Genomic DNA, 72,089 nt, shown 5'->3' with positions numbered 1-72,089 from the left:
ACCTACAAAGAAATCTAATAAAGTAATGAAATGTAAAATAACACTGCATAGTTTTCACTGTATAAATTGATAGATTAATGCTTATAAAAGCTAAAGTTATTAACTCAAGAGATGCGAATATTTTCTCTTTGCCTCTTGTTTGATTCTAATGAATGGCTCAATCGTCAGCAGGTTTATTAGACGCTGCCCCTTTAAGACCGATCGAATGTAGAACTAATAATATCATATTCTCCTATTTCTCCAAACTATTTACGCCCATTTAAGATATAAACTGTTAAAATAACTACTCTCCAATCCGGTCATTTTGACACCGGCTATTTGTTGTTTATTTGATGGTTTAGACGCACACACGAAGCCTAAAATATAAAGTGCAAGTCGGTCCATTTCGCAGCACACACACATAAGCCGCCTTGAAGTTGGAAACAGCATCTCTTGCGCGGATTATTGTGCATTTAATAGCTCTTTATTATCAAACACATCCCGCAGTTTAGCAACAGTAGAGACTGCAGTTTACAACAATCACTGAATCTGACGTTTAGTTTAGGTTTAAGGAGAAATGACAGCGCAAGGCTGTGAAGGGAAGAATGAGCTCGACGGAACATGGCTATAGGAATAGTTTTTACCTCATACCATCTTTTTATAATTCTTGGAAGCCAAAATCGAAAATAAAATTAGATTAATATCACAGCACAACCCTAAAGTTTAAGCAGACTAAACTTTTGTTTAGTTCTCGTCACACATTAAAGCTGACTGTGGTGTTGTGTTCGCTGTAGCTCCACGTGAGAGAGCTCGCCCGCTTTCTCTCTTCTGCATTGCGAATGGCAAAAATGCATCACGGACAAATGGTTTAATATTATCTCATATAGAAACGGCTGGCAAAGATAGAAATTGCCAGACATAACGTCTATCAATTATAATTAGTAAGTGTATTTTCTTAATTTCTCCAGTACCGACAGCTGGCAAATTTACTGGTCGCACATGTGCGACTGGATGTAAAATTCAGTCGCACACTCTCAAATTTTAGTCGCAAAATGCGACCATTTAGTCGCACTCTGGAGCCCTGCTCCGTCGACAGCGTCAGAAGTGAGACAGCCCTGATGTCGAATAACCGTCATGCAATCTCAACTTCTTTGCGCGCATGCACTGCGCGGGCTACAATCCCATTGGACGACACGAATTTAAAGAAGGCTTGATCTTTGAGGCTATGTAAAAGTACACATATAGGCCTAATGTTAAATAAACGTTAAATAATTTTGTCAACGCTGTGCGTTTGCTAAGAAAGATAAGTACATGTATTTGTTTAACTCTAAATAAATAGAACATTTTAGATTTTATATTAGATTTTATCAGATTTTATATTAGTTTAAAATTACAATAACAATACAGGCCTATACTTTAACACAGTTGCTTTATGTTTAAAAGTTATATCTTGATACTTTGATCAATAAAATGTCATGTGCAAAATTAGTCAGTAAAGATGTGTGGGCTTTTAAATATATTTGGTTATTTTGTTACATCTCTTCCAAATAACCAAAAACTTATGAAAATTAATATCTTGCTCTATGTTTAATCTAGTTTGGGTTGAATCAATTTTTGTTCACTGAATCGTTCAGATCAGATCACTGTGGATGTTTATTCTAAGTAAAAAGCTTTTACTGTTTCATACACTTTGGCTTATTCCTTTTGTCACACAAGTTGGACCTTTATTTGTGGATTAAATGGTCCAAACATGGACCCTTTGACAGTTGGAAACATATGTGTACCTTTTTACCACAAAAATGGTACATATGAGTACCATAAGGTGTAATTATGACCCATTGAGGGTACAACTTCACCATTTGTACCCTAAGTGTTCACAAACGGACCCCAACCGTACCGTTTTTTCTGACAGTGTACTAAAGCACATGTAAAGTACTTTTTAATTATGATAGTTTTTAAATATTACATTCAAAGTAAATATATTTTAAATGTACTAAATTGCAATTACATTTATATTTAAACAAGACAAACAAGTTTCAAGACAAATGACATTAAAGTATATTTTAGTTTACCATGAATGCTCGTCAGTACATGCACTTTAACCATATTTCAAAGACAATAGATGTAATAATGAAATTACATATAAAGATGTACTGAAGTCCTACTAAAGTAATCTACAATACATTTTCATTTAATTGCAATCTACATGCAATTAAGTGTCTGAAAAAATTATATTGAGCTGTCGCTCTCATGAAACCAGACTGTGAGTAAAAGGTTGGGAACCACTGCTTCAGAGAATATCGCCATATAGTTAATTTTCATTTTTTGTATTGGTGTTTTCTATTAAATCAAATAATAAAAAATCTAATTACAGCTTTTGACTTATATGTGATGTTGTAATGTGTCTTGAAGAGCATGTTCACATGATCCCAAATGAACACGGTGCAGATTCCAGTGTTGGGCTGCGCGAAAACGACGTACTGGTCATTGTTGAACTCGTATGACTCCACAGACAGAGACTGGAACGAGTATATCTCATATACTGCAAAATCTGGATTAGAGGAATGCTTCATATTAGTCAGTGTATGTCCTAAGTTCTGTAACTGCCATTTCCAGTAAATTTTTCCCCATTTTAAAAGGTCCTGTGGTGTGACATGAAGCCTTTCAATATGTATTTTTTTGTATGATGCATGTTTAATAATTATAGAAAAATCAGAAAAGTTTTGTTAAATAAGTTTAGATAGCACATCACAACCAAGCGTCAACCTCCTGCAGTTTCTCTGGAAGCCAATACGGAAGTGATTTAAGATGCAATTCCTCGACTGGCCGCTAGGCACAGACTTCAGAAGGGAGCAGAATCTCATTGAGCCCCATGTTAAAATGCCCAACTTTACAGCAGAATAAAACATGTGTACAGCCTGGTACAAATTGTGGTTTTGGTCTATACAGTATATCTAATTTTGCCCTTCATGACAACTGTGAGGGGGGTGAATTTTTTTTATAACTCATTCGTTTACATTATATAAAGCCTTAAAGTTCTGCATAATTAAGGGCGTGGCCTCTTTGAGTGACAGGTGGATTGTCGTTTGTCTGCTGTCTGTTAGTCATCACGTCACCTCAGCTCCACCCACGTCCCGCCTCTTTGCCTGTTTTGTGTTATCCGGGAATGACGCGCTGCCAAGATGGCAACGGCCAGCTCAACACTACTTTACGCTTCAAAACTGCTCTTCATAATCCTATGGGTGACGTCACGGACACTATACGTCCATATATTTTTATAGTCCGACCGGGCCATAGAGGTGAACCCTGATCATAAACTTTTGTTGGTCACAGAATGCATTAATGTAAAAGCCAATGGAAAATTCTATATTGGCTTTTTGTCAAGGAAACCAGGGTAATGTGAACTTCCATGTTGGTCTACGAAAATACGTCATCCCTGCGGCACTGTTTAACTTTAAGATTTGTTTTCAGTTTAAATGAGCCTGGAATTTGAAGAAAGTGTCCTCATACTTTTGACCACTTTTGAGTATATTTGACAGAATTACAGATCTCAAGAGTGTCTGAGTGGCTTTACCTGCACTTATGCAGTTGAAGTCACGTGGAGTGAGGTCATGGATGCGTCGACCCTGCAACTCAAAAGGACTGGCGCAGTAAATGGCTGGGACGGAGGTGTTGGTCTTCTCCATCCAGTCAACCAACCATTTGATCTTACAGTCGCAACGGAACGAGTTCCCTCGAAGGTCTCTGCCAAGAGTGGAGAGAGGAGTAGAAAGATACACAAGAGAAAAAAAAAAAATTATTATAACAAGGTATTGTTTAGTACAGGGATCTGGAACATTACATACATTTTTTTAAACAAAAATATAGTTTAACAGAACATGCATACATGTTATTTATTTCAAAATAAGTAGTTTTAGCTTTAGTACAGTCAAAGCCAAATAAAAACGACTCATTTAATTTTGGAAACATGTTACCTTTATAATATATAACTTATTATTTTTCACACACAATATAAATGGGCCATGAAAGTATGTAGCGTAATTTCAGGGTGTTCACACTTGTAGTTTGGTTCGTTTTGTTCATTTGGTCCAGACCAAAGAAACATTTAGCCCTGAATGGGCCGGTTGCATAAACCGTTAAGACTAGTCTTACAAGTTAGACATACATTTTTTTTCTTTAAGACCGTTCATAATTTTTTTTAAATCAGTTACATAAAAACATAGACTGGCCTAATATGATACGAAAAGTAAGACTGAATGCCACTTGCCTAACTGCTAGTGGCTCATACTAGATCTTAAGACACTGTCTTAACATAATGGCTTAGTTTATGCAACCGGCCCATGTCTTTTAGAATATTATATTATGTTACCAAGAAAAAAAACATTTTCATCACTCAATTGAGCTTGACTGTTAAGGCTTTGCTAATCTATGCAGATTATTCTCTAAAAATGCTGAATTATTACTTGAGAACAAAACACCAAACTACTAATTGGTATGTCATTATAAAACATCTGCTGACATCAGCATGTATTGCAATAATTGACTGTGGTGGAAATGTTATTTATTATGCGTCAAAATAAAGTTGAAATATCTGTTTGTCTTGCACATGAATTACTTCCTTTTCAGTTTACCATGATTAATATTATTATTATTATTTTTAAAGGGATAGTTCACCAAGAAAATTCTGTCTTTAAATGACTCATCCTCACACTGTTACCATAATAAGCCTTTTGTTCATCTTCAAAACACAAATGAAGATAAGAGATGAGATTTCTGTCCCTCCAGCTATACACAACTACCACTTTGACGCTTCAAAAAGTTAATTAAGAGATCGTAAAACGAATACATATGAGTTGAGTGGTTTAGTCTAAATTTAATCTGTTCATCATATAAAGCAACCGTTTCTCTTCAAAAAATGTGGACTTTTATTCACATATTAACATTGATCAGCGAACATAAACAGAACCTCATTGGTTCTTGCTGAAGCTCAAACGTGCTGCGTTACACGAGAATGAGCCTCATTGGTTCTTGCTGAAGCTCAAACGTGCTGCGTTACACGAGAATGAGCCTCATTGGTTCTAGTTGAAACTCTGCCCTCATGCCAAAGATGAAGAGGTTTTCCTTTCCTTCTTTCTCTGCTATCTATCTCAATAGGTGCCAAGACCGGACATCCATGTGATAGTCAGCTGATGCCTGCAGGGGGCAGTGTGGGGTTTACAATGAAATTATTTAGTGAACTAATTCTGTTCAAAAGTCCTTGAAATTGATGACAGTTAGCAATATTTATTCAGAAAGGCTTTCTTGATAAAAGAAAGTTAAGTATATATAATGGTATAGATTATATCTATAAATTGTTGATTGATTTGATATATATATTACAAAAGAGACTTTTGAGAACTTTTTTCGTTTTATCATAATCAAATTTAAATATTTCCATGAAACACGTAGCCTATAGCTACATCAATTTTGATAGCTTCAGTAATCAAAGTATTTCTGTGCATTAGCAACAACAAAAATAATAGCTAATAATAATATTTTTAGCCCGCTTATTTGACAGAATAGGCTTTGATGTTCCAGTTCAAAACATTAATCATAGCGATCCAGTTCACTCAATCAACGTTATCAAATCGTTTTAATAAGGTAATGTGTGTTCAAAAGTGTAATTGTGTCTTAAACGGTTTTATGTGTTTGTTTGTTTTTAAAAGCGCGCGCTTGGAATGTTATGGAATGGAATGGAATGTGGAAGCCTCAATGCGATGACGCCATAATAGCGCACGGCTGTACATTCTCTAGACATTCTATGCACACTTTTAGATCGTGATTGTTCGCTTGCCGTTTCTTTGCTCGTGATTCACGATGACACTGTCACCTACCAAACTGCCGGACAAAATCATCTGGCCCGTTGCTCCTGACGGCTATATCCCCAACTCTGTCGTCAGGAGTAAATTCAACAACGGGCTCCTCTTAATGGCACAAGTAGAGGAAGACAAAACTCTCAAATTGAAAAAACAGTTCAACTATCTGCTCAAGAAGCAATTTCCTCTCGAAGAAGAAGAGCAAAAGAACAGAGAAGAAAACCAAGAGGGGTTGGAACATGGCATAAAAAGTGTGCCTGGGGAAACTAATATAGGAGCAAGCTTAAAACCATTTCAAAGTGATGTGTCTGTGGAGACAAAGACAGATGCCAAGTTTGCACTTCGAAGAGGTGTAGCCCAGAGACAACACTTCCTTCAGAATCAACAAAAGCTCCTACAGCAAAATGATACTTCTGTAGAGGAACTCCAGACAAATGCTAATTCTGTAGGCGAGCTGAAGAGCAAGGAAGATGGTGAAAAAGACTTGAAGAGCAATGCTTCTTCCAAAGAGCAGACAAAGAAAGTGGAGAAAAGTAAAAAGGCCAGCTTTAAACTTCCAGAAGATTTGTCCCCAAGGTTGCAGCAGAAGATAGCTTCTTCTATTAAGGAGCCAAGGAAAAGCTGTCAAGACAGTAGACATGTGCCAGAGATTGGGCATCCAAGCCAGAACAGACGGCGGAAGACTAATTTCGCCTTGAAGAAGTCATTTGTGCCACCCCTTCTTTCGATGAGTGACAGAAGGCCTGGTTCTCTCCTCATGTACCTTTACAAAAGATCAAAAGCAGAATCTTCACCTTCTGAGGATTAGACCACAATAATTAAAATAAATGCATACACAAATATTATTATTATTTATAATATATTATGGCAATACATGCTGATGAGAGCATGGTTCAATCAGTGTATTGTTTTCCAAATACAATAACTCAACATTTCCAGAGAATAATCTGTTCATTAAGCCTTAAAAGCAAAATCATTATTTCAAGATTTGACGAAGTGAACCCTATAGGCTACATCTGTATTGACATTGTTATTGAAACAATATAGTGCTGCTGGCTCAAAGAATACCATTTATTATTGTCTAAATAGAATTTCTAATATTTGAAATAAAGTTACTCTAAAGTTACGTAGAAAATATATGATATTCATTATGAAAAAAGCATTGGACAAAAATATCTTTGGATTAACTGTACACATTTACATGGTTGCAGTATTTCCATTTTATTGGTTTCATAAGTTCCCATTTTATTTTCAGTAAGACCGTAAGGTTTCATTTAACTGACACTATTTCAGATTCTAAATGAGACAGATTTCAAATAAATAAAGAAATAAAATAGTTCAAATAAATTCTGTACACTTATCAGTTATATTTATATTTACATGTTTACAAATACTGCAATGCAAAGTGACCGTTGTTTAAATTCACATTACAGTGCTTTATATCAAAGTTATTTATATTTACATAGGCCTATGAAGTTAAACATCAAAGGTTTTTATTTATTTTTTTATTTACATAGTATTTATTTATTTACATTACTTCAGTGCTTATCAAAGTTATTTATATTTACATGTTTACATTACTGCTTTTCAAACTTATTTATATTTACATGTTTACATTACTGCTTTTCAAACTTATTTATTTTTACATGTTTACATTACTGCAGTGCAAAGGATCAAAGTTATTTATATTTACATTACTGCTTTTCAAACGTATTTATATTTACATGTTTACATTACTGCAGTGCTTTTCGAAGTTATTTATATTTACATGTTTACATTACTGCTTTTCAAAATTATTTATATTTACATGTTTAAATTACGGCAGTGCATTTTTTAAAGTTATTTATATTTACATGTTTACATTACGTCAGTGCTTTTCAAGTTATTTATATTTACATGTTTACATTACTGCAGTGCAAAGGATTGAAGTTGTTTATATTTACAAATAGGCCTATACAAATACTGAAGTGAAACATCAAAGGTATTCATTTACATTACTTCAGTGCTTATCAAAGTTATTTATATTTGCATGTTTACATTACTGCAGTGCAAATTATCAAAGTTTTTTATATATACACATGCAGTGCTTATAAAAGTTATTTGTATTTACATGTTTTCTGTAATGCCATATTACATTAAAATGAGGAAGACGATCAGGGTAAAAAAATCAACTGAATATGTATTAAATAAAGTCAGGTTGAGTAACAGGCATACAGCAACGAAACAGCATATAGGCAACAGTACCAGGGGCCCGTTTCAATAAGGAGGTTCTAAACCTGAACTCTTAGTTGACTTACTCTGAGTGAAGCACATGCACCCTGACTATGAAAAGCCATGATCAATGGAGTTCCGAAATTATGATTCACCATGGCAACAGCACCCAACAAAAAGATGTTTGCATACTTCCGGGTCAATATTTAAGAAGGGGAGATGGAGGAAGAATATTAACATCCAACACGAAAAAGAATAAAGTATTTGTAGGAAATAAAGATGACCATAAAAATGGTAAATAAATGTATTTAATGTCTTGTGTGTTCACGGTTAACATACTCTGAGTTGGCTGAACTTACCCCCGGACTCATTTTTGGAACCAGCATACCTTGAAGTAAGCAAGGTTTGGGTTAATCAACCGAGAGTTCAAGGTATATGTGACGGTAAGTTAACCTTGCTTTCTGGAATACCCCCCTGCTCCTGACCAGGTTGGGTTCACAAAGTTACCATAACTGACTCTGAGTATAAGTTACCTCTCTTGTAGAAACTGGCTTGACTTACCCTGCTTTCTCGGGTTTGACATACCTCCCATTCTGAAACAGAAAACTCAAAGTTTCCCTCGTTTCAGGGTTAACATACTCAGAGTTTTCACTTAACCTCCTTTCTGAAACGGGCCCCAGAAGATACCAAGAAATGAATGAACTGAAGGACTTAGTAAATACACAGGGTAACAGTCTCATTCAGCTCCCTAGTTCAGGGCACTGATCAGGGAGTCAGCCCATTGACTTGTGTCCTGATCAGTGCCCTGACTACTGAACTAGGGAGCTGATTGAGACACATGCAGGGTGAATGAACTCAATGAGGAACAGGTGACAGCTAATTAATCAATAACCATGGTAACAAATGAAGGGCAGGGAAATTTGATAAAGGGAACAGGTACCGCCTTAATTTTTTTCTCCTGACCATAGATGACACAAAGGGTGCGTCTCAATCAGCTCCGTTCAGTGGTTAGGGCACTGAGCAGGGAGTCAGCCCTGAATCCCAGAGCTGATTGAGACGCACCCAATGTCTCATCTCAGCACTTTTGATGAATGTCTAATGCTATTTTTTAATTTTGTCATTTTATCAGAATTTGAACATTTGTGAGATTTAGTCAGTTGAAACAGTTTTGAGGGTAATTGATCTCATTTTGTGTCTGTGGAAAATAGTGATCTATGACATTGCATTATGTTGAATATCAGTTTTTTTTTTGCATCAATTTGTTAATGTGTGATTTTTATGGACACATTAATGTTTTCAGATTTGTTGAATAAAAGTTATTGAAGGTATATATATTGAAGTAAAAAAATAAAAATAAATATATATAGGCCTATATTTTTTTTTAATGTGACCCTTGGGGTAAGATGATACCAGAAATTGGCACATAAGGCCCAGAGTGTTGTTATCAGTGTTATTATTTTTAAAGTTAATAATTATTGTAATTAATGGGGTTATTATTCAGTATTTAGCCTACAATTAGTTGTACATTTCAGACATCTTTGTTTTCATTAATAGGCTAGCTTAATTTAGTAAAATCATTCAGTTTTTACTAATTGGGACTATTTCTTAACAACTAAATTAGCAAATGTTTCTATTTTAGAGAAATGTTAAACAAACTAAAAGTCAATGAAAATGAAACTAAGGACCAACAGAACATAATTTTTACATTACTGTATGCAAAGGATTAAAGTCTTTTCTATCTTTATTACAGCATTGCCAGAGGCACAATTACAGCGGAAAAAATGCACTCTAAAAAAAATGGTGCTATATAGCACTAAAAGTGGTTCTTGGCTAGTGATCATAGGGGAACCATTATTGGTGCCATATAGCACCATCTTAACAGGTTCTGTATATGGTAGCGGTGCTATAGGGGCACCTCAGTCATTTAAAGAACCGCTGAAGAACCACTGAAGCACCAAGATTTGGAGGCAGTTGAACAGAAGACCTTATTTCAAACTGGATGTATGTTTCAGATTTTTTTATTCATCTATGACATAAACTATCCAAAGACCTCTGCCCCCATTTTGGAGTTTTTGCTGCATACAAACTTATCCAGAGGAGTTCCTTCAACACATTGTTGCCTCATTAAGAACTTTGATCATCATCATTTGTATTTGTTTTGCTACTTAAGGTATGTTTACAACACATCAATGCAGTGTACAGTGCAGATTTTTTAATAAAGTTGTTTATTTCTGGAAGGATTTAATATTATGAATTTGTGTATTCTGTTGTATAGGTTTTGAATGTAATATTACTGTACACTTGTGTAGTTTTAAATGTAGTATTCATTTAACATTTTTGTGTTGTATGTACACATTTTATGTATGTTTACTCTATGTACATTTTTGTGTAGATTTTACATATAGATTTTGAATGTGTTTGTACATTTTTTATAGTGCTGTGTATTTTGAATTTAATATGTAGGCCTACACATTTATGTATTTACATTAAATACTCCCTAATATTTAGTTTGACATTTAAAATATCTATGTTAAAATTGTTTTATACAAATAAACAATCTGTATTTGAAAACGTTTATTTTATCTATTAAAATAATGACATGAATAAAAATAAAAAGTTAACTCAACTGTTGGGTTACTTTTAACCCAACTGTTTTTTAACCCAATGCATTGGGTTAAAATAGCCCACAGTTGGGTAACTTGTTGGGTTATTTTAACCCAACATTTTTAAGTGAGTATATAGCACCCTTTTTTAGAGATTGTTCAGCAACATATTCATGGTTTGAGGCTTTATTAACGTCCAAAAAATTGTTAACACAATCTGAAAGCATTATTCGGCAGAACACCGGCAACACTTGGGGGCTCGCAATATGTAAATTACAAGCCTTTATTAATAATGTCTAATCTTTCTTAAAACCCTTCTCACTGACTTCCATTTAGAATGACCAAGAGTGCTTACTTTTAATGCAATATAAATCTATGAATAATTTAAAATAATTAAATAGTTTAAGAAACGTTTTGACTTAATTTATATGCTATAATTCTAGAGTGAATATTCATATAAAAAATGGGGCAAACAAACTTTAGGAAAAGCCTTGGTATACAAGATCGTTGCAATTTAACATATCAATGTTGCATCTTATTCGTTAAAATAAAAATGATTAAATATTAAATAAATATTACCATAATGCTGAGATTTTTCTCGTGTGACAAAACGAATAAGCATGAAGAAGACAGACAGGAACACCATCACCCCTCAAATAACTGAACGAATAAACCGAGAAAAGAAGCTATACAAATAAATCAATATTTGTTAAATTTGCTCGAACTTTTTGTCCGTTTCCGGTTCCGAAAAGACTATTGGTCTATTATGGCCTATTACTTTGTAGCCTATTTGTTTTAATTATGGTAGTTTTTGGAGTTCTGTTCTTTACATTCTATTAAAAAAACATGGCAATCTAAATTAAATAATTATATTCACATTACTAAATACCCGTTTTTAAACTTAAATGGTTTAAGGCCATTTTTTTTCTTTTACAGATTATATAGGCATATGTTTTATATTCAACAGTATTTTTCTGTTTTTAACGGATAATCTATGGAAAGGTGCCAGGCAATTACCGTTTTTACACCATGTTGTAATTTTGTGTGATGCCTGTTGCCTTTGTAAATATTAATTTAAGACTGTCATTGTTATACATGCATCACAATTTTGCTTTTGACACGAAATCCATTTAACATTCAACCCAAACTAATTTTTAATATAGTTTTCTTATTATTATATTGCAAAAACTGACAATAGTGCACAGCTACATCTTTTACAGGATCTTAAACATTTTCAAGCATAGGCTACACACTGCCATTCAAAAGTTTGGGATCGGTAAGTTTTTTAAATAAGTCTCTTCTGCTCACCAAGGCTGCATTTATTTGATTGAAAATACAAAACAAACAGTAGTATTATGAAATGTTATTGCAATTTAAAATAACTGGCAATATGTGAATATATTGTGAAATGTAATTTATTCCTGTGATCGAAGCTGAATTTTCAGCATCATTACTCCAGTCTTCATGAGTCACATGAATGATCCTTCAGAAATAATTCTAATATGATTTGATGTTCAGTAAACATTGATTATCAATGATGAAAACAGCTGTGTAGCCTACATTTTATTCAGGATTATTTGATGAATAGAAAGCATTTATTTGAAATAGAATCTTGTATAAATGTCTTTACTCTCTCACTTTTGATCAATGTAATGCATCCTTGCTGAATAAATATTATATTAATATTATAGCACAACAATCCCAAATCAGACAAAAGTAGGAAAGAACGAAACGCTGAACATTGGAAAAATCTCGTCATATCTCTTATTAGGGTCTTATATCTTATTATAGCCTATTAATCAGTGATTTGGTTAAATATTCGCATAAGAAAGTATTTTTTAAGAAACCTTATTTTTTTTTGCCACAAGAATAAGAAAGATAACAGATTTGAATGACTTGTGTTGGTTTTCAAATAACATCCTTAATGCAATGATTAATACTCATAGGCCTATTTAATACTATGCGTTCAAAAGTGTCGTAAACCAAACGTAGCGTCTTGTTTACTTTTAAATGGCATTTTCAGTAAGTGACTGCTCGTGATTCACAGCTCGATCCACGATGATAAACGTGACAGGAATACACGCTCCTCCTCGTCGTCTACAGAATGACCGAACATGAAGAGAAATAGCTTGGATGACAGAAAGCAGAGGACCTATCTGAACACGGTCTTCTGTCAGGCTGCGTCCTGCAGTCGCGTAGAAGTCAGGGGGTTTAACGTTACGTCCAGCCTTTGGTCCAGTGACCCCTGTGCCAACATGGGTGCCCGAGTTAAAGAAGACGGTAAGAATGAGATCGCCATAAGGGGAACAAATGTAAGAGCCAATCTGCGAACACGTCCAGGTGTGTCCCAGAACCAAAGCTTGCCTCAGCAAACACAGAAGTTCCTTCAGAAGAATGCTTCTTCTGTAAAAGTGCTCCAGAAAAACAAGGCAGAGAGGAGTGTGCCTTCCGAGCAGCTTCAGACGAATGCGTGTGAACTAAAGAGCAAGGAACATGATGAAAAAGCCTTAAAGCATCTTCCAAAAACTGTGCCTCAGAGACAACAGATGCAGCAGAAAGATGCTTTTTCCACAGAGAAGGCAAAGTGTAACCCACTGACCGATGGTGGGCCCTGGTATCTGACTCCATGGGTGGAGAACGCCAGCGAGGACGAGTGGTTTGATGAGTGGTTCAAGGAGTTCGCAAGTCAAGTAGAATACAAAGATAACAGCTTCCAAGGCTGTACAAGACAAAATGTAGCCAAGTCTTCCAAAGATTGGACTTCCCAAACCAAAGCGCATGCACCGCCAAAGACCGAATCCTCCGTAAAGCAGTTCAGCTCATCTGTGCTGCCGTTTCCTCAGCTGTGTGACCCAAGGCCTGGTTCCGATAAAGCATCAACAGCAGAAGCTAACTTTACACTAACTTAAAAGCTTTCAAGCCAGCGTGTGCAGCACAAAAACGATTAAAGAAACTAAAGTCACCTGCATAAGGAAGATGTTTATTTTAGCATGCACTATTATTTTGGAATTTCTGTCATAACAACCAATTTCTCAACTTTTGCAATATATTTTCATCCCCGTTGTTTACAACGCTCAGAGAATTGTGGTCCAAATGTAATAAATAAGGCTAAATGTACTTGCTGATGTATGTAGCCTATACCTTTCTTATAAAACTGCTGAACAACGTGGAGTAACATAATAATTATGCATATAATTGAACCCATCATCACTTAAAGGTATAGTTCACCCAAAAATGAAAATTCTTCATGTCATTAATAACTCACCCTCATGTCGTTTCAAGCCCGTCATTCGTTCATCTTCAGAACACAAATTAAGATATTACTGATGAAGATCCAGAATGATAAAGACATCATTAGAGCAACAACTGAGAGAAGTAGCAGGGCAATGCAAAGACATTTTAAAGGGGCAGAAGCCCAAACCAAGATATTCTGTTTTCCTTAAAGGGATAGGTCACCCTAAAAAGAAAATGAAGTCATTATTTACTCACCCTGGTATCTCGTTCTTTCTTTTTCGGACCATAAAAGGGGAATTAAAAAATTCACGAGTTGGTTCAGAGGTCGCTTTTCCGCCGGAACTAGACTCGCGTAATGCCGTTACCGGAAGCCTATAGTTCATAAAGTTATAAATATGGGTACTTTTATGATGGATGGATGTGCTTTTGGGGCTTCAAAACTTAGGGACTATTCACTCCCATAAAGCTGGGATATAACTGCGAATGTGTTTGGCTGAAAGAAGAAAGTCATATACACCTTGCTCGAGGATGAGTAAATTATGGGATAACTAATTTTTGGGTGAACTAACTCTTTAAAGCCACAATGTGTAATTGTTCGCTGCTAGAGGTCGCTTATTCAAAACAAAGGCGTAGCTTGATGACGCCTTGATTTGGCGGAGCTTTTATTTTGCTGCAGACGAACGCTTCCGCTTCTTCTGCTCATGTGTATGTGGGGTAACCAAGCGGCAACCTCCTGCAGTTTCTCTTGAAGCCAATACGGAAGTGACTTAAACTACAATTCCTCGACTGGCCGCTAGAGACAGGCTCCAGAAGAAGGGAGCAGAATCTCAACTTTACAGCAGAAAAAAAACATGTTTACAGCTTGGCAAATTTAATACGGCAAATTTTGCCCTACATGACAACTGTGAGGGGGTGAATTTTTTTATAACTCATTCGTTTACATTATATAAAGCTTTAACGTTCTACATAATTAAGGGCGTGGCCACTTTGAGTGACAGGTGGATTGCTGTTTGTCTGCTGTCTGTTAGTCATCACGTCACTTTAGCTCCGCCCACGTCCCGCCTCTTTGCCCATTTTCTGTTATCCAGGAGTGAAGCGTGATGACGCGCTGCCAAGATAACAACGGTCAGCTCGTCCCTACTTTATTCAATGATTAGTTTTCAGTCGTTGAATGTGCCCAAACAGTTGCTCACCTATCTAATAAAACACACAATAATTGTATAAATGAATATATTAAATATATTCACAATAAATGAATATATTAAAGCGTCTTTGGTGTTTCCATGGTTTCTACAAAATAAAAATAAAAAATCGAGGGTAATGCGGGTATGATGTCATTGATAGGCGTACACAAGTTCACAAGTCAATAAAATATATAACACTGTGCTAGAGTTTTTGTAAGACCAAAAATCTTACATATTGTGCCTTTAACCCTTCCATACCAATATGGTTACCAACTGAGCTGTTCATTTGCAGTGAGGCGTGTTTTCTGTTAGCCGGTTTCGGCCGCGAGGTGGCAGTAAGTTTCCATCGGTGGTGTTATGAGGACGGGGAGAGAGAGAGAGCGAGAAGAGCAGAGTTGTTGTTTTCCGGGTGAGGTGTTGTTGACATCATCTAGTGAAAGACGGAGCTCTTCGTGTCTTTCTCTCACCCGCCGGTAATTTCAGCAGTATGTGGTTTCCCGCCGATGGATGTCACGACAAACACTGAGGAGATTTTAGCTGAGAGCTTTATCCGGCTGCTTGAACGTGAGGTCTGAGCTTGAATCTTAAATCACGGAATCAGTGTCTCTTCCTAGACAGCATGTAATGACCTTACAGCTCACTAAATGGCATTATATCTGACGTATGAAACGCAGTCAGTTATTTGGTTTTGATCTTTTGACTTTGCCAGAAAACCTGACCGTGAGAATGTGCTGAGCACCTGAAAAGACAAGCATATTTACGAGCTAAACTGCTAAAAGCTGGCTGACAACAATGTCTTACTTGCTATTCTTAATCCAAAACGATTCTTGTATTTTAAAATGATTTATAAGTAGAATATGCGTGCTATTTTGAATGTTTGTATCATCTGGGAGAAATGTAATAACTTAAATGTACTGTTAAAGGAATAGTTCGCCCAAAAATGTAAATTAGCCCATGATTTACTCACCCTCAAGCCATCCTAGGTGTATATGACTTTCTTCTTTCAGACGAATACAATCAGATTTATATAAAAAATGTCCTGGCTTTTCCAAGCTTTATAATGGCAGTGAATGGTTTCTGTTTTTAAGTCCATAAAAGTGCTCCACACGACTCCAGGAGGTTAATTTTTAATGTTTTGTTCTCTTAAACTCCCAAAATGTCAGGTGGTGCAACTGTCCGAACAAATGAACAGACTAAGAAAACTATTTGAAAATGTGTCTTAAAGGCACAATGTGTAAGATTTTTGGATTAAAATATCCAAAAACCACTAGAACAGTGTTATATATTTAGTTGACTTGTGTACTTGCATTATCCCAAATGTTTCCAAGAATGTTTAAATCCAGAGAAATCAGACTGTGTCTGTGCGTCGCTTATCTGTGACATCATACCCACGTTACCCTCGATTTCCATTTTATTTAGTAGAAACCTTGGAAACACCAAAGATACTTTAATATTTGTTTTATTAGACAGGTGAGCAACTGTTTGGAGACATTCATCGACAGAAAACTAATCATTGTTCTACAGCTCAACACAGTCAGTCTTATTGTTTAAATCTGATTTTCTTGATTTACCACGAGTACCATGTTTTACCAATGATCTAGCTCACTGCAGTGTGAAAAAGTGTCTCATAGCAGCCGCCGAGCGAACCCACTGAGTAGCATTATGTCATAACTTTCAATACACTCAAATGTGTGTAATATGATAAAACAGCGCTGCGTTACCCCACATACACATGAGCAGAAGAAGCGGAAGCGGCAGAATAAAACCTCTTTGAAATCAAGCCGTTATCAAGCCATGCTTTTGAATAAGTGACCTCTAGTGGCAAAAAATTACATATTGTGGCTTTAATAATAAACAAATGTAAACTATGGCATCATTTTTAGGTTTGAAACCTTTCATATAAACACATAGTATAAATATCAGTAGTTTTAAAGCTTTTGAGATCACTGAAAAACTTTTTTCCAGCAATTTTTTTATATTCTCAATTGCCAGGGTGGCACAACTGCAAACATGGCTGTTTGTTTTATTATGAATTGACATTGTAATAACAGTAAAGATGATCATGCATCATCCAGAGGAGCTCAACTTATCCGTGTGCAGAGTGAAAAAAAAAAGCACCAACGCACCGAATTCGCTCCAATGATCGGTAACGAACCGCGGTGAAGGTCGCTGCACGTTCTGTGTTTCCAGCTGGGTAGAATGGATTTAAAGCAAATTTATCTTTAATCTGACTCCATTTATAATTTATATCGCATTTCGGATAGAATGCCAATTGGTTGTTTGGTCATTTATATTTGTTTGGTTAATTTATATTTAAGAAAGGATCAAATAATTCAGAAAGGATCAAAATGTAACAATTTTATTAACAGTCAGGTAAATGTATAATGCCAATTACATAATCAATTCAAAGATAATTCATACATAACATCAAATATTCCGAAATAGCCTAAAGAGTGAAAGATTTCCTGACTTTCTGAATATTACGTAATACAGAGCGTTTTCTGTATTACGGGCCAACCTTGTTAATAGTATTGCGCCCCGAACTTATTGTTACAGCGCTTTAAGTAGTTCAGACCAGACCGAAACCTCTCAACTCCCATTTGCCTCTCTAAGCTCTAAAAACCCTTATTAACTTCTTGTGTACTTCTGTGGTTATAAGATTTGCGTACCAGTCGCACTGAGACATATCAAACGCATATAATGCTGTATAGTGAGAATTGACATTAAATCCAATAGATTTTGTGTATATTTTAGTGATCTCCCAGGAGAGGGGATCAGGAGTTTGGGGGAAGTTTCAGGTAAAAAGAAATGCATGTAAAGTAAATTAGAGCCATTCTCAGTTGATTCACTCAGTGGGACGTTGTCTCAGATGAGAGTGATAATTGTATGAGTGAATTCAGATGTTAATCTCTTTTATTTTTTCAGACAGTCTTTGTTCCTCACCCAGACAATCTGGCCTTGTTCTTTACATTCTTTCAACTGAAACTTGTTTAAAAACATTGTTCATGACTCAAATATATGCTTTACATCAGATTGAAAAGCTTTCTTTGTCAATGAACGTACTGGTTTCATACAAGAATTAATATAATTTAATTTACTGTAAATGATTGCTAGTACATTTTAACCATATTTCAAGACAATAGAAGTAATCATGAAATAACAAATAATAATGTACTTAAAAAGCCACAATATGTAATGTTTTGCCGCTAGAGGTCGCTTATTCAAAACAAAAGCATGACTTCATTCTGCCACAGACGAGCGTTTCCGCTTGTGGAGTAACGCAGTACTGTTTAAATAAAAAATAAATAAAAACTCGGAAATCGAGGGTAACGTGGGTATGATGTCATTGATAGGCGACACACGGAGTGTCCTGGTTAAAATGGTTTATTTCTCTGGATTTAAACATTCTTGGAAACATTTGGGATAATGTAAGTACACAATTCAACTGAATATACACTCACCTAAAGGATTATTAGGAACACCATACTAATACTGTGTTTGACCCCCTTTCGCCTTCAGAACTGCCTTAATTCTACGTGGCATTGATTCAACAAGGTGCTGAAAGCATTCTTTAGAAATGTTGGCCCATATTGATTGGATAGCATCTTGCAGTTGATGGAGATTTGTGGGATGCACATCTAGGGCACGAAGCTCCCGTTCCACCACATCCCAAAGATGCTCTATTGGGTTGAGATCTGGTGACTGTGGGGGCCATTTTAGTACAGTGAACTCATTGTCATGTTCAAGAAAACAATTTGAAATGATTCGAGGTTTGTGGCATGGTGCATTATCCTGCTGGAAGTAGCCATCAGAGGATGAGTACATGGTGGTCATAAAGGGATGGACATGGTCAGAAACAATGCTCAGGTAGGCCGTGGCATTTAAACGATGACCAATTGGCACTAAGGGGCCTAAAGTGTGCCAAGAAAACATCCCCCACACCATTACACCACCACCACCAGCCTGCACAGTGGTAACAAGGCATGATGGATCCATGTTCTCATTCTGTTTTTACTCCAAATTCTGACTCTATCATCTGAATGTCTCAACAGAAATCGAGACTCATCAGACCAGGCAACATTTTTCCAGTCTTCAACTGTGTATTTTGGTGAGCTCATGCAAATTGTAGCCTCTTTTTCCTATTTGTAGTGGAGATGAGTGGTACCCGGTGTGATCTTCTGCTGTTGTAGCCCATCCGCCTCAAGGTTGTGCGTGTTGTGGCTTCACAAATGCTTTGCTGCATACCTCGGTTGTAACGAGTGGTTATTTCAGTCAAAGTTGCTCTTCTATTAGCTTGAATCAGTCGGCCCATTCTCCTCTGACCTCTAGCATCAAAAAGGCATTTTCGCCCACAGGACTGCCGCATACTGGATGTTTTTCCCTTTTCACACCATTCTTTGTAAACCCTAGAAATTGTTGTGCGTGAAAATCCCAGTAACTGAGCAGATTGTGAAATACTCAGACCGGCCCGTCTGGCACCAACAACCATGCCACGCTCAAACTTGCTTAAATCACCTTTCTTTCCCATTCTGACATTCAGTTTGGAGTTCAGGAGATTGTCTTGACCAGGACCACACCCCTAAATGCATTGAAGCAACTGCCATGTGATTGGTTGATTAGATAATTGCATTAATGAGAAATTGAACAGGTGTTCCTAATAATCCTTTAGGTGAGTGTATATCATTGTTCTAGTGGTTTTAATCCAAAAATCTTACATATTGTCCTAATTGTGGTTAAACAAACGCTCATAAATTCGACTAAGTACTGTTTTTAAAAGTATGCTAAAGACAAGTTTACTTCTTTTTCACATGGTGGTCAGTGATCATTCAAACTCTTTCATTTGCAGCACAATGACGGTTTCAGCGCAGAAGAGGGACGCGTGTTTTCCTCTGGACTGGGAGGATGACGAGCGGATGTCTTTCTTGTTCTCTGCCTTTAAAGAGAACCGGGATGTTGACTGTTCAGACTGGGATGGGAAGATAGACTTCTGGAGCCCTCTGATCATTGATCACTGCAGGCGCCGTGGGTCGGTGTGTGTGAGTCTGCAGGACTTGAATGAGAGTTTCAGAAGGAAGGGCACTGTTCCTCTGGGCTTGAGTACTGTAATTCAGAGCATGATTCGGTAAGTCACTGTCACCTCAAGTACACTGGCTGCGTCCGAAAGCTTTGGCTGCTGACTTTTTGTCTAGCTGCCTTATCAGGCAATGACTTTACAGGCAGTGTTTGCACACGAAGACACCTCACAAAACGGATTTTAGACAGGCTTCTGAGGCACCGTAACCGTGATCTACAGCAAAATAGAGCGTGCTTTGGGTATAAATAAGTCAATATTTATTTAATTAATTAGAAATTACACTAAAGTGTAAAACAATGGAGAAAAACATACATTTACTCACAAAATTACCACCAACCGCAACGTTCAGATGCAGTCTTTGTTTTAGCTCAGCTGTCACAGAATGGAACGCAAAGGATTGTGGGATATCAAAGGCGTTGAAGGATACATAAATGGACGCAATGGTTTTTCTGAGGTAAACGTGACATGACATTGTTCACAATGATCAGATGAAGGTATTTCAGCAGACAAGAAGTGAAACTAGCTTTGGACATGCCTTGATGCCTTTCAACCTCGGAATGCCCCCTCCGAAGGCAACATTTTTAAGCTTTTGGACACAGCCAGTGTCTCATAGATCATTACATGCAGGGCTTGACATTAACTTTTTTGCTCAGCAGCCACTGTGGCTAGTGGTTTTCCAAAGTTACTCGCTGCTCAGCATTTTCACTGACATCGATACCATGGGGAAAAACGGCCATATCGATATTTTTAATGTCATCTCATAATCTGACAGCAGGAATATTAGGCTGCTGTCACTTTAAGACCTGACACACGGATCCATTATACTGTTACACATGTGTTTTCTTTCTCAACTGTTTACGTTCACTTAAAACATACGTGAATACTCGCCAAGACCGGCATTTTGACATTATTTTGTGTGTATTTGAATGTTTAAGTGCAATATGCAGCGAAAAATAACTCAAAGTAGGGATGGGCAACAGTGGTCGAGTAATCGAGTACTCGAACGTGACAGCGACCATCGATCATGAGAACGATGATCGCCCTGACTTGAAAAAAAATGTGTCTCTTTTTTTTTATTGGTTATTGTGTCATTTTGCGCGGTACTGGAGGTCTGATTGGTTAGAGTTATACAGCACGCCTCCAGATGCACGTTGTAAGATTACTTTTATGTTGTCTATATCTGATTAATCTAATATAAGAAGCGTTTGGTTGAGCTTAATAAGCTAGCAAAGCGCTGCCGTTATACCTGCTGTTGTTCATTCTCTTCAGTTTCAGCTCAAATGCATTAATGCTCGACATTATAATATGGTTTAGAGACGGTCATATTCTTTTCAGATAGGCTATTTCTTTCTCAGAATCAGTGATATTAGTAATGCAGCAGTGCTATACTGTTTTCGTATTTTTTAACAGTAGACCTAGTTTATTTAAAGCTGTTTTTCGTTATGAGTTCGAAAACACCCAGTGATGTCTGTAAACACTGCGATCATGAATAATAAAATTAAGTGCATGATGTGCAGAGTCAATCTGTCATAGCATTATAAGAACACGTTTTTAATAAAATGTTGTTTCTGTGTGAATTCGTTGTCCATGTATCAGCGTTGTTGGGAAGAGCGCATTCAAAATGTTCCGTTTCAAACCAGCTTGTAAAATCTAGCACGCTGAAGTTCACGTGCGCATTCACGTCCGTTTGTGTTGATTTAAGTTCTAATAGGTTAAAGGGTTAGTTCACCCAAAAATGAAAATTCTGTCATTAATTACTCACCCTCATGTCGTTGGACACCCGTAAGACCTCCGTTCATATTCGGAACACAAATGAAGATATTTTAGTTGAAAGCTGATGGCTGAGAAAGGCTTCACACAGGCCTCCATTGGCATTCAGTACATTGACACTTCCAAGATCCATGAAAGGCACTTAAAACGTCGTTACAAAGTCTATCTCACCACATTGGCTCTACAATAATCATACAATGCGACGACAATAGTTTTTGTGCGCAAAAAAAAATCAAAATAACACCTTTATCCAACTTGTTCTTGTCTTCCGTGTGCGCCTCCACGACGCATGCGCGAGAATATGACGTAGCGCCGGTGTTCGGGAATCGATGAAATACACACTTAAGCTCCATTTTGAGCACTACGCCGAGACCTAAAGCACGATCAATGTAGAATCCAACAGCTTAGACACGCGCGTCTTCCTCTGCTCGTAAACAAATCGCTTCTGGGTCATATGTCCAAACGCCGGATCTGCGTCATATTCTCGCGCATGCGTCGTGGAGGCGCACACGGAAGTCGAGAACAAGTTGGATAAAGGTGTTATTTTGATTTTTTTTTGCGCACAAAAACTATTGTCGTCGCATTGTATGATTATTGTAGAGCCACTGTGGTGAGATAGACTTTGTAACGACGTTTTAAGTGCCTTTCATGGATCTTGGAAGTGTCAATGTACTGAATGCCAATGGAGGCCTGTGTGAAGCCTTTCTCAGCCATCAGCTTTCAACTAAAATATCTTCATTTGTGTTCCGAATATGAACGGAGGTCTTACGGGTGTCCAACGACATGAGGGTGAGTAATTAATGACAGAATTTTCATTTTTGGGTGAACTAACCCTTTAATATTAATCTGATATAGGGTGCGTTTGGTTGAGTTTATTAACCAGCTTGCAAGCTCTGCAGGGTGGTGTTATTTCACTGTTTCAGCTCAAATGCAATGCTCGATATTATTGACTTGGTTATTTGAGACGGTCATTTTATAAAGATGTTTCTTTTTCAAAGACATTTATGCATCATAATCTAGCAGTTATTTTTTGTTTTATATGTTCATGTTTTCATATACCTGTTTTCATGTCACGTTTGTATGTCAACAACCATTTTCATAAGTATTTTCATTATCTCAATGACGGACATGCCCCGCCCCCTTCACAGGCCCCGCCCCCGAGTACTCGAGTACTCGTTTTTGAGACCTATCGATGATCGAAATGAGAAATTGACAAAAATGCCCATCCCTAGTACAGAGAGGTGGCTTTATGTGCGCACAATTTTTTGGAGTATAAAATCTGCGGGAATAAGTAAAATTATGTGCAATACGCGCAATCCCATGGCAAAATTCAAGCCCTGTAACACCAACAATATTCATCTGGAGCAAATAAAGTGAGTGAGTGAGAGGAGGCGGGTTTGTGTGTCACTCGCTTTCGGAGAGATGAAAGAGAGCGAGAAAGAGACGCTGGTATCCTATATATTCTGTGGAAAATTAGTATTGGAAGCGTTTAGTATCGATATGTATCGAAAAATCTATATTTTTGACTACACTACATTGCACTTCAGTTATTATTTCATATGCCTTTTTAAAAGACTACAATTGAAAAATGTATATATTATATATAAAACTCAACCCGCCAAAGTGGCTAGTAGTAGTGACTGCGTTACTACACGACACTGCTGAAGTACACACACATTTGGTGAGTTGGCGGGTGTTAAAGGGGGGTGAAACACTCAGTTTCAGTCAATCTCATGTCAATCTTGAGTACCTATAGAGTAGTATTGCATCCTTCATATCTCCGAAAAGTATTTAGTTTTTTTATATTTATAAAAGAAAGATAGGCTGTACCGAGTCTTTCCGGAAAAAACCGAGCAGCTGGGGGCGTATTGTGTGGGCGGAGCTAAAGAATGACGAGTGCGCAGCTATTGCGTTGAGAGCGTCTGAAAGCTCTGACATCCTTAAACGTGGAGAAAAAAACTTTATCCTAAATAAACCATTGAGATCAATCAGATTTAGCCATACATATATGATCCAGAATCAGATCTAGAGGCTGAAATTGAACAGGAGAAGCAGCAACGACGACTACAGCAGGACGTCTCAATGGTATGTACTGTAACTGTAACTTATATATGCTTAGCGGCTTGTCATGCTCGCGAGTTTAACAACATTTGTGTGTTTACTCATGGTTTATGTGGACATCATTTGGTTTATGGACTATTATATGCGATTTAATGTTAGCAGTAGCAAGCGGAACGGCTTTGCACATCAGACAAGTGCGTGTTTACATAGAAAAACAATGGAACAGTAGCGCATTTGAATGAACGAGTCGATAGCTAACAACACAAATACATTTGAAGCAGTTTTACTCACCGCCTGCTTCTAACGCACGACCGTGAACCTTAATCGCTGGAACCGCCCCATCTTTCAGCATTAGACGAGCTACAAATCCGCAGTTGAACTGGGGCTTGTTTCTAAACCATCGTCTGCGAAATTCAGGGAATAAACAAAAACACTTGCACAACTCCGTTGCTGCTCCGGAAAAACAAACTCCATCCACTGTCGTGTCCCATTAACGCTGGGTTCTTTGGGAAGCTGTGCAGGGTTGTCTTGCCCTGACAACCAAAAAAACACGTCTTTGGTGACGTTGTTGATTTCGTTAAGTCCTGTGAATGACTTGTACAAGGACATTCCGCCCTTGCTGACGTCAGATAGACCCATACTCGAAAAAAAACTTTCCGAAACTTATTAGAAACCGGAAGCACAGAAATGATCAATCAAACGTCCACCTTTTTTTTTTTTAAACTTTGTCCATGTTTAGGATGGGAATCCAAGTCTTTAACAGTGTAAAAAGCTCAGTATGCATGAAACAGCATTTCACCCCCCCTTTAATGTCAAGCCCTGATGATTACATGTATTTATGGCATGTAATACAGATTTATTTTATTGTTCTTTTAGGGGTGGGAAGGTGCAGAAAGAATCAGACTTTGCTACAAACGTAGACTCCGGCTGGTTGTCGTGGGGTGTTGGGCTCTTGTTAGTCCGCCCTCTGAAATGGACTCTGTCGGCTCTGCTGGGCAGCGGGAGGGTCCCACTGGAGGAGATGTTCGTTGTCATAGAACTGGTTAAGGTAAGTGAGTCTTGAGTCGAAATGTCATCGAATATTTAGGGCTCTGCCTGTAAACGTGACAACCGCACCACCACGGTGGCTGAGTAGCACCGGCGGTGATCAGCCAAAACCATGGTATGGTATGTGAATGCTGTTTTACATGAATATTATGACACAAGTGAAGCACAAAGCTTTATTTACAAAATACATAATAGGTTCGCAATTAAATGTTACATCGCAGCCATGGAAACGAACGAACGAATGAGAGAGGTAGGCTTTGTGAGGTGAGCCAAATTTAAAGGTATAGTTCACCCAAAAATGAAAATTCTGTCATCATTTACTCACCCTCAAGTTGTTCCAAACCTGTATGAGTTTCTTTGTTCTGCTGAACACAAAAGATGATATTTTGAAGAATGTTTGTAACAAAGCAGATAGAGCAACCATTGACTACCATAGTATTTTTTTCCCTACTTTGTTAGTCAATGGTTGCTCTTTCTGCTTTGTTACAAACATTTTTATAAATATCTTCTTTTGTGTTCAGCAGAATAAATAAACTCATACAGGTTTGGAACAACTTGAGGGTGAGTAAATGATGACAGAATTTTCATTTTTGGGTGAACTATCCCTTTAAGGTTTGCCTGCGTTTTGCGATCTGGTCACCTGATTTTCCATAAATTTAACAATAGGCTTACTCCATTTTATTCTACTGGACATGGAATCTCTTATTTATTTTTATCATCTCTCACAGGGGATTTTACACGTTTCTTCCTTTGGTTTGCTTTTAATTAGGAGTGTATTCGCATCATTTACAGTGGTAAAGTAGAAAACGGTGTAGGACAGATACATTTTACTTCAAATTTTATTTAACACAGTTTGTGCTTGTTATTAGACTTAAGGTGTGTCAAGTTTGTGTGTATATCGCATTTCATACACGCCAGAGATTTTTAGTTTCGCTTTCTCTCGCAGTGCATAATCAAACAAAGCCTAAAGTTCTTGACCCAGCGGAAGATAAATTCGCTTTTTTCAAACTTTTCTACATTTTCAAAATGTAGGCTATACACACACACACACACACACACACACACACACACACACACACACACAAGTGCCACCCCCCCAACCACCGTGCCACCGCCGGTAGCTGGTCCAAAAACTGCCACCGTCACAGCCCTACGAATATTCAATTAAAATGTTTAAGCTAAATGGTGTTACCTAACATAATAAATTCTTTAGCCATTAATACCCATTTGCATTTATACACTACAGTTCAAACATTTGGGGTCAGTTAAGTTTTTATTTTTTTTACGGTCAGAGCTGAGCATAAGCCGTTTTCTCTTGCAGGAAAAGGCTGCGGCACTTTTGGCGGCATATCGAGGTTCCCCTTTAGCGGTTCACTCTCTGCTGTCTTTCCAAGAGCTGCGTGCTCTCTCCTCTCACATCTGTTCGGATGAAAGCACGCTCTGCATGGCTCTGCTACAGCTTCAGCGAGAAAAACATGTCACTGTCTCACTTCATGAAGGCGAGAAGGTGAGTCTGAGTTATGTACAAGAGCGACGCATTGTAGGCACAAAAAGTTTATGTATTTTGAACATTCTGTAGATAATAATGGAGGGTAACCATTTTCAGTGAGTCCTCAATACAATGTCGTTCAAATGTTTGGGCTCAGGAAGATTTTTTTTTTTCTTTTAAGAAATTATTTTATTCAGCAAAAACACATTAATCTGAAGTGACAGTAAAAAGAAATTACAATGTTACGAAATAAAAAAATGCTGTTCTTTTAAAAATTCCCATTCATTATGGATTTCTAGGAAAATAATAATAATAAGAAGGGTTTCTTGAGCAGCAAATTCAGCATAGAATGATTTCTGAAGGATCATGGGACACTGAAGACTGGAGTAATGATGCTGAAAATTCAGGAATAAATAATATTTTACAATATATTCAGAAATAAAACAGCTATTTTAAATTGCAAAATGTCACAATATTACTTCTTTGTCGCTGAAGTCAAAGAGTTCTGATTATTTGATTAGTACCTTTTAGCAGTTTTTTGGGTTCAGTTTGCTCTGTTCTGATTAAACTTTTGATCTTGTCTATGTATAGCTGGTGAAATTTAGTCTGGCAGGACAGGGTCGTGTGTCTCCTGTCAGCGAGGTGGACCTGGGCATCTATCAGCTCCAGCGCAGCGAGAAGCTTCTGGAGGAGAGGGTGGAGGTGCTGGGACAGGAAGCAGAAAAGTGAGCCAGTTCATCCACAAACTGTATTGACATTGGCTGCGTCCGAAAGCTAAAGAATGCAGGCAGCATACAGAGGTAGGAAGGCAGCAAGGCATGTCCGAATCCTATGATTGAATTTGAGGCCTTCAGGACTGTCTACAGAGATACCGTCATCTGATTTTTAAAGGGTTAGTTCACCCAAAAATGAAAATTCTGTCATTAATTACTCACCCTCATGTCGTTCGACACCCGTAAGACCTCCGTTCATATTCGGAACACAAATGAAGATATTTTTGTTGAAAGCTGATGGCTGAGAAAGGCTTCAGATAGGCCTCCATTGGCATTCAGTACATTTACACTCACAAGACCCATAAAAGGCACTTAAAATGTCGTTACAAAGTCCATCTCAGCACAGTGACTCTACAATAATTTTGCGATGCGACGACAATAGTTTTTGTGCGCAAAAAAAAATCAAAATAACACCTTTATCCAACTTGTTCTTGTCTTCCGTGTGTGCGTACACGACGCATGCGCGAGAACATGACGCAGATCCGGCGTTCGGACCCATGACCCAGAAGCGATTTGTTTACAAGCAGAGGAAGACGCGCGTGTCTAAGCTGTTGAATTCTACATTGATCGTGCTTTAGGTCTCGGCGTAGTTCTCAAAATCGGGCTAAAGTGTGCAACCCCGTCATATTCTCGCGCATGCGTCGTGGAGGCACACACGGAAGACAATAACAAGTTGGATAAAGGTGTTATTTTTATTTTTTTTTCGCACAAAAACTATTGTCGTCGCATCGTAAAATTATATGATTTTCCACAATCTTGTGTGGTTGATTCTGTGACAGTGGTCAATTTCTGTGTAATGACTGGTGCACACTCTACGATTTTGGGCTGTCCGAGACGAAAGATGACCAATCGTGGCGATTTCTGTGGTAGTGGCTGGCTCCTTCGTCGTACAGTGAGAAGGGTTAAAAGACGGTCGTCGTCACGTCTTGTGACATTGTGTCAGAAATTTAGCATGACCATCTCACAGTGTGTTTGCTGCTGCGACCTATGTCTACTGACTAGCCAATAAAAATGCAACATGAAATGGCGTATTGATTGACGTGACATGCCGCTAAAACTTGAAACCACTGACCTCAATCTCCATTTGAAAAAGTGGTATGCCAAGTTGGCCTCTTTTCCATAGCCATGACCACGAGTCCATATTCTCCTCTTTCTCTTCCTCTTCTTTTTTTCAGCGCACATAAAAACCACAATTGCCAAGGTGTGATTTATCCTGCTCTATTTGTTTACCACTAGGCTAACACATGCTGATGATGTTTTATTTTTCTATACTAACTTATGTTGTAGGCTACGATTCAATAGATGTCATCATCGTACAGTCTACTTTTCACACATGTCGCACCCAAGTTAATTAGATCCATGTGACACAGTGTGATTTGTAATGATCTTATAGGTTTGTCAAAATCGCATATCGTCTGTAGCAGGCATAAGTCCACATTTGATGTAATTTCTAGCAAGATATTGGTATTGTAGTAATAAAATGCTCACTTAGATCTCATTGTCCCATGATTTACTCACCCTCAAGTCATCCTAGGTGTATATGACATTCTTTTTAGACGAATACAATGGGAGTTATATTAAAAAAAAGTCCTGGCTAATTCCAAGCTTTATAATGGGAGTGAATGATACCTTGTTGGCCATTAAAACCCATCCATCCATCCATCCATCCAGACAGACAGAAGTGAAACCATGTTTCTGTAAGAAAGATATCCATATTTATAACTTTATAAACCATAATCACAGCCTCCTCTTCTCTTTTTTTGAAATCATCCAACATTTTTCTTTAAAAATTCTCGTTTTAAACTTCTAATTTGTGAATGACATTTTGTTTTGCTCCATCCTCTACGCTTCCGCGTTATTTTTTGGGTAAACTATCCCTTTAAACCATTATGCTGGCTCAGAAGTCTGTGTTTCGTGAGGTGCCTTCATGCGCAAACGCTGCGTGCAGAGTCATTACCTGATAGGCAAAAAGTCAGCTGCCTAAGCTTTCGGACGCAGCTGTTATTTCGATCAGGTGCCACTTCTGTGACATGATGGGTAATTACAGTGGCCCTGCAGCTAAATGATGTGTTGTCTAACGTGCAGGTGTAAGCAGCAGGCAAAATCGCTGCTCAAAGAAGGGAAGAAAACACAGGTATAAGCACACTTTGTATGACCCTTTTTGTGTTTCACGCCCTTTTATTGTAATTGGCAGAAGAAGTTTTTTAATTAATTCCCACTTTGTCCTGCCACAGGCCCTGAGGTGTTTACGTGGTAGCAAGCGGGTGGAGAAGAAAGCGGATCGTCTGTTTGCTCAGCTCGAGACAGTGAAGGGGATCCTGGACAGAATAGCAAACTCCCAAACTGACCGCCTGGTGAGAATCACAAACACACAGATGCACAGACAGCTTGGTATGAGTGACAGCACATGCTGTTGGCCGATACCAGTGAGCGTCACACACACTCCTATCAGCCAGCACTATATTGTACTACTTTGCAAATACCATATTTCCCAGAATATAAGTTGCGTTGTTTTTTCTGTCTGAACTGCGCTTCGATTTACAGTATATGCGATGCATATGCGACGCCAAGCACGCAAAACATGCGCAAAGCGAACACATTTCAATTCGTGTTGAATTAGTGAGTTACATGAGCCCAAGTTTATTTGTATAATGCATTTATCACACACCGGTGGTTTCAGTTTCAAAATAAATAAATGATTTTAGGCCTGGCGTTTATAATAAATGCCACTTTAATGTATGTTTGTTTCATACTTATATTTTTAATTCTTGTTCTGTTCTGAATACCGTTAAATGTAAAGAATTTGTTTTGGAGTGAGGGGAACTAAACGTGTTTATAATGTTTGTAAAAGTTTAGTTTTATTTACCGGTATTTAAAGTGCTCCTATTATGCTTTTTCAATGATATGAGCTTTCATGCAGTGTGTAATATAGCTTGTGAATGTAAACAATCTTTTTTTAAAGATCGAAGTGCATGACAAATAAAGTTATTGTCTCCTAAAAGAAAGAATCGATTCTGAACTTCCTGAAACGAGTCGTCAGCAGTTCCTGTTACAACCCTACGTTACAATGTAACACATTTGCATAATGCCAGTCTATGGTCTTCATTGGCTGCTCGTGAACGTCTACTTTGCTCCGCCGTCAAACACTGTAGTTGTAGCTGAGACCAGAAGAGTTTGGTTCATGTTGTCGACATGTTGAGAAGACGCTGTTTTCTGCTGAGAAAGCAAATCGACTTTGATGCACTTCCAAAGGATTAGAGGACTCTCTGATGCTAATTGACACCATCGTTACTGTTTGTATTACAGTGTATTAAGTGAGGAAGATCCAGAGTGTAATTTCCGCCGGTTTCAAAACATGTCTCTGTTATATTGTCATTTTCTGCTCAGCCGGCACTTTGCAACAACACAAGCTTGTTTCTGAAGCGACTTTCAGCATGTTTTCTTTAACAACATCTGGTGTTATAGAAAGTCACATAAACCACGCAAAATCCGATCAGCGGGCAGACTGAAACGGATTTCCAGAAATGTGCTGCAGCTCGAAACGGATTTCATGTGATTTTTGGCCGTTCAGACTTGCGATATCTGATCAGATTTCAATCAGATATGCACAAAAATCTTCGAACAAACCGGTTTAAGGCTCTTTAAGGCTCCCTAAAACAGGCAATGTGAACCACGAGTGACATACTCTTTAGTGTCTTGTTTGGGGCATAAGAAAGGTGTTTTCATCAAATCCTTTTATCATTTATCATAGCTTGGTCTGTCTCGAGTATGCTGGTTTTCTGTGATCAATTTGTCAGCCTGACCTAAACCCAACATGGGCGCCATTGGTGCAGGACATTCAGATTTTGTGATAAGTAAATATACATTAATCTTACTTTTTTTCAGAAAAAAAATGCAAAACAACTGCTAATATTAATTGTGAACATTGTCTTAAGATGTTGAAAATTAAGTTATATGTTGCTCATGCTGTTATTTACCACATTTTGAAAAGTATGTAACTCCCAGTTCATGTTGCCTGTTTAGGGTATTAAAAAAAGGATTATCCACAGTATGGACAAATGAATGGTGTTTCAAGGTAAACTGGACTCCCTGTACTGGTCATTGCATCATTGTGAATTCCAGGGCGACGAGTGAGGGGTCGGTTGTGGGTGGTGGGAGGGCCAGTAGAAATCTCGTTCCAGGACCGGGGCCCTTAGGAAAGACCCTTATAGATCTTCTGGGCCCACTGTGCGCAGTCGCCCATCTCAATCTATGTATTTTGAGTTACATTGTTTTGTAAATGTTAATATTCACATGTAAAACTGATATTATTACTTTTTGTTGACTACAGCTTTGCATTTTTAACTAGATATTTTTTTGCAGAGTTTCACACACACTCATTTTATGGTAGGACATGGGTGTCCAACCCTGCTCCTGGAGGGCTACCTTCCTGCAGAGTTGCAAGAAAATAAAAAATAAATCTCTGCAAGTAGTTAAAAATGCAAAGATGTAGTCAATAAAAAGTAATAAAATCAGAAATATTAACACTTTTTTTTTTTTTTTTTTTTTACTCAAAATACAAAGATTGAGAAGGGTGTACAGTGGGCCCAGAGGCCTGGAGGCCTATAAGGGTCTTCCTAAGGGCCCCGGTCCTGAAAAAAGATTTCTACTGGCCCTCCCACCACCCACAACCGACCCCTCACTCGTCACCCTGGAATTCGCAATAATGCAATGACCAGTACAGGAAGCCCAGTTTACCTTGATACACCATTCAATGTCAAATACTGTGGATTATCCTTTTTTTATACCCCTAAACAGGCAACGTTAACTGGGAGTTACAACTCATAAAATCAAAACTATATCAAATATTTAAAAAATTCCAATGGATATGTTTTACTTAAGTCCAGATTAAATAAGAAGTGACATGAAATTATTTTTTGCTGATCATTTTCCAGTCGTGCCTGATTAAGGGTTAAGAAATGAGGTTATGCGGCAATGTATATTATGAGAGAATTTTTTTTTTTAACTTGGATGCTTGTAAGCCTATTGTAGGAGACTCCGAAATAAAATTAGGACCCTTAATGATGGCATAACTTTAATATTATTTTTTAATGTAATAATAAAATGTGACACTTTATTTCCCTCGATGCGATTTAGATTTTTATGCAGTTTTTTTTATGGTTATCTAGTTTAAATTGCTTAAATGTCACGTTTCACTCAAACTCTCTATGGGACACGAGGAGGAGCTTTGAAGAATGCTCCCCTTTTTCCATAAAATGACTCTGAGTGTCAAGTGGACAACAAAAACCCCATAAAAGTAGTTGAGCGGGCTGTATTCCAATCTTTGTGTTAGAAACGAAGTGAAATTTTAGTTATTAATTTAAGATCTTCTCCTGGAAATAAACCTCACATGTCCTTTTTGGGGCAAGACATCTCGGCGCGATCGCTGAGAACCATCATTATATGAAAAAAAAAAGGGCTGCGTGTACTTTCTTCAAAATATCTACTTTTGCTTTAGCGCCACATAAAAAAAATAACAACAGCATATTGTTTGATGACACGATTCACACTTTTTGTAGATAAATTCAACATGTTCACAAGCACCTAATATGTTTCTTTAAAGGGATAGTTCACCCAAAAATGAACATTCTATCATCATTTTCAAGTTGTTCCAAACTTGAATGAGTTTCTTAGTTGTGTTGAACACTAAAGAAGATATTTCGAAGAATGTCAATAACCAGAAGATTGACGGTAGCCATTGAATTCCATCGTTTTTTTCATACTGACGTATTTCAACCGTCTGGTTACCAACATTCTTCAAAATATCTTCTTTTGTGTGTTCAGCAGAAGAAAGAAACTCATACAGGTTTGGAACAACTTGAGGGTGAGTAAATGATGATAGAATGTTGGGTGAACTATCCCAGTTTTGTTGTTGATGCACACCCCAAGCTCGTCTTAATGAAGTGTTTTGGTGCGTGTGCAGGTAATGCAGGCATACCAGGCAGGTGTGGCGGCTCTGAGAATCTCTCTGAAGGGTGTGACTGTGGAGCGAGCAGAGAACCTGGTTGATCAGATACAGGAGGTGATGCGTGAGAAATGTGTAGCTATGCCTGGGTTATGCTATAATAATTTGAATATAGTTGTCATATTCAGAATGAAGTTCTTTATTTTGAATTTATGCTTTTTGCACAGTTATGCGACACTCAGGATGAAGTCAACCAGACTCTTGCCGGTGGGGTGCTGGATTCTGGTATGCAAGATTCACTTCATGCCTTTCACTTTGCTAATGGATACATTTAAAGCTAAAAAAGGGCATTTCCCAGATGGCTGTGGAGTGTGGGTTTTGCTATGATCGACATTTCTGCCTTACAGGCTTCTACTATTCATTCATCAATGACAATACCAACAACTGAGTTGTGTCTTTAGCATAAAGTTGTCTAAACAGGTAAATAATGCTTCATGTTATCATAGGTGATGATTCAGAGGAGTTGGAGGAGGAGCTGAAGTCATTATTGGAGAACACTATCCTAGATAACGACGTGCTCCCAGTGGTCCCCACGCACCCTCTCTCTCCTCCCAGGAAAACAGGTATCCCGGATGCTGATTTTATCCAGTCTCTGCCCTCCGTGCCTGATTCCAGCCTAGGCATCACAGATGAGGAGTTGGACAGAGAACTAAGTCGACTCACAGTCTCTGACACAGGTTTTACGCTCCTCTTTTAGTGCAGTTGCTATTTTCGAAATGTCACTATTTTGTGGTGTTTTCTAAGGCAAGCATCACTATTACTATTGCTTATACTTAGTGTCAAAAATAGAATTATTTCACCCCAATACTTTTTCCCATTTGCAATCATTTCCAAAAATTTGTGCTGGCAGATGATTTCAGCTTTTCACTAGATTTGTAATGGGAAAAGTTTGTACATCTGTTGTCACAGAAACTTTAATAGCTTCCCTACAGTTTTCTGCCAAAATAAAAGCTTGAGGTTTTAACTTTCGCAAGTGAAGATGTTTAGACATAATTATTGTAATTTCACTAATGCTGTGTAAAGTAAAATAATGAATATACTTAAGAAATATGCACTTTTGCAGTTGTATTACAATAGTAATACATTTGTCTCTTAAAAATCTCTCTCTATATATATACACACTACCAGTCAAAAGTTTGGAAAATGTACTCTTTTGATTGTCTTTTGATTGTTTTTGAAAAACAATATATTTTTACAATTTTAAAATATTATTATCAACGTTGAAAACAGTTGTGTACATTTTTTCCAGGATTATTTAATGAATAGAAAGTTTAAAAGAACAGCATTTATCTGAAATATAAAGCTTTTGTAACATTATAAATGTCTATATTATCACTTGATCAATTTAATGCATCCTTGCTGAATAAATGTATTAATTTCTTTAAGTTCTTTCCCCCAAAAAATAATAATCTTACCGACCCAAATCTTTTGAACGGTAGTACAATGTTACAAAAGCTTTCTATTTCAGAAAAAAACATTTTCTTTTGAACTTTCTATTAATCAAAGAATCCTTAAAAAATGTTTGGACACAACTGCTTTCAACATTGATAATAATCATAAATGTTTCATCAGATCATCATATTAGAATGATTTCTGAAGGATCATGTGACACTGAAGACTGGAGTAGTGATGCTGAAAATTCAGCTTTGCATCGCATAAATAAATTACATTTTAAAATATATTCAAATAGAAAAGTTATTTTAATATTTCAATAATATTTTATTTTTTTGTATTTTTAATAACATAAATGCAGCCTTGGTGAGCTGAAGATAATTCTTTCAAAAACAATCAAAATAGTAGTTTCCAAACGTTTGACTGGTAGTGCTGTCAAAATCAACGCGTTAACGCGTGCAATACATTTTTTTAGTTTAACGCCTTAAAATATTTAATGCAATTAACGCAGCATCTGTTTCCCCCGTCATCCTTTGGCTAGCTTTACATTATATGATTACGCTCTTATTCATGTAAAGGCTTTTAAACCATTCACACGGTAATAACTCTGTGCAGTACTGGTACGCGTCTGTGAATCTCTTGGCTGTCACACACACACTTGTTCTCGCAGAAAGCAGCTTCAATCTAGCCACGTCATTACTGCCAGGTGGATGATTCTGATTGGCTCAGAGAAAATGAACAGACATGGTAAATTTCCACACATTGTCAGTTAATCACGTTCACGTGTCCATATATTACTTGTTGACGTCTTCACCTCGGAATTAGGCACGTAGTGACCTTCCAGATCTGGAGCAGGCGCCAATTTGCCCAGATCAACCAGTCCACCCATCTCTTAGGATGCCCATAATCCACCTCCAATACTGATCTGTAACGCAGAATATTACGCACATACACAGATACACAGTCTCTCCAAGGTTGGAGTTGGTTGAGCTCCAGCTCTAACCAGAATGTTCCCCAAAACATACTGATAACATGTGCTTTCTCTCAGTGAGAGGTACAGACAATAGTACAGGCAATATTTATACAATACTTTAGTGTTTCAGTAAAAGGAAATTAATAATTAATATAATATAAAATGAAAGACCAATCCATATTTCATCTCTGGAAGCCGGGTAAGTGAGCAAGCACTGTTACTGCACTCCTGTCAGGTTAAGGGTGTTGGATACCTCCAAAATCCAAACACATTACTGAAATCAAGTGTTTAGCGAAACATCACACATCCCTAGGACACACCCTCAGTCACCACTCAAACTTTAGAAAACATAAAGGAAGAAACCTACTGATTTAGTAATATCATAGCTGGAATGAATCATTAGATCATCTTAATAATATAGGAGGATAAATATTGATTAAGGCTTTGATTTATGAATTTAATTTGGAGATATATAGGTATATTAAAGTGGCAGTTGATTTCTGAATCCACCCTTCAGTCCATTTTGACAGGACAAGTTAAAATCTGAACGGGTCTGACTAGGCCAATAGATAACATTTGAGCCCTGATATATTGAATGTGACATTTATAATGGGTTTATGTGAAGATTGTTTTAAGTTCATTTAAATAAAATAAAAAAAGATAGCTTTTAATTATACTGTAATGCTGAATGCCTTTACTTAATGACTAAAATTAAGAAAATAAATATATTCATAAAACATCAGTAAAATTGGTATCAGTGATACTGGCCTTCTTTCATAATTAACATTTAAACAAATATTTAAAATATAAGCTACTGTCTTTGTTGTTTCACATAAATTTTGACATTTCATTTTGAAATTACAATATAAAAATGTTAACTTTAATAATTAGGTGTGGTTTTAATAGCGATTATTTACAAAAATGTCTGATTAATTCTTTTTTTTTTTCTTTAATCAATTGACAGCACTAAAATATATACATAGTAATACAGCTGCACTGTAAAAATAAAATGGATATTTAAAAATGTAATATTATTATTATTATAGAATCAGCCTCATAGCTATCGGGCCTGATGAATGTTAGACAACAAACTTTTATTTGATAAGAAAATGAGATTATGGACAAAAGTATATTAACTTAGATACTGTTCAAATTTTATGCTCTTAATTTTCTGGCAATTTTTCCCTATGGAATTAAACGTGACTTAATATTGTTATTTTTCAAGGTATTGTAGGGAAGTTAGAAATTCCGATATTGTGACAACATTAACATGGCGTTAGGGATTTGAACAAACCTTAATGATATATTAAAATGTTTCACAGAGATGGAAGCACTGTCTTGCTACATGTGGTTTATTATTATGGTGTTGATGTGAAACAGTCAAAATCTGGAACATGTCAATCAAACACTCCCTTCCTGTCAGTTAGTTTTGACATCTTCAAAGAGATTAATTAAATCAAACCAACCATCCATTGATTGAGTAATTTGGTTTCATTTTCGTTTTTTATTGTAGTGCATATTAATAGTTTCAGTTTAGTCTTTGTGCTTTTTGTTTTGTTATTACCTAAAAAATAAAAAAAAATGGGCGTGCCGAACGGTAGGGGGGCGTGCCAAACGGTTTCTCATTGCGCGAAAGCTGCCTGTTCCTTTTGTTATACTCTTAATCGCTATTGGCCTATTTAAAAAAAAAAAGCAATAAATCAAACATAATCCTATAAAACCAAATTCCATTCTTTTAACATAAAAACAACGTTAATATTAAGAACATTCGATTAAAAAAATGACTTTCAAAAGTACCTTCGGAACCTCTGCATGGCGCGGATTACTGATGTCATCACCGCGAGCTTAGGTCTAAGTTTATCAACCATCAAAATGAATAATAAAAAATTATTATTCTTTGTTAATGTTAATTTCAACATTTACTAATACACATTAAAATCAAAATAATTTACTCTGAACATGAACAGCTGTATTTTTATTACCTAATAATAACAGAGATGAATAAATACTGTATCACATGTATTGCTCATAGTGAATGAATAGATTAATGTTAAATGAAACCTTCTTGTAAAGTGTTACCCTAAAAACAATGTTTTGCCTGATAGAGACAAATATATATGGTTGATAAAAAAATGTAATTGTTTAGTAACCTTCTGTTGAGTGACTTTAACCAATTTAGCAAACAGACAAAGCTTTATCCACTAAAACATTTATTCAGTTATCATTTAATTTGTCAAGGTTCACAAGTCAAAAGGTCACAAGGGTTCACAAGTCACAAAGGTTCACAAGTCAAAAAAACTGAAAAATCCACACAAATCTCTTCATTCATTCATTCGTTCATTCGTTCATTCATTCAGTCATTGTTACTTCTCACTGTAGCATGTGTCTGTTATACAACAATTAAAGGGTTACTTCAGTGATTTAGAATTATGCTTTGTATCAGTAGAAACCCGGTAGTATATTCGAATGATCGTGCTTCACCCCCTCATATCCCCCTGAGACGAGAGCTTTATGTATTTTATGTCTGGAAAAAAGCCTCAGATGACGCAAAATATCGTCATTTTGCGTCATCTGAGGCTTTTTTGGCCAGAGGCTAGAGACTACAGCCAGTAGTAGGAGCTAGTTCCGCATGTTTTCAACCCGCCCATAGGAGTGGGATCTCACTCACAGAATGTAAATGAGCACGGCCGCTCGGTTTGGGCATTCATAACGGAGCGGTCGGAGCAAAGTGAGTGTTCTCAAAGAATTCCTATATTAAAGTTAAGCTTCCATAGGCATGAACTGAAAACACGCCAGACTGGACACACACACCATGAATGACTGTGCGGTCATTTCGCTTTGAAACCAAATCTTCCGCGATCATCTTGTCTGTCAGCTGTTTGCTCTCGTGAGGAATGAAATCTGACTCCTGCTGCGTTTGTGCTGCGACACTCATTCGGCTCACACTGTATTGAGCAGACACGTTCAGTTTTTAATTGTAGTGTCTGTTCTCTAACTGAACTAAATTATTTTATTTCTATAAAAAAATCAAAACGACTGGGTGGTGCTGCGGTGGGCAAGTGATGTAACTGGTAGGCGTGGCTTGGGAGTGGCCTTGCGAAGCAAGTGCATTCTGGGAGTTGTTGTTTTTCCCCTATATGGCTTTTCTCAGTCTAGAAGGCACCAACTTCTAAAATAATTTCACATTTCTACTACATAAATGACCCAATTTAAATACACATTCATCTTTCCAGCGCTGAAGTAGCCCTTTAAGTAATTACTAAAGCTGCAAGATATAACTGCAAAGGAAATAAATGATGATCGTATTTTAACAAGCTATTGTAATATACATAAAGCATTAATCACATAAACGTATGAATATCCATGACGAATTAAACCACATCTTACCGCCGCCATCTTCTCTTAGTTTAAAGGAAATTACATCAATGATTGGTCTACACAGTTCCCAGAAAGAAACTCCTATATTTTCACTGCCCTTTTCCTCGTAATAATCAGTGATTATAACCATGTAACTGAGGTAACAAAACAAAAAGTAAATTTCTCTCTCTTGCGAGTTGTTTTTCTAAATGTGTTTTTCTTTTTTCTCTGCTCCCCAGCTGTGGCGCGAGGAAGCATTTCAGCTCCGAGGAGGCTGGAGTCGGCACAGTGAGCGTCTCGGCACAAGCACAAGATAAAATGGGTTCATCCCTGTCTACTAAAGAAAGCCTTCAGATACAGTACATGTGTGTCCTCGCATTGTAATACTCCCCACCAAGTGTTTATGAAAAGCCCTTATTCTTGTTTGTAATAGCATGTTTATTTTTTAAAGAGAGTTTTAAGAGTGGCCTTCTTGAGTTTGTAAAGTCTGTACAATGTATTATTCTAATAAAACTACAAATTATGATGCCAAATAAACAATATTCTGTGTTCAAATTTTTTTGAAAAGGGAGACGCTCACTCAGATGTGTCTGTTATTTATTTATTTGAATCTGTTTTTGTAGCAACATAACCACATTAGAAAGTTATGAACAAGTCTAGAAACTAAAGACAATAATGTATACCTCTGTATCAAAGTTTGTGGTCAAGTCTCTTATTCTCACCAAGGCTGCTTTCTTTAGTAATATTGTGAATATTGTAAATATTACAATTTAAGATAAAGTATTTCTTTGATGGCGAATGTGAATCTGATCCTTCAGGAATCATTCTAATATGCTGATTTGGTGCCCAAGAAACATTTATCAATGTTGAAAACAGTTGTGCTTACCATGACACTTTTTATTTTTTTTTAAATTATTTTATGAATAGTGTTTAAAAAAGAATAATCATTTATTTGTATTATAAATCTTTTGTAACTTTTACTCTGCTAAATTCAAGCATTCGTTTTTGTTTTAAATGTCAGCCTACTGCCCCTACACATTTGAACATTATTGTAAAGTCCTATTTAACAATATATATTTTTACATTTCACAAAGAATATGATTTGACCTATCTTAAAATTATAAATGTGAGTGACAAGGTATCTATGATGGTTACATTCTACAAAATAATAATAAATAATACAAAACAGATGAGATCCATTTGTTGGACTGTAATATTGGCTCTGATATAGTCGATACCACATTAAAGGTAATAATTTTTGGGAAGTTTAGTTTACATAAAGCTAAAGTAATGTATATTACTTTATATTTTATGACTCATTGAAATAAATTACTAAATAAATACATAAAAAAAAAAATAAGCATCTCTCGGATTAAACAATGTAATTTGTTGAATTTAATGGTTTAACGTGTACTATGTAAGATCTGTTATACGTATCCCACAATTTCTTTTTTTGCTTTCTTTTATGTTAAATGTCGTATGTTTTTTTCTGAAAGTTGAATTAAAAAATGCGAGTGACGAATTGGAAACGCGAGATGACGTCAGAGTAGCGGTGTACGCAGGCGCAAGTTTCCGGCATCGACGCGCGTGCGCACAAACCGTCTTTACTACTGAGCTGAACTGTTGATCGGTAACTACCGGGAATTAGAGGCTTTTCTCGGCCAAATTTGAACTATCATCCTTCACTACCATTGGAATTAAACTGCCATTTTTATGCGTTCACCGAGAGGATTTCAATTCTTGGACTCTTGAATTCATATCAGAGGATGGCTGTATTATTGACGCATCCGTCCCAGATGTAGCCGAACGGTGAGAACATTCTCCTGCGTTCATCATACAGATATTTAAACACATCTGACAGCTTTTTAAGCACTCCAGTTAGTCTCTCCACAACCGTACAACCCTACTTTTAAGTATCAAATAGGCACGTTAAGCTGTTCTGGGAAACGCACAGCTCGTGATTAGACGTTATCTGTGGTTGTGGTCAAAATCTACTGAGCTCCCTACCTAGACAGCATTAAGGGTGTGCTCAAATATGGGGTTTATAGCCGCCTTCGATCGCCCTATGTAGGGAGCTGACTAGATCATAAGCCGAAGATCATTAATTGTTATGTCGAGCTAGACACATGTGCACGTCTGTCTACAAGTGAACTTGATGCGGTTATTTCACTTCCTGCTGTCTGTCAGGACATGCCACGTCTCCTCGGTACACCTGCACACGTGTGAAAGCCCCTGATGATGATGATGATGATGAGGACGACGACGACGACTTGAAGTATGACGTCATGGAGGAATACACCTGTATAGAGAAGATTTGATTCGTCCATCTCACCTGTTCATCCACTCCAGCGATGGGAAGGCAAGTACAAAATTGAAGAAATTTGAGGTTTGCTAAAATGGGAAAAGTTGATATCTGATGTAAATGGCAAAGCTTATTGTTATCAATGAAGTTTCTTATGCTTGACAAACCCTTAGAGTTGACTTAGACCCTTAAAATAGATGCTTTTTACTTTCTAAATGGCTCCGTGCACCCTGAAGAAAACACAAAATTAATCTCTTAATTTTTGACAAACATTTTAGTGTGTCACTGCACTGACATTAGCATAGCTATGTATGTTGAATGAAGCAAACGACAACAACATAGTCATTTAGTATTACACACACTAATAATTACAAACTCTACTCTTCAGTACAATGGTAACCACAAAAACGGAAACTCACCATGCAGATTTCACAACTCGAATTCGCTGTGTTGACCAACAGAAAGCTGCTTGGTTTTAAAGCTTGAACTTCTCTCTGAGCTGAGCTTCACACATTGCTATACTGTTGACTAGTGTTGTAGTCAAGACCACCTAATCTGAGACCAAGACCAGACCAGCACTCCTTAAATTCATAAAGATCCACATTAAATATCTTACATTTAATCAATAAATATAATTAGAATAAGACACAATATATAGAGCTGAGACCAATAAAATGAAATCATTAACAGCACAATCTTTGCACTGCTGAGGTGATACAGACGATGCATCTGAATTGGCAAATTACAAATGCGTAAATTATGTAAAAAAAAAATCATATTTGTGAAAACCGCTCTCTTGCTCTTGTGATATTGCATAATATATCGCGTTATAATAAAAAAATCTAGATCTCATACAAGTGCTTTTTTGCAACAATATCTTGAATTTTGGTGACATTTGACACAATCCCTCATTAATTTCTGAAACGGCAATAAATCAAATTATAAATAAGTTATTGATTGCATCTGAAGCAGTAAGTTTTACATCCAATCACATTAATGATGTTAATAAATAAATCAGACAATGCACTGGCAATTTAGTAATATCCCAGCAGTTGTGGTCTTGACCAGTCTTGAGACAAAATCCTGAGTCTTTGAAGTCTGAGTACAAATGTGGTCGAGACCGAGACAAAACCAGTCTCAAGACCAAGACCAGTCTTGAGTACTACAACACTACTGTTGACAATAGACAATTTTTGCCTGTGAAATTGTGTCCTCGCACCTTAAACTCGGCATTAAACAGAAGTTTCGACAGTCTCTTCTTCCCTCTTGTGACGTTTATCCGAGTGAAGCGGCTTCTCGAACACAGGGCTTAATTTTGTCCGTGGGGAATTGATTGGATGGTTGTGGTTTGCTATTGGTCGATCTCATGTGAGTGACAGGTTGCCCCGCCCTCACGCCAGTAAACATCATCAGAGAAGAGATGTCACTGCAAGAGGATTAAAGAATATAATTAAAGATTATGAGGGTGGAGGGATAAATCATTTAATAAATACTGCAGTAGTCAATTGTCAATTTTGATTCCATGGTGACTATTGGCCTTTATTCATTAAATGTATAGAATAGCACTTAATTGAAACATTTCAGTTGCGTCCAAAATCGCTTACTGTCTGAGCTTGTACTACGTTTGAATTTGAGTTTACTTCAGGGCCGTTAAAAAAAAGTACGCTCTATGAATGAAATTCAGACATAAAACATCCGCCATGCTGTTACTGTCATGTGACTAGGGCTGCACGATTACAAATCATAATTCTCGATTATTCCCTTGAAATTGTAATTGCGAAGAGGAAAAAAAAAAAATCATAAGCACACAGAGAAATGTACTTTTTTTTTTTTTTTGTAATTATGCCTTTATTACATAATTGTGGCATCCGTAATTGTAATCACGATTACAAATGTAATGAATTGTGCAGCCCTGCATGTGACCTACAGCATCATTTGTGTCGCTTCACCTCCATTCCTAAATCCTCTCCCGTGGCCTCATGGGATTGTAAAGTGTCTGTCAGATGCACACTTCAGAATCTTGCCGGAAATACTAGGTCATCCAGGGACTTTTTGCCTACTGTTTTTCAAATAATATCTATTTGGACTAGGGATGTTAATGATTAATCGATGATCGATTAATTGTCGATAATGCATTTAATCGATAAAAAAAAAAAAAAAATCGGTGTTTTATGTCGGATTGCAAATAGCCAAAATATCTCCAAACCACTGAAGTTGAGTGACCTTTCTTGTCAACGATAACTGTCCTCCGAGCTGCTCGTGAGTGCTAAATTTTCTTCACTATCGCTCATTTTTCTTGCTCCACTCCACTCTAATCCTCCAAGCCTGTCGGCCACTGTCAACAACACCGCGTTTGGCACCCAGAAGCCCGGTCTGCAAAACACATGCGCAGCATTACGCATAGCGCGTAAGCATTATATTGAGACTGTTGTTATCGTTTTATCGAGGAAAACTATTTCACGATAATTATCGTTATCTTTTTATCGCCCATGACATTCGATTTTGGACACGGCGTTACTCTCCCAATTCAGTCCTAATGCAAAGCATGCAGAGAACTGAAAATCCACCCATGCCGTTTCAGTTAATGCAACAAATTATTCATGTCATCCAAGCACAAATGGTCATCAGTCATCTTTAATTTAACACACTACAGTGGACTGAGGTCACTGTTTTAGCTCATTTTAATTAAAGGGATAGTTCACCAGAAAAATTTGATTTTTATTTACTCACACTCATGTCATTCCAAACCAGAGTATGTGAGCGGAGTGGAGTGGGAGCGGAGCTGCGTGATTTTGAATGCAGTGAGGAGCGGATTTTTTAAAAGTCGGAGCATCGTGGTTTTCACTTGCTCCGAGAGTGCTCCACTACCACTCCATCACGAGTACAATTCATACCAACGGCCCATTATATAACTGCATTTTTAGCCAGAACTCGCACGTTAAACACATTTAACTAGCTTGATGCATATGGATTACTCATCAGAAAGAATGTAAAGGTTATGATGACGGCGATGGACTTGAGCGGGATGTTATAGTTCAAGGGATTTTTTGTACCTTCTACGCCTACTGAATATAATCGGGTGAAAGCACAGGTAGCACTTATTCACACACGCAATCGCTCTCTCTAATGCAGTGGTTCTCAAACCTGTCCTGGAGTACCACCAGCCCTGCACATTTTGAATGTCTCCCTATATCTGAGGCCTAGTCCACACGTACGGGTATGTTTATAACCAGAGTTTTTCTTCCTCCGTTTAAAAAAACAATCGCGTCCACACACGCACGGTTTAAAAAAAATCTCCGTCCACATGAAAACGCAAAACCGCGCTATGATTGGCTGCCTGATTTCCACATGGGTCCCATCCACGGAGGGATGCTATGGGCTCAGTGAAACCCTTCTACAAGTTTTCTTTGGACTCAGTGACAGGTAACTGTACACATGGGCAGGCCCAAGTGGACTGAAGCTTCACACACTTGCCTTACCATGTTGTATTATTGCATTCTGGCGCCTCTGTTCTGCAATACAATGAGATAACTGCGCATGTATCTGTATAGGCTACATGTTATAAGCACTATTTAGCAGAGTTATTAAAGGTCCCGTTTTTCCTGTGCAATATAACATGAGTTCATGTTTCGCGTGTAAAAAAACACAGTATTTTTCACACAATTTACTTATCTGAATACCGTTGTTTTCACTGTCCTAAAAACGGCTTGAGGATTTCCCTGTTCTAAGAAGTCCCTCCTTCAGAAATACTTAACGAGTTCTGATTGTGCCAGCGGTTCCCGTGTTGTGATTCGACAGCAGCTTAGCGCACGTTGCCCGGAAAGGTCACGCCTCTTACCATAACGGGGAGATGCATGTGCTCAAAGTACAGCGTCCCTGAAGGCCAAACAAAGGTGATTTGACTCCAGGATGAAAATAACAGCGTCTGGACGTCATGGCGACAAACACACTACAAACGCAACCGAACGCAACACTTCCTCTTCTCCACGTGGGGGAGCAACAAGACCACGCCCTCTTTTTTGCGTATTCTTGTGGGCGGAGGTTAGTCAACAAACTGCTCTACTGATTTATTGGGTAAATCTTATTAAAAACCAACATCATATGTAGTGTCCCATGCACCGACAACCATAACATTCCAGATAGTCCGCTTTCTGTTGATTCTGTAATTTCAGGCAAATGCAGGATATTTTCGCTGTGTACCAAACATACAATACGCTTCATATGATTACTCTTACATGTAAATATGTACTACATTAATTTCAAGACAAGACGACCTAGCTGTTTTGGGAAAAAAACAATAAAACCACACCTGCCACAGCAGTCTAGTTCTCCCCGCCACCATGTTTAAAGCTTATGACACGCCCATCTCGGGAATTGGGGTATCAAAATTATTTCCGAACTTCCCAGTGGTAAACATGACATCAGAGGGCGTTCATGTGCAATTTTTACCTAGGAAACTCGTATTAACGATAATTCCGATAGCACGTGAAGGCAGCATTAATCTCCGGTTTCACCATCTACACGACAACGCTGTAACCGGACTTCACCCTGGCCGGAGTTTTCAAAAAAGTCCGGTTTGAGGAACCGGATACTGCGTTTGCGTGTGGACGAACAGCCAAACCGCATAGAAAAAGCTGTGGTTTTGAAAATACCCGTGTTCGTGTGGACAGGGCCTGAGACACCCATTTCAGGTCTTGCAGTCTCTACTAATGAGCTCATGAGTTGTATCAGGTGTGACAGATGAGGGAGACATACAAAATGTGCAGGGCTGGTGGTACTCCAGGACAGGTTTGAGAACCACTGCTCTAATGCATTTAAACAAATCTTACAAATCTGAAATCTGTAATGTAGTTACCCGTAGATAAAATAACTGATGAAAACGTACTATTTTCATCTTTCCGAGCTAAATTTGCACTGCAAAAAGCAGCAATGATATTTATCTTTTAATGCTGATAAAGCCTAAGCTTGGTATGTCGTAGGAATAAATCTTTGCACACTAGTGTTCCAATAAACCCTGCAGGACAGTGGCCCTCCAGGACCGAGTTTGAGGAACCCTGGCTTAGAGCGTGGAGAGGAAATTGCTGTTGAGAATGTCTATTTACCCAAAACTCTGATGGTTCAAAACGTTCATAAAGAGATTGTAAAAGAAATCCATATGAACTGAGAAGTCTTTTAAATTAAAGCTGTTCATCATATAAAGTGAATGTGTCTCTTCAGAGGATTTGGATTTAACCGCTCGATTAATAGGGATTTATTTGACAATGTCTGATGAACGTTTTGAACTGTCAGGTTGAATATACTTTCAATGGAAAAACAGAAACATCTCAGATTTCTTTACAAATATCTCGAGTCTTATGGGTTTGGAATGACATGAGAGTGAGTTATTGTTGACCGAATTTGTATGTGTGGGTGAACTATCCCTTTAAGTAAATAGAACAAGCTAAGAGGATCCAGTAACCATCGTGATGCATTGCTTATCTTTATTTCTTTTCCCTGCAGGATTAGCATTTCCTGCCTGTTTCCAGCCTCCTGGCACTTCAGCCTGTCTCCGGTGGTGCTGCCCCGGTTCCTGCTGCCTTCCTTCAGGCAGTTGCTGCTGCTGGGTCTGTTGGCCGGTGTGATGGGCCTGCTGTACCTGCTGCTGGTCACGGAGAAGGGCCAGTACAGCTGGCTAAGAGAGGACAGGCACATCCACACGTAAAGCGCTTATCAGTTCAGATCACTTCTCTTACTTCTGTTACGCATCTCACAACAAATCTAATCATTGTGATCAATGTTTCTCCTCTAGACGTTTGGGTCGGGTGCCAGACATGGAGGCCACGGACACTAATAACCCCAATCTGAACTACGGGCTGGTGGTGGACTGTGGTAGTAGTGGCTCCCGCGTGTTCGTGTACACATGGCCCCGGCACAACGGCAACCTGCACGAACTCCTAGACATCAAGCAGATGCGAGACAAGCACAGGAAGCCTGTAGTGATGAAGATCAAGCCAGGTCAGTAAGGGAATGAATAGCCCCTTTTTCCACTGTTGGGCCAGTGCGAGCCAGAGCTTGGGCCCAAAAAATCAAGCCCGACCCTACTCGAGCCCATGCACGTTGTGTCCGAGCCCGGCCCGATACATTAACTGTAATTATGAACCCGAGCCCAATTTAAACCTGACCATGTGCTGCATCTAGCGGCGAGGTTGTGAATTGCAACCGCTTACCACTCCCTTTCGAAGCACATAGAGAAGCTACGGTGGCCAACACAGGACAAAAATGTAATCGTCTGAGAGAGCAGAGAGTAACTGGCGCTCTGTGGAGCAGTTTGTCCATTTAGGGCTACTGTAGAAATATGACGGTGCAAAATGACGATTTCACTGTAAGGGGACCCGCGGTGTAAGTAGATAGAAACGGCTCATTCTAAGCTAATAAAACCATAACAGTTCATTATGTAATGTCTTTATACACCACTGAAAACATAATTATGTATATTATATTGCATATCTGTCAGTAGATCCTCATAAATACTACACACTGCACATTTAATGTGGCCTGACAGATCATATCGGCCTCAATTTAAGTGGCATGTGAACAGATCATCTCTTCCTCTTTACTGCTGTTTATTAAACATGAATGAACATCAGACAGACGGTAATAAACGGTATGTTAAAAGAAACAGTACAACTTACTAAAATGTGTCATGTCTCATGTAATTGCTGTGATTCAAACGGAAAGACATCAATATAACCGCTTGTAAACAATAAGTCAGGTATGCATGCACTATATTATTCATTATATTTTAGTTTTTACTTAAGTAATGTTTTTTTTAATGTATGTTTGAAGTAGAAACATACAACCCCAAATCAGAAAAAGTTGGGACAGTATGGAAAACGCAAAAAAAAAAAAAAAAGACTTTGACTTGTATTTCATTGCAGACAATATGAACACAAAATATTTCATGTTTTGTCTGGTCAACTTCATGTCATTTGTAAATATGCATCCTTTCCTGTCATTCAGACCTGCAACACATTTCAAAAAAAGTTGGGACAGTAAAGCATTTACCACTTTGTAATGTTGCCATTCCTTTTCACAACACTTAAAAGACGTTTAGGGACTGAAGACACCAAGTGATGAAGTGTTTCAGGTGTAATTTTGTCCCATTCTTCCTGCAAACAAGTCTTAAGGTGGGCAACAGTACGGGGTCTTCGTTGTTGCATTTTGCGCTTCAAAATGCGCCACACATTCTCTATTGGAGACAGGTCGGGACTGCAGGCAGGCCAGTCAAGTACCCGTACCCTCTTCCTCCGCAGCCAGGACTTTGTAATGTGTGCAGAATGTGGTTTTGCATTGTCTTGTTGAAATATGCATGGACGTCCCTGGGAAAGATGTCTTCTTGAAGGCAGCATATTATGCTCCAAAATCTCTCTGTACTTTTCAGCATTAATGGTGCCTTCACAGAAGTGCAAGTTACCTTTGCCAATGGCACTGACACAACCCCATACCATGACAGACCCTGGCTTTTGGACTTGTTGCTGGTAACAGTCTGGATGATCCTTTTCTTCTTTGGTCCGGAGCACACAGCGTCCATTCCTCCCAAAAAATTCCTGAAATACTGATTTATCTGACCACAGTACACGTTTCCACTGTGTGATGGTCCATCCCAGATGCCTCCGAGCCCAGAGAAGTCGACGGCGCTTCTGGACACTGTTAACATAGGGCTTCCTTTTGGCACAGTACAGTTTTAACTGGCATTTGTGGATGTAACTACGTATTGTGGTACTTGACAAAGGTTTGCCGAAGTAGTCCTGAGCCCATGTGATGATATCGCTTATAGATGAATGACGATTCTTGATGCAGTGCCGCCTGAGGGATCGGAGATCACGGTTGTTCAGCTTAGGCTTGCGCCCTTGTCCTTTACGCACTGAAATTCCTCCAGGTTCCTTGAATCTTTTCATTATGTTATGCACTGTTGAATGTGAAATATCCAAATCTCTTCCTATCTTTCTTTGAGGAACATTGTTTTTAAACATTTCAATAATTTTCTCACGTATTTGTTGGCAAACTGGCGATCCTCGGCCCATCTTTGCTCCTAAAGGATTAGACCTTTCTTGGATGCTGCTTTTGTACCAAATCATAATTACAATCACCTGTTGACATCACCTGTTTCAAATCACATCATTATTTAACCATTTCACCTCATTACTAGCCCTAAATTGCTCCTGTCCCAATTTTTTTTTTAAAGTGTTGCAGGTCTGAATGACAGGAAAGGATGCATATTTACAAATGACATGAAGTTGACCAGACAAAACATGAAATATTTTGTGTTCATTTTGTTTGCAATGAAATACAAGTCAAAGTAAATTTAGAAATCACTTCTTTTTTTTTTTTGCGTTTTCCATACTGTCCCAACTTTTTCTGATTTGGGGTTGTAATTATATCACATAGGTATTATTATAAAAAAAATTGTATACAAATCAGTTTTTATTTGAGTGTTGATTATTACATTAAAATAGCAATTGGTCTCTGTTGTTAAAATTGACTTACTTTACATGATATATATCCAAATTAATCTGCATTGAATCAAAATTGAACGTTGTGTCAGTAATACTATTTGATGTCTTTTCAGGTATCTCCGATTATGCATCCACACCAGAAAAGGCCAGTGACTACATCAGCCCTCTTCTGAGCTTTGCTGCTCAGCACATCCCTAAAAACAAGCACCAGGAAACACCTCTCTACATCCTGTGCACTGCAGGAATGAGAGTCCTGCCTGAAAGGTGTTCAATCACACACTCATATTAGTTGCATGCTGTGGGAAAGCCGCCACATGTGCTAAGAGATTGTGTTTGTTTGCAGCCAGCAGGAGGCCCTGCTGGAGGATTTGAGGACTGACATTCCTGTGAATTTCAACTTCCTGTTCTCCGACTCGCATGTGGAAGTTATCTCAGGCAAACAGGAAGGTAAGAACCACCGCTGGTAGTCATCAGTTCATAAATGCAAGGGTTCAAATGTTACACAAATCTACACTACCGTTTAAAAATTTGGGGTCTGGAAGATTTTTTATTGTGCTTACTAAGGCTGCATTTATTTGTTAAAAAATGCAGTACAAATATTGTGAAATATTATTAAAATGTAAAATATCTGATATCTAGCTTTGAAACTAGACGCACCCAGCAGCAGCAAATCTAATTTCTTTAGCCTATCAATCTAGCAACTTTCCGTTGGCTTGCGAGCTGGAAAAACCAAACTCTGGTCAGGCCAATCACATCGTGTATAGAGCCGGTGGGCAGGCTTAACATAATGGCGGCAGAGTTGCCGCGGTTGCTGCCTTTCAAATCGGTTTTGGCTGCTACTCTAGAAGACTTGGGAGTTAAGCTTTTCTTTGTGAAAAGAACAAAGAACGGCACTGAAGTCATTCTTAGCGCTATCCTATTGCGTGCAGAGGGAATTTGAAAGACAACCGTTTATCCCGCCCCTCGGATTGAGCCCTGCCAATGGTGTGTTCCCAGACCCAACATCTTGATGTGTTGATTGTCAGGCTACCTGATATCCAAAATAATCAATATTGAATCAAATCGAACTGCATGCTTGTGAATCGAAATCAAATCGAGTTGTGCTGCTTAATATTTTCATGAAATCTTTGGTAATTGTTTTTTAGAATTCTTTAAAGAATAGAAATGTCAAAAGGACAATTTATTTGAAATGGGAATCTTTTTTTATAACATTATAAATGTCTTTAATGTCTCTTTTGATCAATTTAATTTAAATTCCTTGCTGAATAAAAGTATTTCTTTAACAAAAAAAATCTTTTTTTGCCGAGTGGAAATCTGAATTCTGTGGAATTGTATTTATTTATTGTCTTTTTGCAGGAGTATATGCATGGATAGGTATCAACTTTGTTCTGGGACGATTCAATCATGTTGAGGATGGTAAGAGATATTGTGCCATTTTCTTCTAATAACATTTTAAACGTCCTACAAAAGATTTTTTTCAGTTATACTTTTCTCCTTTCTCTCTTTTTAAAAAAATATTTTCTTGACTTGTGTCTCAGAACATGAGGCAGTGGTGGAGGTGCAGGTTCCTGGCAGTGACCAGCAGGAGACGCTGGTGCGCAAGCGTACGGCTGGCGTATTGGACATGGGTGGCGTCTCCACTCAGATCGCATACGAAGTGCCCAAAACTGTAAGCTTTGCTTCTCCACAACAGGTTATTATCTGACAATTTCCCATATATTTGAAAGCTAAGTTTGGCTTTTTCATTCTCATTCTCTCATTCTTGTTCTCCTGGTATTCTGTGGTCCTTGGCCCAGTCAGTGCAGTACAAGCCCATGGTGAATTTTGCTGAACTGCCTTGGACTGAGATGAGCCTGCTGCATGCTCATATAGCAGCATGGTGCTTAAGCTCTGAGACGATACTAACCGCTCCTCAGCAGTCATTAAAGGGGACCATATTCATCACTTCAATTCATTTGATCCCCGCCTCCTTAAGTTTTCTCATGTCAAAATTTTTGTTTCATAATAATAATCAGAAAACTGTTGTTCAGCACACTCTTGTGGAAATTTGCAACTATTTTCCATTTTGGTTAATTGGTGACTAATTCATACGAATCTCATTCGGAGTAATTGGCAGGATCCCGTCCGGAGTAATTGGCAGGATCCCGTCCGGAGTAATTTGCAGCGTCCCGTCCGGAGTAATTAATTCGCAGGATCCCGTCCGGAGTAATTAATTCGCAGGATCCTGTCCGGAGTAATTCATTGGTAGGATCCCGTCCGGAGTAATTCATTTGCAGGATAACGTTCGGAGTAATTAATTCGTAGGATCCCGTTCTGAGTAATTCGCAGGATCCCGTTCTGAATAATTAATTCGCAGGATCCCGTTCGGAGTAATTCATTCGCAGGATCCCGTTCGGAGTAATTAATTTTTAGGATCCCGTTTGGAGTAATTAATTCACAGGATCTCGTTTAGAGTAATTCACAGGATCTCGTTCGGAGTAATTAATTCACAGGATCTCGTTCGGTGTAATTTCCAGGATCTCGTTCGGAGTAATTAATTCGTAGGATCTCGTTCGGTGTAATTTGCAGGATCTCGTTCGGAGTAATTAATTCATAGAATCCTGTTCGGAGTAATTAATTCGTAGGATCCCGTTCGGAGTAATTCATTCGTAGGATCCCGTTCGGAGTAATTCATTCGTAGGATCCCGTTCGCAGTAATTAATTTGCAGGATCCCGTCCGGAGTAATTGGCAGGATCCCGTCCGGAGTAATTTGCAGGATCGCATCCGGAGTAATTCGCAGGATAGCGTCCGGAGTAATTTGCAGCGTCCCGTCCAGAGTAATTAATTCGCAGGATCCCGTCCGGAGTAATTAATTCGCAGGATCCTGTCCGGAGTAATTCATTGGTAGGATCCCGTCCGGAGTAATTCATTTGCAGGATAACGTTCGGAGTAATTAATTCGTAGGATCCCGTTCTGAGTAATTCGCAGGATCCTGTTCTGAATAATTAATTTGCAGGATCCCGTTCGAAGTAATTCATTCGCAGGATCCCATTCGGAGTAATTAATTCGTAGGATCCCGTTTGGAGTAATTAATTCACAGGATCTCGTTTAGAGTAATTCGCAGGATCTCGTTCGGAGTAATTAATTCACAGGATCTCGTTCGGTGTAATTTGCAGGATCTCGTTCGGAGTAATTAATTCGTAGGATCTCGTTCGGTGTAATTTGCAGGATCTCGTTCGGAGTAATTAATTCATAGAATCCTGTTCGGAGTAATTAATTCGTAGGATCCCGTTCGGAGTAATTCATTCATAGGATCCCGTTCGGAGTAATTCATTCGTAGGATCCCGTTCGCAGTAATTAATTTGCAGGATCCCGTCCGGAGTAATTTGCAGGCTCGCATATTGAGTAATTCGCAGGATCGGGTATGGAGTAATTCGCAGGATCCCGTCCGGAGTAATTCGCAGGATCGCGTCCGGAGTAATTCGCAGGATCGGGTATGGAGTAATTCGCAGGATCGGGTATGGAGTAATTCGCAGGATCCCGTCCGGAGTAATTCGCAGGATCCCGTCCGGAGTAATTCGCAGGATCGGGTATGGAGTAATTCGCAGGATCGGGTATGGAGTAATTCGCAGGATCGCGTCCGGAGTAATTCGCAGGATCGGGTATGGAGTAATTCGCAGGATCGGGTATGGAGTAATTCTCAGGATCGCGTATGGAGTAATTCGAAGGATGCCGTTAGGAGTAATTTGCAGGATCCTGTCTGGAGTAATTCGCAGGATTAGGTTAGGTTCAGGGGACCGTCATTCTAAGTTGTTTTTTTTTTTCAAAAAATTGTGAATTGGTGGCGAATACATACGTGAATTCATAGGATCACATTTGGAGTAATTCGTAGGATCCCATTCAGAGTAATACGTACAATCTGCCTTCGGCCCAATGAAGGTTAGGTTTAGGGGTGGACATGCATGCCTAGTTTATGTGTGAAACAAATCATAAAAAACCCCCCAAAAAAAACACGTAAAATACATTTTCTCTTAAAATCAGATTTTGATTCGATTAACATTTCTTACCTCTTTCTGACTCATCATCATTAATCCGTTTTTCCTGCTGTACCTTTTAAGTCTTCTACATGTCAATTACATAACCCTGTTTTACTTTTATTTATGATATCACCCCCTTAAACAATATTGGAACATTAAATTGAATCCCAGTAATTTGGTGAGAGTTTCATAGTCTAATATTAGTCTTCAGTTTTGTGTGTGTGTGTGTGTGTGTGTGTGTGTGTGTGTGTGTGTGTGGGTAATATAATATTTGACCTAATTCTCTTTAATAGTTTTAGAGGAAAACTCCTAAGTACAAATCCTGATGGATTAACAGGATGCCTGCCACTGAAATCAAATGCAATCAGAATGAAGTGTTCAGTGTTTTCATTGTGTTGTTCAGTGTTTTTCTGCATCTGATTTAGAGCTTGTGAGCTATTAAAGGGATGTTCTCAGATCAGCTCTCTTGATGCTCTATGTACGGCACCTGTGCTGTCGATTACCACTCAATAATTCTGTTCATAATCTCTTATTTTGTAAAAACAACAACAAAAAATTTTACAGTTATGCATTTACAATGGAAGGCTATGGGTCAAAACACTACTATTCAAAGTTTGGGGTTGGTTAGATTTTTTTAATAATATTTTTGCAAGAAGTCACTTTTTGGGTCCATTCTTCGTACATCGCTAACTCCGTTAGCTGGATTTGATTGTTGACGATTTGGCATGATCTTGGATTGTTTGGTTCTTCTATGCTCATCCTGGACTTGCTGTCATAGCAACAGGTCCGTAAGCTTAAACCTACTCACGAGCAGGCTTATTTCATGTAAACAGGATTAGATAGCATCTTTTTAAGCGCCGTCGATACTTAAAATTTGTCCCAATCACTGATATTTTATAACAAGAGTTACTTACTGAACCAGGAGCAATAATAATTTAAAATAAAAACAATAATAATATAAAAATGTATTTGAAAATAATAATATAATGTTGTGTATAATACTACAGCGCAGAGAACTTAAATTAATGCTGTCACATAACAAATCTACTTCAAATTGAATAAAAATTTAAATGAATTGCTAATTAGAACATTGAAATGAAAATGTACAAGTGTACAAATACTATAAAACCGTGACTATAAATAATTGGGAATAATGTTTAAAAAAAACCAGTGCAAATTTAATTTATCTATTATAACTTTTATGTTGTTTTGTTCGCTTGGCTGTTTCCTTATAAAGGTCCAGAAAATATATATATATATATATATATATATATATATATATATATATATATATATATATATATATATATATATTTTTTTTTTTTTAATTTGTCAAGTTTTTTGCCAGGTCGCTTTTTTAATTATATGATGTCATTACGTTGCTGTCTTGACACCAGCCAATCGCTGCATTGCTGATCGTGGTTTTGAGTATCGATGCATCTGCCCTCTTCAGGGAACACAAGAACGCACAGTAATCTTAGATAACTTAATCCAGATATTTTAATCCAATCCACAAATTTGTTTGAAGAACCAAATTAGCCAGAGATCAGTTATCAAGATTAAAAGATCTGGGATCTGTCAAGCTGACCCCAGCTCACCAAGGCTACATTTGATCAAAAATACAGTAAAAACAGTAAAATTGTGAAATATTTACAATTTAAAATAACTTTATTAAAATTTTCCATTTGAATATTTTGTAATTATTAAAATGTAATTAATGCCTGTGATCAAAGCTGAATTACTCCAATCTTCAGTGTCACTTGATCCTTCAGAAATCATTCTAATATAATGATTTGATGCTCAAGAGACATTTCTGATTATCAATGTTGAAAACAGTTGTGCTGCTTAATTTTTTTGGGGAAACCTATGTTTTATTTCAGGGTTCTTTTAATAAAAGTAAAAATAGAATTTGTTCGTAACAAAGTCTTAACGTTCACTTTTGACCAATTTTACGTGTCCTTGCTGGATAAGGACAAGGTATTGACTTCCTATAAGGAAGAAATTGCTGACCCCAAACTTTTCAACTGTTGACACTGGACTGAAACATTGTGTTAACATGACACTAGTGTTATAAGATTACAAACTAACTTGGTCTATGCTAAATTATAGCCAGTGTTTCAACTCCAGGATATCAGGAATATCCCAAGAAAAATCCCTCCACAGGAGCTCCATAGACTTCCATTGTAAGGGAATTCATGTAAATGTTCATTTTTACTGAGGGATGAGTCCAATATTTCCTGTGGTAATCGACACGCCACAGATGCTTTTGATAGAGCTCCACTTGTTCTGAACCCTGAACATTCTTTTAAATGTCATCGTACAAATATGATGCTGCTTCTCGCTTCACTTGCTTTGCTGCCAATGTGTTTAAAGAAACGTTCAGAGCAGATCTGTAGATCTGTATTTTTAGAAGACTGTGTTGCCCAGGAGGAACCTCTGTTAACATCTGTTTTCCACAGCTGTCTTATATTTCTCTCTCTGTGCTACCAGGAAGAGATAGCCAAGAATTTGCTGGCGGAGTTTAACCTGGGCTGCGACGCTCACAGAACAGAACATGTGTACCGTGTTTATGTCTCAACATTTTTGGGTTTCGGAGGAAATGCGGCCCGCCGGAGATATGAGGAAAACCTCATCAGCACCAGACAAATCCAAAACAAGTATGATCAATATTTTTTTTTACTTGAGCTAGACGATATACACTACCAGGGCTTGACATTAACACCTGCCAACCCACCAAATGGGTTGATTTCAGCAGTGGCATTAAATTGTATATGTAATAAGTGCAATGTAGTGTTGTCAAAAATATAGATTTTCGATACATATCAATACTGAAATATCTGAATATTAATTTTCCGCAGAATAGACACACGACTCCAGCGTCTCTTCCTCTCTCTCTCATCTCTTCGACAGCTGGTGACACACAAATCTGACTCCCCTCACTCATGATTGCGTCAGTTCTGTTTGAAGTGAATGTAAACAGTTGATAAAAAAAACACATGTGTAACAGTATCCGTACGTTGGGTCTTAAAGTGACAGCAGCCTAATATACCTGCTCCCAAATATATCATATTAATATTAAGATCATATTAAAAATATATATATGGCAGTTTTTCCCCATGGTATAGATGTCAAAATTGTGGCCAGTGAAAATGTAAGTGGCTTGTAACTTTGGAAAACCACTAGCCACAGTGGCTGGTGAGCAAAAACGTTAATGTCAAGCTCTGTACACTACCTTTCAAAAGTTTGAGGGTCAGTAAGATTTTTATTATTTTTTTAAATAAATTAATACTTTTATTCAGCACAGATGCAAAAGTGGCAGTAAAGACATTTATTATGTTACAAAAGATTATATTTTAAATAACTGCTGTCATGTTGAACTTTCTATTCAGCAGAGAATCCTAGGAAAACATTTTCAACATTGATAATAAAAAATAAAAAAAAGATTTCTGAAGGATTATGTGACACTGAAGACTGGAGTAATGAGTAATGATACTGACAATTCAGATTTGATCACAGGAATAAATTACATTTCACAATATATTAACATAGAAAACAGCTATTTTGAATTGTAATATTTCACAGTATTGCTGTTTTTACTGTATTTTTAATCAAATAAATGCAGACTTGATGAGCGAAAGAGACATTAAAAAATCTTACCAGCCCCAAAATGTTGAATGGTAGTGTAGTTAAAATATAACTTTGTATACTTTTTCATTATCTTCAATATCTGTCTAGTTTTATTGCTAGCTAGGCATGTTATTCACAATCTTCAACCAAATGAACACAAGGAACATAATTTCATATTTTTATATGCACTCATATATATCAATAAACAGCAATATTATCTACTTGTTTTTTCCTAAAACATTTAATTTATTTAAAATACCTTGTGACAGTGTCAATGAACGTTAAGTAACAAAAACAAACATCAGTTTGGAAACAATTCATTGAAATCGACAGTTTGAACCGATTCACAGTAATGAATCAAAGTTGTCATTTAAACAGACGATCTTGAAGTTTAAAAGACAACCATTAAAGGATTAGTTCACTTTTAAATAAACTTTTGCTGATAATTTACTCACCCCCATGTCATCCAAGATGTCCATGTCTTTCTTTCTGCAGTCGAAAAGAAATTAAGGTTTTGGATGAAAACATTCCAGGATTTTTCTCCATATAATGGACTTCAATGGGCTCCAAACGGTTCAAGGTCCAAATGACAGTTTCAGTACAGCTTCAAAGGGCTTTAAATGATACCAAACGATGAATAAGGGTCTTATCTAGCGAAACGATCAGTTTCTGTGAGAAACCGAGCAGTATTTATGCTATTATTTTACCTCTTATCAGACGAGCGTGATCATCTCTGAGCTCTGCCATAACTTCCGCCAAGTGAGGTCAAATACGATCGTGGTCATAGATATATATCGATCATAGATGCCTCATTCTACTGATCCGTGCAGGCGCTAATGAGGCATCTACGTATACGTATACGTATATAAAATTATTCAGTATCTATGACCACGATCGTATTTGACCTCACTTGGCGGAAGTTATGGCTGAGCTCAGAGATGATCACGTTCGTCTGAAAAGAGGTAAAATAATAGCATAAATACTGCTCGGTTTCTCACAGAAACTGATCGTTTCGCTAGATCAGACCCTTATTCATCGTCTGGTATCGTTTGGTATCGTTTAAAGCCCTTTGAAGTTGTACCGAAACTGTCATTTGGACCTTGAACCGTTTGGGGCCCATTGAAGTCCACTATATGGAGGAAACCCCTGGAATGTTTTCATCAAAAAAACCTTAATTTCTTTTCGACTGCAGAAAGACATGGACGACATGGGGGTGAGTAAATTATCAGCAAAAGTTTATTTAAAAGTGAACTAATCCTTTAACATAACAGGTTGAAACCATAGACTGTAAAAAAAATTTGGACGAGTCTGGACGAATCGGACCGGAGTCTGCGCAGTAGAGTGCAGGAAGTAGAGCCGCGATATCAAAAGCCCGCCCACACTCTCGCAGATGCAGAATTAATTAAGTTGTGTGAAAATAAACAGTTATGGAAATGCAGAAATTAAAGCTAAAGCTCCAATCTCCTCCCGAAAAAAGTTAGTGCCTCAGTGACTACTTCACTCAGAGAAGCTGTCAATCATGACGTCACACCCCCCGTTTTTATAGCATCAAATAACTAACTAAAACCAAACTTGTTTAAAAAAAAAAAAAAGACTTGAAATGAAATCAGCGTGATAAAAACGGCCTAAAATGACAGAAACCAACATTGGGGAAAAATTATTTGAAGTGTAATTTGATTGTTTAGTTTGTCTTGTGTCCATTAAAATATATGGAGGGTTATGAGCTATACTGGGACCAACCACCTGGAGGCGATCGAGGCGCGTCCGCTTCAGTTTTTAACACGAGTGCTGCAGGCTTGGTTGAAACATCTTCGTTTTAACAAGTCTAACTAGTCATTGGAAAATTAACAGTATTCATGATAATAGATAATTTTGTGCAAATATATTGTGAACATTTGATCCATCACCCAACATTTCTTGGCCTTTTTTAATTGATCTCCACTGTCTCTAGGCTCCTGGGTCAGCATCAAGGAGAGGGCGCAGACTCTCCCATCCTCGACCCCTGTCTGCCAGCCGACCTCCAGGATGAGGTGGGTCCCCAGGACCAGAGGGTGCACCTGCGTGGCACTGGAGACTTCGACCGCTGCCGTCTGCTGCTCCAGCCATTCCTCAACCGCACCAATGACACCAGCACATCACTTAACGGAGTCTACCAGCCGCCCATCGACTTCCCCAACAGCCAGTTCTACGGCTTCTCTGAGTTTTACTACTGTACTGAAGATGTGCTGCGCATGGGAGGAGACTACAACTCCACTAAATATTCCAATGCTGCTAAGGTACACTGATGCCCTGGAACGCTAAATGAGGAATATTTATATTGATATTGACAAAAAATTATATCTCAGTATTTTCCAGGATTTTGTTGATAATGATGATTAGACAAAATGTTACTGAGTGTGTTATTTTGCTGGTACCTTGGCAGGTTTAGGACTGCCGTCGCAGAAGTGACAAAGTAACATTTCAAAAAAGTTTTTTCAAAAAAACATTTGTACCTTTTTATAGGGGCAATTTTTGTTCTTACCCAATTAAATAGAGACATATGTATCATTTATTATGTTAAATTATTACATTTAATCAATAAATTAAATCAGAATTATAAGACACTGTAGGTATATTTACACAGTCTGTGCAATGCAGCTCAGAGGGACATGAATGCATTTAACCTGCAGTTACAGCACAAATAATGTTTTGATGCATAAAACATTGATTGATTTAAAATTAATTTAACCAATTCGTTCAGACGGCTGATCATTTCAGGATTGAACCCTTTCACTTTCTTATTGTCCCTGTCCCAAATGGCACACTTCATGTGCACTTTCGGTCTTGTGGACAATGGCCGCTGCGTGCGCGTGTCCGTTAAGTCCAAGAGACCGCAGGGTGTCCAATTTGTCATTTTAGGTCTCAGAAGGGTGCTTGCGAGCGCCCCCTTTGAGGTCAATATGCGCCCTCGATGCGCACTTCTGCCGAGTCCGCACTGGTGCGAGCTACGCAGCGGACATTACGTCATGAAAGTGCGGACTCAGAGGAAGACCGTGATGGTTTAGGGTGCCATTTGGCACAGGGCCATTGAGTGAGTCATTGAATCATTCATTCAACCAATTCGTTCAAATGGACTGATTCATTCAGCAATGACAGCGAAATAGGCAATATTGTGTCTAGTATGCAAGTCACTTAATATTGCGTTCTTGTTTATTAAACTGTTGTGTAAAATCAATATCGTATTTGCAATCTTCTACAATCTTCAAACAGCATGCTTTGTGTGATTTCTTAACTATATCATATGATATAAATATAGCCTAAAAGACCAATACTTTCTCAATACAGGGGCATTTTCTACAGCATTTTAATAGAGTAAATCTAAATGTGCACTCGCAGTAGTCTAACCTAAACTGAAAAGGCTACATCACGCCATGTATGCACTGTCTAGGCGTGTATTGTTTGTGAAGTGTAAAGTGAGGAACATACACGATAATGTCAGATCGCACATCGTTAAAAATACAATTACGATATTATCATAGACGATATACTGTATATCGCACACCCCTAGAGGAAATGCACAATTTTTGTTACAGCAAGCATTTCCAGGATCCCAGTGGATAAAATAAAGTCCCACCCAAGATTAAACTTTTTAAATCGACATTAAGCAGAAGTTGCGACAGTTTTTTGTATATCCGAGTGAAACAGCTTCTTGAGCTAGAAAAAAAGTCGGAGCTTTAAGCTCAGGGAGTAAAATGAATTGCATATGCTGTTAGTTTTAAGTTATTATTGACCTGATCCATTTAATTTCAGAGCTACTGTGCCACCCAGTGGAAAACTTTGAAAGAGCGGTTTGATCGAGGTCTTTACGCCTCACATGCTGACCAGCATAGATTGAAGTGAGTTTAAAATACAACCATACACCTTTATACTGCAGAGAAAAGAACACATCAGTACTTTGTACGTAATTTCAGCGATCAGTTTGGAAAAAGGCATAAATGGGCCGCTCCTCTCTCTTCCTGCAGGTATCAGTGCTTCAAGTCTGCTTGGATGTACGAGGTGCTCCACTCAGGTTTCGCGTTTCCAGCGGCGTACGACAACCTCAGGACGGCACTGCTGGTGTATGACAAAGAAGTGCAGTGGACACTAGGAGCCATTTTGTACCGCACACGTTTTCTACCTCTAAGGTACAATATTTTTGCATAGTTAACTTTAGCTGTACCTTTTTATATATATATATATATATATATATATATATATATATATATATATATATATATATATATATATATATATATATATATATATATATATATATATATATATACAGGGAGTGCAGAATTATTAGGCACGTTGATTTTCTGATCATATTTTTTTTCCAGGCACATTTGACCAATTCCAAACCACAGTAATCCTAATAACTACTATTGATTTAGTATTTAATAATGTATAAGTGATATATAATTGTTCATGAAGGCTGGAAATGAAAATCACCTTATATTCAGGTGTGCAGAATTATTAGGCATGTTTTCTTTTACAGATAAATTGAGCCAAAAAAGAGATTTAACTCAGACTGAAAAGTCAAAAAGTATTAAATGCCCATGAGAAGGATGCAATACTAATGCAATACTAGACATTGCAGTTAAGGCGTGACCATTGGATAGTGAAATGCTCGTTGGGTCAGCAGGATCTGACAAAAACAGGTGGTGAAGAAAAGACACCTGTTAACTGCAAAAGAATTAAGAATTAAGGTGAAGAATTAAGGGTGAAACCATCAGGAACCCTTTAGTCTCCAGCGCCACCATTTTCCAGAACTGCAACCTACCTGGAGTCTCCAGAAGGGCAAGGTGTCAGGATCTCAGAGACTTCAGTTAGGTAAAGAATCCTAAAAAATGACCCCCACTAGATAAGAATCACAAGCTGAAGTGTTGTAAAATACATGAAGAAGGTTTTTTTATAGGCTTTATGGACAGATAGGTTGAGAGTGACTCTTGAAGGACCAGCACCACATCCTCTAGTACCACTGTTTGAAGAATTCATCTTCCAGAATCTGGCAGTACGTTTTGGGAGTTCATTTTTAGTCCATCTCTGCAAAACGGACTTCAGGATGGACTAAAATGAACTCCCAAAACGTACTGCCAGATTCTGGAAGATGAATTCTTCAAACAGTGGTACTAGAGGATGTGGTGCTGGTCCTTCAAGAGTCACTCTCAACCTATAAAACACATGAAGCCTGCTTTTTTATAGGCTTTATAGATTTTACAACACTTCAGCTTATGATTCTTATTTAGTGGGGGTCATTTTTTAGGATTCTTTACCTAACTGAAGTCTCTGAGATCCTGACACCTTGCACTTCTGGAGACTCCAGGTAGGTTGCAGCTCTGAAAAATGGTGGCGCTGGAGACTAAAGGGTTCCTGATGGTTTCACCCTTAATTCTTCACCTTAATTCTTAATTCTTTTGCAGTTAACAGGTGTCTTTTCTCCGCCACATGTTTTTGTCAGATCCTGCTGACCCAACGAGCATTTCACTGTCCAATGGTCACGCCTTAACTGCAATGTCTAGTATTGCATTAGTATTGCATCCTTCTCATGGGCATTTAATACTTTTTGACTTTTCAGTCTGAGTTAAATCTCTTTTTTGGCTCAATTTATCTGTAAAAGAAAACATGCCTAATAATTCTGTACACCTGAATATAAGGTGATTTTCATTTCCAGCCTTCATGAACAATTATATATCACTTATACATTTTTAAATACTAAATCAATAGTAGTTATTAGGATTACTGTGGTTTGGAATTGGTCAAATGTGCCTGGAAAAAAAATATGATCAGAAAATCAACGTGCCTAATAATTCTGCACTCCCTGTATATGTATATATATATATATATATATATACAGTGCACAGCATAAATGAGTACATCCCCTCTGAAACTTAACAAATTCAGCAATTACTCTTCACTTAGAAGACATTTTTAGTGTTCTGTAGAGATATAATGTTCCAGGAATTCTGCTTGATCAATTACCAAAGAAGCATGTCAAAATTATTCAGGAAAATAAGATTTTCTCATCAAAGTGATGAGTACACCAGCAAAAATGACTACACCCTCCTGAAAGCTGCTAAATAAAACTAAATAACTTTTTTCAGGTGTAAGTTTAAGGCAATTTTTGATCAACAGGTAAGTATGTTGAACCAAAACATTTAAAGCGAAGTAATTTCTTGACAATTAAAAGTGTTATATAGCCCACTGAATCATTCTCAGACTTTAATGCTGAAAACAATGGAACCACTTGGGAGAGAACTGTAAGGAGACGTATTTCTTAGCACAAAAGAAGACAGTGGTACAAGAGGATTACCAAACCATTGTTTTAAGTGTGAATATATAGCAAAAGTAACACACACATTCAAGAACAATGGACTTGTGTCAAGGCCCCTGAAATAATCAGGCCTTTATTTTAAGATTATCACTTATTGATGAGTGAATATTTTGCTAGACAAAGAGCAGGGGAAATACCAAGCGAGTGTTTCAGAGCCAGCAAAAGCTATGAAAAGAGTGAGTGTTTATTTATCTTGCAGAGTATGATGCAGACTGCAGAAGTGACATGCATGGTTTTTGTCCACATTGGAACTACCTACTGTAGCCGAAGCACAATAAAGTTAAATATAGCTGCAAGCAGGACCAATGAGACATGCAAGCATAATGACAGATACAAAGTTTGGTGTCAATACGCTAAAGCGTTTCAGAGTTACAGCCTAAGAATCAGCTTGGCCATCATACCAACAAATTTGTTGATGCGTTGTTCGAATGGTTTATATCTCGCAACTCCGACTTTATATCTTGCAATTCTGACTTTATATCTCGCAATTCTGACTTTATATCTCGCCACTCTGACTTTATATCACGCAATTCTGACTTTATATCTCGCAATTTTTACTTTATATCACACAATTCTGACTTTATATCTCACAATTTTGACTTTACATCTCACAATTCTGACTTTATCTCTCGCAATTCCTACTTTATATCTCTCGCAATTCTTACTTTATATCTCGCAATTCTGATTTTATTTCTCTCGCAATTCTGACTTTATATCACTCAATTTTTACTTTATATCACACAATTCTGACTTTAGATCTCACAATTTTGACTTTACATCTCACAATTCTGACTTTATATCTCTCGCCATTCTGACTTTATATAACACAATTCTGACTTTATATAACACAATTCTGACTTTATATCTCACAATTCTGACTTTATATCTCACAATTCTGACTTTATATCACTCAATTTTTACTTTATATCACACAATTCTGACTTTATATCACGCAATTCTGACTTTATATCTCACAATTCTGATTTTATATCTCGCAATTCCGACTTTATATCTCTCGCCATTCTGACTTTATATCTCACAATTCTGACTTTATATCACACAATTCGGACTTTATATCTCGCAATTCTGACTTAATATCTTTCAATTCTGACTTTATATCTCTCGCAATTCTGACTTTATATCTCTCGCAATTCTTATTTTATATCTCGCAATTCTGATTTTATTTCTCTCTCAATTCTGACTTTATTTCTCTCACAATTCTGACTTTATATCTCACAATTCTGACTTTATATCTTGCAATTCTGACTTTATATCTCACAATTCTGACTTTATATCACTCAATTTTTACTTTATATCACACAATTCTGACTTTATATCTCACAATTCTGACTTAATATCTTTCAATTCTGACTTTATATCTCTCGCAATTCTGACTTTATATCTCTCGCAATTCTTACTTTATATCTCGCAATTCTGATTTTATTTCTCTCTCAATTCTGACTTTATTTCTCTCACAATTCTGACTTTATATCTTGCAATTCTGACTTTATATCTCACAATTCTGACTTTATATCACTCAATTTTTACTTTATATCACACAATTCTGACTTTATATCTCACAATTCTGACTTTATATCTCGCAATTCCGACTTTATATCTCTCGCCATTCTGACTTTATATCTCACAATTCTGACTTTATATCACACAATTCGGACTTTATATCTCGCAATTCTGACTTAATATCTTTCAATTCTGACTTTATATCTCTCACAATTCTGACTTTATATCTCTCGCAATTCTGACTTTATATCTCTCGCAATTCTGACTTTATCTCTCGCAATTCCTACTTTACATCTCTCGCAATTCTGATTTTATTTCTCTCGCAATTCTGACTTTATTTCTCTCACAATTCTGACTTTATATCTCACAATTCTGACTTTATCTCACAATTCTGACTATATCTCACAATTCTGATTTTATCACACAGTTCGGACTTAATATCTCACAATTCTGACTATATCTCACAATTCTGATTTTATCACACAGTTCGGACTTAATATCACACAGTTCGGACTATATCTTGCAATTCTGACTATATCTTGCAATTCTGACTATATCTCGCAATTCTGACTTTATTTCTCTCGCAATTCTGACTATATCTCACAATTCTGACTTTATATCTCGCAATTCTGACTTTATTTCTCTCGCAATTCTGACTATATCTCGCAACTCTGACCTTATATCTTGCAATTTTGACTTTATATCTCACAATTCTGATTTTATATCTCACAATTCTGACTTAATATCTTTCAATTCTGACTTTATATCTCTCGCAATTCTGACTTTATATCTCTCGCAATTCTGACTTTATATCTCTCGCAATTCTTACTTTATATCTCGCAATTCTGATTTTATTTCTCTCTCAATTCTGACTTTATTTCTCTCACAATTCTGACTTTATATCTTGCAATTCTGACTTTATATCTCACAATTCTGACTTTATATCACTCAATTTTTACTTTATATCACACAATTCTGACTTTATATCTCACAATTCTGACTTTATATCTCGCAATTCCGACTTTATATCTCTCGCCATTCTGACTTTATATCTCACAATTCTGACTTTATATCACACAATTCGGACTTTATATCTCGCAATTCTGACTTAATATCTTTCAATTCTGACTTTATATCTCTCACAATTCTGACTTTATATCTCTCGCAATTCTGACTTTATCTCTCGCAATTCCTACTTTACATCTCTCGCAATTCTGATTTTATTTCTCTCGCAATTCTGACTTTATTTCTCTCACAATTCTGACTTTATATCTCACAATTCTGACTATATCTCACAATTCTGATTTTATCACACAGTTCGGACTTAATATCTCACAATTCTGACTATATCTCACAATTCTGATTTTATCACACAGTTCGGACTTAATATCACACAGTTCGGACTATATCTTGCAATTCTGACTATATCTTGCAATTCTGACTATATCTCGCAATTCTGACTTTATTTCTCTCGCAATTCTGACTATATCTCACAATTCTGACTTTATATCTCGCAATTCTGACTTTATTTCTCTCGCAATTCTGACTATATCTCGCAACTCTGACCTTATATCTTGCAATTTTGACTTTATATCTCACAATTCTGATTTTATATCTCACAATTCTGACTTAATATCTTTCAATTCTGACTTTATATCTCTCGCAATTCTGACTTTATATCTCTCGCAATTCTGACTTTATCTCTCGCAATTCCTACTTTATATCTCTCGCAATTCTGACTTTATCTCACAATTCTGACTTTATATAACACAATTCTGACTTTATCTCTCGCAATTCCTACTTTATATCTCTCGCAATTCTTACTTTATATCTCGCAATTCTGATTTTATTTCTCTCGCAATTCTGACTTTATTTCTCTCACAATTCTGACTTTATATCTCACAATTCTGACTTTATCTCACAATTCTGACTATATCTCACAATTCTGACTTTATATAACACAATTCTGACTTTATATCTCACAATTCTGACTTAATATCTCGCAATTCTGACTTTATATCTCTCGCAATTCTGACTTTATATCTCTCGCAATTCTGACTTTATATCTCTCGCAATTCTGACTTTATCTCTCGCAATTCCTACTTTATATCTCTCGCAATTCTTACTTTATATCTCGCAATTCTGATTTTATTTCTCTCGCAATTCTGACTTTATATCTCACAATTCTGACTTTATCTCACAATTCTGACTATATCTCACAATTCTGACTTTATATAACACAATTCTGACTTTATCTCTCGCAATTCCTACTTTATATCTCTCGCAATTCTTACTTTATATCTCGCAATTCTGATTTTATTTCTCTCGCAATTCTGACTTTATTTCTCTCACAATTCTGACTTTATATCTCACAATTCTGACTTTATCTCACAATTCTGACTATATCTCACAATTCTGACTTTATATAACACAATTCTGACTTTATATCTCACAATTCTGACTTTATATCTCACAATTCTGACTTTATATCACTCAATTTTTACTTTATATCACACAATTCTGACTTTATATCACGCAATTCTGACTTTATATCTCGCAATTTTGACTTTACATCTCACAATTCTGACTTTATATCTCACAAATTCTGACTTTATATCTCTCGCAATTCTGACTTTATATCTCGCAATTCTGACTTTATATCTTGCAATTACGCGTTTATATTGCAATTCTCAGAAAAAAAAGTCAGAATTGCAAGATGTAAACTGACCGTTGTGGGATAAAATGTTGTAATCTTTTAAATTGTTTTATTCTGTGGCGGAAACAAGCTTCCATATTTACACTGAAAAAACATCACATTTAAACAAAAAGTATACATTTTCATTTTTATTTTGTGTAGATTTAAACAATGCATAGATATTTGAAAATGTAAAATTGTGTACATGGCAAAGTTTTGATAATTTCTTGTCTTTGGGTTGGTCAGGGACATCCAGCAGGAGAGTCTGAAGGCCTCTCACTCTCGCTGGCATCACAGCTTCTCCTTCATGAATAACCACTATCTCTTCCTGGCCTGTTTTCTGGTGGTGGTTTTGTCCATCCTCCTGTACCTGCTCCGTCTGAGACGCATACACAACCGCTCCACACTCCACCGCGGTGCCTCTGCTTCCGTCCAGTGGCTGGAAGAGGGCCTGGGCTCACCAGACCTCCCTGTTACCCTATAGGGCCTGGAGCCTGTCAGTCGAACAACTGGCCAATCACTGGAGGAGAGCCTTCTTGACGCACCTCTACGATGAAGGCACTTTGCCTTCAAAAATGAGTCCCTCTCCTACAATCACGTCGGCCCCACACTGGCCAGTTTTGCATTTTCCCAAAATGATTCGCAAAGGGATTCTATTTGACATTTTCAGCCAAGACCAGTGAACGTTTACTGTAATGTGAAGATTGCAGCTCCAATTGTTGCCCGGACAGGACCGTACGACGGCCTCTGATCAGCTGTGATGTTTAGCTGTTATTTATTGTGTGAGGAACGCTGTGGCTGCCTTCGGGATTTTCAAAGTCACTATCAATGTGAAGCATTGAGTATGGTTTATATACTGAACGTGTCCCCGATTTGGATTTATACACATCACAGACAAGGTTCTGCCGGCTGCTGCCTCAACTCAAGACTGTACGCATAATTGAACATTTATTAAATGATTTGGTTGTGCCAAAGAGAAACGGATCGAGATTCATTTTAAAGGATGAATTTTAGACACTGAAGTCGGACTGCTTGGATATCATGATTAAAAAGCTAAACCGTTTTGGAAAATCCCTTTACATTTAGCACATCAAAGTTCTAATAAGATTCAGAAGTTTTGGTCACTTTTTTTCTACCTAAACACTTTTCCATGAAATGTAAAGAGCGCCATTTAAATATCCATTAGTCTTATTTTAAAGAGCACTATGTTCATTCTGAAGGAGTGTTGAGACTTTTTCATTCATGTTAAAGGTTGAGCGAGACGGTTCAGTGGTAAATATTACAGTGTTACAGTGTCAGAATTACTGCTTTATCATGGGTACTGCTTATTGCTTGTCTGTGAGTGTATATGATTGTGAGCATGTGTGTGTATGCACACCTTGATTTTTTTTTTTTAAAAGCCGTCACCCATCAGACTTCACATGTGGGTGAAGCTGTAAATGTCATTTAAACGCGTAGAGCTCTATGATGAGAATCAGTGCAATATATTTCATGTTTTCTTGTCTTTGGGTTTAGATCACATCTTCCAGTTTACAATTTTTAGAAAGGGTTCACCCTAAAATAAATTGTCATGTTCTCATTCCCATGCTCATCCAAAACCATGTGAACACCTTCTGGTGGCAACAAAAATCAATTCTGAGGAATGTATTGATCACACTTTTGCACTAAAGAGTAAGTTCACCCAGAAATGAAAATTCTGTCATCATTTACTCACCCTCATGTCGTTCCAAACCTGTAAGGTTGTAAGGCCTCCTTCTTGACAGCCTACATTTCGAATAATAGATTTGATTAATGATGAAAGGTTTCAAAATCGTGATTGTTGGGATTGTTTTTTCCTGCTGTCGAGCCACAGGCGTTCACTGAATGACCCATATGGCTCGCGAGCCTAGACAGTTTGGTCACAATTATGAATATGGGATTACAGATACAAATTTATTGTATTTTTCTTTTACAATGAGCAGAATAATTACAACAAAAAGAAAAAAATATAGAGGAGGCGATGTCAGAATGAGCAGTCAAGAAAGACACGCACCATAGCAACACTTCATGGCAACGACATTTCAGACTGACAGATAAGTAAAAGATAAACTGGAATTTTCTGACATTGGAGCGCTTTATTACTGTTTTGTACGCGTTGTTCTAATAATTATAATTCAAATTCTGTTTTATTGGCCGCAATATTATTTCTAATTGTTGAGAGGGGCACTTTTTTTAATTAATTTTTAAAAAGGGCAGGGGCTCGAGCCCCCAAAGCCCTCCCCACTGCCTGGTGTGCATATGTGTCCTGTCACAAAATGCGGCGAAAACTCCTACACGACATTAATAGTTAGATTAAGGTGTGTTCATGTCTGTAAGGCTCTCTGATAATGCGACTAAAACACGCATACTCCACGTCTTAAAGGTGCACAATGTAAAAAAAAAAAACAATCCGTAAAATATCCAAAAACCACTAGGCCAGTGTTATATATTTTGTTCAGTTGAGTACTTACAATATCCCAAATGTTTCCAACTATTTGTAAATCGTGAGAAAATTGCTATTTTAACCAAGGAACCGGGACGTGTGAGTGAGTCGCCTGTCGATGGCGTCATATCTGCGTTCCCCTCGGTTTCTGGTTTTATTTTGCAGAAACTCTTTACTCTTACTGCAGTGTGAACACGAACACGCAGAGTAACATCATAACATAATTTTCAACACACTCAGATGTATCTAATATGATAATCAGAGCTGCGTTACCTCATACTCATGGCCGGAAAAGCGGAAATGGCGCCGGCGACTGTGTCATAATAAAAGTCCCACTGCTCGCGAGGCGTGTGTTCCGCTCTTCTTATTAACAACTCCTCCTTCTGCTTCATACTACAGTAATGTTAATAATCACATCCATGAACATGATTTCTGCCCGAGTCCTATCCCGATTCTTTTCCACCGGCTGTGAGGTGAAGACCACATGTCCCAAGATTCTGCGCTCAAACGTGGCGTCATCAAACTACGCCTTTTGTTTTGAATATGCGACCTCTAGTGGATGGAATAGTTACATAGTGCAGCTTTAATTCGATTTGTGTTTACTTCGAGTATGACTTTAACCGAATTAAGGTAATTAGAAATCGCTCTTTACATGGTAGCTTCTTAATCCGAGTATTGTTTTAATCAGGTTAATATCGGAGTTTTGTTATCCATGTAAACGTACTCAGTGTTCAGCGAACATAAACAGAAGCTCGACTGAACCTGCTTGACGTGCGAGAACAAACCTCATTGGTCCTTGCCAAGCGGCAACCTCCCGCATTTTCTCTTGTAGCCAATACAGAAGTGACTTAAACTGCAATTAATCGACTGGCCGCTAAGAGACAGGTTCCAGAAGGGAGCAGAATCTCATTGACCCCCCCATGTTAAAATGCCCAACTTTACAGCAGAAAAAAAACATGTTTACAGCCTGGTACAAATTGTGGTTTTGGTCTATAAGGCTGATTTTGCCCTTCATGACAACTGTGAGGGGGGTGAATTTTTTTTTATAACTCATTCATTTACATTATATAAAGCCTGCATAATTAAGGGCATGGCCACTTTGAGTGACAGGTGGATTGTCGTTTGTCTGCTGTCTGTTAGTCATCACGTCACCTCAGCTCCACCCACGTCCCGCCTCTTTGCCCATTTTCTGTTATCCGGGAGTGACGCGCTGCCAAGATGACAACGGCCAGCTCGACCCTACTTTACGATTCAAAACTGCAGAATCCTATGGGTGAGGTCACGGACACTACGTCCATATTTTTTTACAGTCTATGGTTCTTGCTGAAGCTCAAACGTGATGTGAGAATGAACCTCATTGTTTACCACCACTGTGTGAGTTACCTAAATTAAATCCGTTCATTATATAAAGCGATCGTGTCTCTTCAGGAAATTTGGACTAAACCGCTCAATTCATATGGATTAGTTTTAGGATCTCTTTATGAACTTTTTGAAGCATCAAAGTGGTAGTTGCGTAGCTGTCAATGGAGGGACAGAAATCTCTCAGATTTCATTTGTGTTTGGAAGATGAACGAAAGTCTTACGGGTTTGGAACGACATGGGGGTGAGTAATT

At 37.6% G+C, this 72,089-nt stretch overlaps 2 protein-coding genes across 12 annotated transcripts; both read left to right on the top strand.

Annotated features, from left to right (window-relative positions):
* The first annotated feature begins 15,427 nt into the window (after positions 1–15,427).
* chmp7 (charged multivesicular body protein 7) lies at positions 15,428–40,168 on the top strand. 8 transcript variants are annotated; one of them, XM_079828253.1, is made up of 11 exons: positions 15,428–15,635; positions 19,913–20,188; positions 24,848–25,019; positions 26,340–26,525; positions 27,099–27,232; positions 29,366–29,414; positions 29,515–29,634; positions 33,243–33,341; positions 33,452–33,509; positions 33,731–33,961; positions 39,246–40,168. In XM_079828253.1, the coding sequence occupies exons 2-11, from the start codon at positions 19,917–19,919 to the stop codon at positions 39,296–39,298; spliced, it is 1,374 nt and encodes a 457-aa protein (XP_079684379.1). In that variant the 5' UTR covers positions 15,428–15,635; positions 19,913–19,916; the 3' UTR covers positions 39,299–40,168. The 8 variants fall into 8 exon arrangements, with proteins under 8 accessions (XP_079684379.1, XP_079684381.1, XP_079684384.1 ...); XM_079828255.1 differs by having other exon boundaries at positions 15,428–15,687; XM_079828258.1 differs by having other exon boundaries at positions 15,432–15,635; positions 33,731–33,847.
* Positions 40,169–40,566: 398 nt separating this feature from the next.
* Positions 40,567–70,427, top strand: entpd4 (ectonucleoside triphosphate diphosphohydrolase 4). Of its 4 annotated transcripts, none has more exons than XM_079826767.1 (14): positions 40,567–40,815; positions 41,194–41,365; positions 46,808–47,005; positions 47,097–47,302; positions 49,917–50,067; positions 50,147–50,250; positions 51,160–51,219; positions 51,342–51,472; positions 51,600–51,620; positions 56,311–56,477; positions 59,399–59,723; positions 61,237–61,322; positions 61,449–61,610; positions 68,262–70,427. In XM_079826767.1, the coding sequence occupies exons 2-14, from the start codon at positions 41,358–41,360 to the stop codon at positions 68,497–68,499; spliced, it is 1,857 nt and encodes a 618-aa protein (XP_079682893.1). In that variant the 5' UTR covers positions 40,567–40,815; positions 41,194–41,357; the 3' UTR covers positions 68,500–70,427. The 4 variants fall into 4 exon arrangements, with proteins under 4 accessions (XP_079682893.1, XP_079682892.1, XP_079682891.1 ...); XM_079826765.1 differs by having other exon boundaries at positions 40,594–40,815; positions 51,342–51,496; XM_079826766.1 differs by lacking the exon at positions 51,600–51,620 and having other exon boundaries at positions 40,584–40,815; positions 51,342–51,496.
* Positions 70,428–72,089: the final 1,662 nt, after the last annotated feature.

Source organism: Gobio gobio (genome assembly GCF_949357685.1).
Source record: "Gobio gobio genome assembly, chromosome: 10".
NCBI classification, from domain to species: domain Eukaryota; kingdom Metazoa; phylum Chordata; class Actinopteri; order Cypriniformes; family Gobionidae; genus Gobio; species Gobio gobio.
Note: the sequence above shows the minus strand (reverse complement) of the source record. Positions and strands in the feature narration are given on the sequence as shown.

Coding starts and splice junctions, on each gene's coding strand:
- entpd4 (XM_079826765.1), top strand. Junction 47,006..47,096: donor GAGGACAGGCACATCCACAC/GTAAAGCGCTTA, acceptor TTTCTCCTCTAG/ACGTTTGGGTCGGGTGCCAG. Junction 59,724..61,236: donor AATATTCCAATGCTGCTAAG/GTACACTGATGC, acceptor ATTTAATTTCAG/AGCTACTGTGCCACCCAGTG.
- chmp7 (XM_079828253.1), top strand. CDS start 19,917: ATGACGGTTTCAGCGCAGAAGAGGGACGCGTGTTTTCCTCTGGACTGG. Junction 25,020..26,339: donor TTGTCATAGAACTGGTTAAG/GTAAGTGAGTCT, acceptor TTTCTCTTGCAG/GAAAAGGCTGCGGCACTTTT. Junction 29,635..33,242: donor ACTCCCAAACTGACCGCCTG/GTGAGAATCACA, acceptor GTGCGTGTGCAG/GTAATGCAGGCATACCAGGC.